The sequence below is a fragment of the Lactuca saligna genome, chromosome 4 (genome assembly GCF_052625555.1).
Source record: "Lactuca saligna cultivar CGN05327 chromosome 4, ASM5262555v1, whole genome shotgun sequence".
NCBI classification, from domain to species: Eukaryota; Viridiplantae; Streptophyta; class Magnoliopsida; order Asterales; family Asteraceae; genus Lactuca; species Lactuca saligna.
Window position 1 is genome coordinate 261,520,981 of NC_136420.1, and position 72,089 is coordinate 261,593,069.

The 72,089-nt window shown below is 39.5% G+C and overlaps 3 long non-coding RNA genes across 3 annotated transcripts; all 3 read left to right on the forward strand.

The window, feature by feature from the left end:
- The first annotated feature begins 38,925 nt into the window (after positions 1 to 38,925).
- Positions 38,926 to 39,555, forward strand: LOC145039105 (uncharacterized). The gene is made up of 3 exons (XR_013679731.1): positions 38,926 to 39,007; positions 39,124 to 39,185; positions 39,443 to 39,555. It is a non-coding gene; the product is annotated as an uncharacterized LOC145039105 (long non-coding RNA).
- Positions 39,556 to 40,707: 1,152 nt separating this feature from the next.
- On the forward strand, positions 40,708 to 41,058 carry LOC145039106 (uncharacterized). The gene is made up of 3 exons (XR_013679732.1): positions 40,708 to 40,773; positions 40,933 to 40,979; positions 41,022 to 41,058. It is a non-coding gene; the product is annotated as an uncharacterized LOC145039106 (long non-coding RNA).
- Positions 41,059 to 41,897: 839 nt separating this feature from the next.
- LOC145039108 (uncharacterized) lies at positions 41,898 to 42,459 on the forward strand. Its single transcript, XR_013679733.1, has 3 exons — positions 41,898 to 41,927; positions 42,020 to 42,062; positions 42,345 to 42,459. It is a non-coding gene; the product is annotated as an uncharacterized LOC145039108 (long non-coding RNA).
- Positions 42,460 to 72,089: the final 29,630 nt, after the last annotated feature.

The window sequence follows — 72,089 nt, forward strand, 5'->3', positions numbered from 1 at the left end:
CATAGTGAATCAGAGTGTATCAATAAATATCCAAGTACATCAGAGTAGTATAAATGTGCACTAATGTGGTGTGTGCACTGCAATCATCCCGAGCTCTTCCCCTTATAACTAGAAGTACCTGAAACGTAAACTAAAAACTATAAGCACAAAGTAGAGCGAGTTCCCCGATATACAACATACCACACATCTCAAACATATAATGGGTCTGTCCCGTTATGGGGCCTCGCCCGACATCAAGCCTTGCTAGGAACATACATGTCAATCGTCAGACCCCGCCTGGCATCAGGCCCTTCCCAGTATACATACAAACATATAAACACATGCAAAAATCAAAAAGATAAATAGCATAAAAATGATCATCAGGCCGCGTCCAACATCGGGCCTCGCCTAGTATATATATATATATATATATATATATATATATATATATATATATATATATATATATATATATATATATATAACACATAGCACATGCAGGTGTCATGCAGACAACTAGCATCCTAAACGTCATAAACCATGGGACAGCATTGGTTCCTTCGACCAGCTAAACATTGTGAGGAATCTCACCTAAAGTTGTTGAATCTCTCAGATAAAATCTGAGTCTGCTGATTTAGAAAATCCCCGCACTAACCTCATCAAACAATAACCAATTAATAATTGGATCTCGACCCATAATCAAGAATAAAATTTACTTGTCCAGCATCCAGGGTAAAGGACCATTTTACCTTTTTCTTACTTGGGCCAAAACTAAGGCCCAACCCATTTTATCAAAAGGCCCAAATTCCTAAATGGCATTGCAAGGCCCAATACGGCCCAACTTCCAAATTGGGCCCAAAAACCATCATGGACCCAATTCCAAGAAAATCCATAGTCTACACATGGCCCAAAGTCAGAAGTTCAATGGCCCAACAAGGACTAAACCCTAAAAGCCCAAGATATGGCCCAAACTCGTGTAGGTCAACCCAAAAGTCAAACAACTGAGTATGTTGGGCGTACTTAGACTTATGCTTCGTGTACTCTTTTTGGGGCCAATACATGCAGTGTACAAGCTGGGTACGCCCTGCGTACTCTGCAGGCAACCAAACAAACTTGTTAAGTACTTAATTAGATAAGCCAACATACCAAACTCTCAGATCTGATTCAAGAAGGTGACTTAACATGTAAAGTTTGCAACTTTACACACATGCATGACTTAATAAGACCCAAAACTTAAAAGTATCCATAACAAAGAACATAACTCATGCATGGACCAATATAACTCTTCAAGGTTGCATTTTTAAGGACAACATACGTCATATGTGATAATATCTAACCTTCATGGCTTCTGTAGTAGACCATAATCTAATACATAGCTTAAAAGACCAAAAAATGCATAAATACCACCCTAAGTTAGATATATCATAAAGAACCATCACAATGAGATCTTTTTACCTCAAATTACTTGCTAAGTTGAAGATGACTCTAGGTTTACAAGCTCAAGCCACTCCTAATCAACCTCAAAGTGTTCTCCTTCGTCTACTTCACCAAAAACACCAACAACACTCACTTTCAAGCAAAAATCTCACAAATGGCACTTAGGGTTTTGAGAGTAGGGTATATAGTGATGGAGGCTGATCAATAGAAGGTCCGTAGATGTTATAAGTTGCTTAAATATGGAACAAACCCTAAAAATCAAGGTTTGCCCCTTCATCACGTACAACATGTGTATGCCCACATACGCCCCGCGTACGTGGGTGAACTCATGATCTTTAAGTTAGCTAGTACGCTAAGCGTACTAGCTAGGGACTAAATTGATAGAAATTTTCCATTAAGTATTGAAGTGGAAATATACCAAATCTTGAATGTTACAATTCTCACCCACTTGAATCACAATTCATCCTCGAAGTCTGTTGCTACAAATAATTTTGGGTAATGCTCCCACTTATCAACATTCGGCTCCCACGTCCATTCTAACCCCTTGCAGTGCTGCCACTGGACTTTCACCAAGTCAACAACCTTTTTCCTCAAGGTTTTAGTCTTTCTATCAAGAATCACCAGTGGTCTCTTAATATAACTCAAGTGATCATCCACCTGAATATCCTTCAATGGAACCAACACAAAATTATCCACTAAAATTTTTCGCAACTGAGAGATATGGAACAAGCTATGGATATGACTAAGCTCCTTAGGAATATCCAAGTGAGAAGCAACCCAGTCCACCCAGGCCAAAGCCTTGAAAGGACCGATGTACTTGGGGCCCAACTTGCCCTTCTTCTTGAATCATATGACACTTTTCCTAGGTGATACCTTCAAGAGAACCATATCCCCAACCTAGAACTCTAGATCTGATAAACGCTTGTTAGCATAGCTCTTCTGCCGACTTTGTGCTATCTGGAGTTTACATCGAACCTGTTGAATCAACTTGGTAGTGTCGAGTACTACTTCGGTACTCTCGATAACTCGTTGGCCGACCTTACCCCGACATCTCGAGGTCCTGCATTTCCTCTCATAGGGCATCTCAAAAGGAGGTCGATCAATGTTGGTGTGATAAATGTTCTTATATGAAAATTACTCTAACGAAAGATACGTATCCCAACTCCCACGAGAATCCAATACACACGCCCGAAGCATACCTTACAAGGTCTCGATAGTCCGCTCGCTCAGTCCATCGTTCTGCGGGTTGAAAGTCATCCTGAAATGCAGACAAGTACCCAACTCCTCTTGGAACTTCTTCCAAAATCTGGAAGTATACAAAACATCCCTATCTTAAACCACAGAAACTAGCACCACATGCCATGGCATAACCTCCTTGATTTATATTTTGGCCAACTTCTCCACTGAGATACTCTCTTAAATTGGAATAAAATGCATGCTCTTCGTTAATCGATTCATGATGACCAAAATCGAATCCAATCCATGCGTTTTCCAAGGCAACTTCGTAATGAATCCGTCGTGATATCCTCCTATTTCCAAACATGGATGTCTAATAGATGCATCTTTTCATGAGGCCACTGATGTTTGGCCTTGACTTTCTTTAATGTCAAGCACCTCTATACATACCAAGCTACATCCCGCTTCATACAGGGCTACTAATAATCAGGATGGAGGTCTCTATACATCATTTCCACCCCGAGATGAATGGAGAATCTCAATTTTTCTGCCACCTCCATCGAAACCTGATGTGCACCACCCAAATTAGGAGCCCACATATTCTGATGGAGTGTCAATAATCCCTGGCTATCATAATCGAAGGAAGCCACCTGACCCACTATATGCTCACACTTTCGGTGCTATTCCTTCATAGTCTCAACATAAGCCTCTCGAATCTGTTCAAAAAGTGGATTAATGTTTTCATACTTACACAAATATCCCTGATCGGAGCCACGATTGCCTTGCGACTGAGAGCATCGGCCACCAGAATTACCTTCCCTGGATGGTAAAGGATCTCACAATCATAATCAATCACCACATCCAACCCCCGGTGTTGCCTCATGTTCAGATTCGGCTGATCCATCTAATATATCAGGCTCTTGTGATCCATGTAAATAGTACAGTGGGCCTCACATAGGTAATATCACAAATCTTGCGGGAAAAAACCACTCCCCCGATCTCTAATTGATGTGTTGGATAATTCACCTCATGAGGCTTCAAAAGCCTCAAAGCATAAGCAATTATGTGACCCCTCTAAATAAGAATTGCAGCCAACCCTGTGATCGATGCATCACAATAAACCACAAAACCCTTAATATCCTTCAGCAGGGTCAAAATCGAAACCTCACACAATCTTTGTCTCAGTGTCTCAAAAGTTACCTATTACTTAGGCCCCAAACTATCTTGGAGAACTCCTGATTAAACCTCCAATAGTAACATGCCAATCCAAGGAAACTCTAAATCTTAGATGGAGACTTCGGAACTTCCCATCCCATCATGGCCTTCACCTTGGTCGAGTCGACCAGAATACCGTTCTATTTGAGATGGTGTCCCAGAAACTGCACCTCGCGCAACCAAAACGCACACTTAGAGAACTTCGCATAAAGTATCTCACTCCTCAAGGTCTCCTACACTTACCGTTAAGGCTCCTCATGAAATTCTTGGGTCTTAGAGTAGACCAGGATGTCATCAATAAACAGAATCACAGACCGATCCAATATTAGCCTGCATACACAGTTCATGAGGTCCATGAACGCGACTAGAGCATTGATGAGCCCGAAGATCATCACCACAAACTCGTAATGACCATAGCGAGTCTGAAAGCCTAGCTTTTGCACATCCCCCTCTCTAACCCTTATTGGATGATAACCCGAACGAAGATCAATCTTAGAAAACTAGGAGGCTCCCTGAAGTTGGTCGAACAAATCATCAATCATCGGGAGTGGATAACATTTAGCTTATTTAGCTACTGGTAGTCAATACACATCCGATGAGATCCATTCTTTTTCATCGAAGTTCTCGGTTGAACGAACCCCTTGTCTAACAGCTCATGTAGCTGTGTAGACAGCCTATGGCTATGTAGACAACTCATGCATCTCTAGAGGAGCTAACCAATACAGTGCTTTGGCTATCGGAGCCGCACCCATAACCAAGTGGATCCTAGACTCCACCTGCCTCTCTGGAGGCACCCCAGGCAAGTCCTCCGGGAATACATCCGAGTACTCTAGTATAACCGGCACATGATCCACAATCTCCCTACCCTTATCCCGAGAATCCATAACATAGGCGTTATATCCAGAATAACCCTGATGAAGATAGCATTTCACCTTAGTTTCTAAACATAAAATCGGCCCACGTTGAGCTCTCTCTCCGTGAACCTCCGACTCTCCCTCACTTGGGGTCTGAATACGTACCAACTGATGCTCGTAATCAATCACAGCCCCGTTGGGGTTCAATAAGTCCATCCCTATAGTAACATTGTTCTCGCGCAAAGGAATGGGGACCAAATAGATCGTGTACTGCTCGCTGAACATCTCAAGAATATAACCCTGATGAACCCTAAATACCCGGACATATCGATCATCCGCAATCTCAACCTCTAAGGGACAATCCAGCTCCCCCAGAGCTCTAACAAACCTCTAGCTAAGCACAAGCGATACAAAAGATTAGGTAGCCCGTGAATCAAATAATACTTACACATAGATACTATTCACAAAGAACGATCCTAAAATAAAACACACAAATATAAGCAGAGAAATCAACATAAATAAAAAGATAAGGAGAAGTACATACTCGTCATAACATCAGGTGCTCCACGAGCCTCCTTGGACATCAGTTGAAAAGCACTGCTCCAGACCACATGTGCATCCGCCTTGCCCTGGTGACCATCAGTAATCTGTAGAGTTGTTGGAGGTACTGCCACCACTTGTGCTGCTACTGCCAAACTCGAATAACTGGCCTTGTTGTGATCCTTGTGATTGCAATCGAAGCAAATCAGATCAGATACCGGGCCGGTGGTGGTAGTAGTGCAATCCCTGATACTATTATGTTGTATCTCTTTCATAGTAGGTGTATTTTATCAGGTACTAATGTTGTATCTCTTTCACAATAAGGTGTCCATATTTTTTGTATCTGTGGAGTACATTTTTCTTTCTTTCAAATGTATTTGCACCATCTCCAAATAATATGAGTTGAAATCAGATTATATTTTCATCTTTATGTTCATATTAACTTTGATTACACATTCGATTGATTTCTTAACGCTCAAAAAGCCACTATGATTGATTTCATAATGTCGTATATTATTAGTGTTTAATAAAAGTAATACATTAAATCTTAATTGAGTTAAAGTTATTTTTGATTGCTTAATAGATGTAGTATATTAAATCTTAATTTACTTAATGTTATAAACTCAATGTAATCGTTTGTCTTGTTTAGAATCTGGTAGGCGTTTTTTTGTTAGTTTAAAATTCTCTGTTGTTACAAAAAAAAAAAAAAAAAAAAAAAAAAAAAAAAAAAAAAAAAAAAACTAGTCAAAAGAAAGTCAACTGTAAAATGAATCAAATGATCAAGTTACGTTTACGTTTGATGGCTTTGTTCAACTTATTGTCCATGTTACGTACCGATGTGAGACTAAGAATTTGCTTAAAATTTGAGGTTAACCGAATAAAAAAATCATATATCCTTGATAAACTCTGGAAGAATATAAAATTATTTATACTTAATTATAGAGGATTCCAATATACAAGATGGTGATAGCAAAAAAGAGGAAGAAACTTGTGTGGAATCCTAGTGGATTGTGTGCGTTGGATTGCATTCCATAATTCCAAATGACTTTTTCACTTTCATCCAAAAAGTGAATCAATTCTAGTTTAAAATGTGTACTTCAACTCAGATTTATTTTTAGAGTATTCACTTTATGTTTGGCACGTCCTTTTACCATTACATAATATTGTAATATTGTTACTTATATTGTACTAATCGAGAATAATGTGAAATTTGTGAACAGAGTCTCATATTTTAGTATGGATAATATTTTATTTTCTTATTAAACCATTAAACCATTGTAATTTATCTTTTTTTAGTTAATCATGATATTGGTTAATAAAGATAAATTCATATTTTTCTACTAATTAAGTCTTAAAGTTTTAAAGAGATGAGAAGAGATATCGGAGGATTGGTGTTGTTATGGGTGATTCTTTGAAGGAATGACTTAAAGATTATTATTAAAGATATGTGAGGACGTAGTGTTAATATCTCCAGAGAGAGAGAAAGAGTGACTGAATTTTGTTATCAAAAAGTTGTAAGAAGTTGAATGTTAATTTTTAGAGAGAGAAAGAGTGATTGAATTTTGTTTTCAAAAAGTTGTAAGAAGCTCAATTGATTATATATATATATATATATATATATATATATATATATATATATATATATATATATATATATATATATATATAGGAATGAGTTCTATGGAAAACAAATAACTAGAGCAACATCTACCAGAACCAATAATCAAATGATACGTGTCCATTTCTTTCTTCACAAGTAATGTATTGTGGAAGTTATTGTGGAAGTGATGTGTTGTCATGTTTAATTGGTTCAAATGTTTCTAGTAATTATTGTATTCCTAATGCGCCAATCAAAATTTAGCAAATAATTAAATAATTAATTAAATCAAAAGGGTAGTATAATAATCTTTGTATAATTAATGATGGTAGATAACTAATATTCCTGATATCACGCACGGGACGATGATAAATTTAGAACATTAGCCCTAAATTTGATCCATTGCTTCTGCTTCTTTTTCTACTCTCGTCTCGTAGTCGATGATAGACGTTGTAATTCGATGAGGCTAAAGAAGGGGATGCGGAGGAGTAGTGGCGCTGCTGTGGTGTCCGTGAACGCGAATGAGAAGCGAAGAGCGAACGGGGAGGGAATCAGGTGGTGTTTGTCATGGTCGGTGTTTGGCGATGTCTTTTGATGGGGAAGAGGCAGAGGAGGTCATCACTCCCGGCGATTACAGGTATGTGGACGGAGGTAAGCTTCGGCAACATCATGTTCTTCTTCCTCTGGTCCTATAATCCAACAACTAGGGGAGAGAATGGCAACAAAATACTAAAATTGGGAAGTGTTTGTTTTTCTGTGTTTGTCGGGATAGGAAAAACACGAAAATGGGGTTGTTGGCCATTGACACAGAAGGGGGAAAGGAAGCAGCAAAGCAACAAGTTTAATGGGGACAAGGGTCTCGATTCTTGACTAATTGAAGGAAGAGGACGTTAACGAAAGCATCCATGGCCAACATGTGATCTTCTTCTTCATCTTATTTTGATTTGAATACATGGACATTTGGATGTTTAGGTTTTCCTGAAAATTTTATGATAATGGATTGCATATAACTCATGGTTGTTTGGGTTTCGTTATTTGACAGGGGAATCCATGTGTGTTTTTTTCTTGAATTCATGACTGGGAATGAATGCAGATATGTGTTGATGATTCAATCCCAGGTCTTGAATTCTATAATGTATTTTGTTAGAATTTAGTTATATAAATGTATTATGTTAGAATGTTTGAGAATAATTGTTAATAATAAGTATATTTTTTTAACGGGTAATGAATTTGTGATACTTTCTATTATATTCTGTCAAAATTATAGTCTTAAATACATCCTGTCAGGATTTATAGTTTTTATTCTCTTAGAATACATTGAATTTTGGAATTTTAGAAACTTGATTATGTTTTCTTTGTGGATTTAAGTTTTGAAGAGTCTAACATTGATGTGGAGAAGGAAGAAAACATAGAGAAAGAGTGTGTATTATACCAGAATGTGTTATGGTACAATGTATAAAGTGTTGCTTAAAAATAATATTCTTTAATAATAGATTAGTGTTTTTGTTAGATTTTGATGTTTTTTTTTTCTTTTTTCTTTCAAAATTTTATTATTCAATGAATCAAAATCATAAAATGTAATTATTTGGTATATTATTAGTTCATGAATTGATTTTGTGTATTATTTTAGAATGTATTTACTAGTTTATGGTTGGCATTCTATCATTCTGGCAGAATAAAATCGAAAAAATTATTTACTAATTTATGATTAGCATTCTATCATTCTGACAGAATAAAATCGGATCTTTATATTTGAATTAATTTAAAATATTCAAATTTTTAAAAATAAAGCAATTAATTATCCCTAAAAATCCGAATATTCCCTTTTTTAATATGGGTTAATTGACTAAAATGCCCTTATGCTGAAATTTATATGATTATATGGTACATGCTATCTTATTCTAATATCATAGACCCTCAGATCATGACCTTTGATTATATTTCATCCGATGGTCCAGATCCGTGCATTCTGGCACACAATAGTTACTAGAAACAAAATAACCTAACTATATATATATATATATATGTATGTATGTATGTATATATATACATATATATATATATATATATATATATATATATATATATATATATATATATATAGACACATACACACACAAATGGATTAAGAAAAAAAACATATCTAACTACCAACTGCTTGTAATTAACTCGAGTGAAACTGATAATAACGTCCTTTAGTGTTAAATTACAAGAATGGCTTTCAGCTTAGCTGACCCCCCCCCCCCCCCCCCCCCCCCCCTCAAGCTAGAGGATACAGAAGTAAACTAGGTTTGAAAATGGCATTGCGATTTTGAGACCCATTCACCGCGTTGGTAAATACATCGTCAACCTAATCATGAGTGGCTACATGAGATAATGAAATGATTCCAAACTATAGTTTTTTCTCGAACAAAAGGCCAGTTCAACTCAATGTTTTTAGTTCTCTCATGAAAAAAGGATCGGTGGCAATGTAAATGACAACTTGATTGTCACATTTTATAGGTATATGAAAAATGTTGGAGACATCAAACTCTATAAATAAACAACTTGTCCATGAAAATTCAGTACATATTCATCTTATGGCTCTATTTGTTAATGATATTTTATTCAAAAATTGTTTAATTATAATGAAAAATTCTTCATAATTAGCAACGGAAGCATTTTTATATTTGAATAAACTAAAACAATTTTACCCACCAATGATAATTTTGCAAGACTTAGAAAGATTAAAATATAACCAAAGCAAAGAAGAATTTTACAATCTCGGTAAGACTTTCGTTCCTTTTGGCAATTAGGAAATTGAGGAAGATGACATTATAACTCCTAGAAGAAACTCTTTATAATATATCCACTAAAGAAAGAATAAACTATCATAGATGCTTGTTTTCACTTGTAAATAAGTTACTTTTAAGCTATTAAGACATATCTCAATAAGTCTTAATAGAGAGCAACTTATAAACCTTTAATTCTAACACTTTTTGAAAGAACAAAGGAGAGGGAGAAAGAGGAAGAAATGCTCGGATTTGGCAGCCCCAAATAAGAGCAAGAGAGTGAGTAAAAAGCGAGTTACTTCTTGTCTCTTACCTTTATTTTATTCCTTCTCTTAGTACAAAAGCAAGACATAAAATAATGAGAGCGTAGGGATTTCTTACAAGCATGGTTTAAACATTAACGACAAAGTGGTTCGTAATGAATTGACCGTCGACAGTTTTAGACCTAATTTTGGGATGTCACATTACCTCCCCATTAAAGAAATTTCGTCTCGAAATTATTAAATTTTAGACTTTAACATCCATAAAATCACAAGAAATTTAAACATTTAAAATTAACCCAATTTCATAAATTGTTTACAAATGATAGTTTTCAAAATATTTCAAACATCAGAGTCAACAAAAATCATAAGTCATAAACAAGAGGATGTGTACAATCACACCTTTGCCTTCCCATGGTCATCCGAAGTACCTGAAAAATAACCCAAAACTGTAAGCCAACGCTTAGTGAGCTTCCCCCAAAGTACCACCAAATAACTATAATAGAAAATAACATGAATACAGAGCCTTTAACTTGAATGGAATGTCGCACCAGCCTACAGACTACCTAGAACACTCAAAGAACCTTCAACATGACTAGAACGCCTCACCAGGTCTACAACCTATCTCGACAATTCTATGGGCCTTCGGCCTGACTTGTATGTATCTAAGGCATGCAATCTATTCGAGACGCCCTAGGTCCATTGGCCTTCAGTTTACTGGTTCGCTTCAACCCAACCACACATAACATTTCGATATATACATAAAAAGATAAACATACATATAACCAGTCAATAGACAATCAGGGAGATCTTACAAATCACTAAGCATAGCATCATCCTATATACCCGGATGTCGAGTATCCGATCACTAAAACACGTTAGCATACTATCACAAAATAGGATACTTAATCCAATGGGTTGGCCTTGGTGCCTTTGACCTGCAAGTACAGTGAGGAAGATTCACCCCGCAAACTGGACAAAAGCTGATGAGCTCTCGACTTCGAATCTCAACTTTAACCGACACCTATTCAAACCAAATGACCAATGTCGATCAAAATCCCAAAATACCCTCCTTGGGCCAAACTAGGTCAAATAGTCAAAAAAATCATGAAGTTAACTCAGCTGACCACCATGTCGTGGTTGCCCTTTACCACGTCGTCGTTGCAAGAACGAAAAAGTAGCCGCGATCTACCCCACCACCACGTCGTGGTGGCCTTGTTATGCCGTGGTAAAAGGGTATTCAGCATCTTAACTCATTAAACCATTTTCTTCGATTCTAAATGGTCTCCAACTCAGATCTGGTCCATAATAGAGTCTAGATGGATAAATTTCCAACTTTACCCAATAGAACCCTCCAAAGTGTATAGCTCTCAACTTTAAGGTCCAAAACACTACATGGCTTAAGAAATAATCACTCAATCCATAAAGTTACTTGTCCAAAAGCTCCAAAAGAGTCTCCAACACTAATCACATCATAAAAATCGGTGCTTTTCATACATGCATGTCCAATGCGCGTCTTGAATTCTTATTAGGGTAAAATAGGTAAAACTGGCCAAGATTCCATGCATGGCCTCAAAACTTAATTCTAATTAAGATCCAAAGAGTTAAATGCTCTAAATGGTATGGAGATGCAAAAAGTTATAAAACTTTAAGAAGTTCAACCTTCAAAATCAACAAGGCATAGAGAAACATGCACAAAATCCAAAGATCTATTTACTAAATCATCAAAATGAAGACTTTATACATACTTAAGAAGCTTGATAAAGATAAAGTCTTGGATCTACATTACTTTGGTCTCCCAATATGATCTTCCACCACCTTCTTCCTTCATAAGAACCATACACACACATAGAGAGACACTTTAAGGCTAAAAAATCACACAAGGGATCTAGGTTTGTAAAGGATGATTTGGAGAAATGGAGGTTGATAGGAGTGAAGCTATGAGAGCTTAAAGAGTTCAAATAGGGACTCAACCCCTACATTTTAGTGTTTTCTCCAACAACTGCTACCATGTTAACGTATCCCTTTACCATGCCATGGTGGTTCATTAACTCCTACGACCCAACATCTTATCGCCACGTTGTGGTGAGCCTTCATTACACCGTGGACAAAAACAAATCAAACAAAAATCGAAAATAATTTGAAACCTGGATTCAGGTGTTATAAATCTCCCCCATTTGAATCAGACTTTATCCTCGAAGACGGCTACAGTGAATAACTCAGGATAATGCTCCCACATCTCAGCCTCCGACTCCCAGGTCCATTCGGAGCCTCTCCGATGCAACCATTGTGTAACGATCAAAAATTTCAACACAATTTAAACTTTTAAAAAACAATCCATTTTAATAATGTTATTTCAAAAAGGTTTTCAACACATTTATTATCAGAGTATTCCCAGAGTCATGCCATAAACATAAAAACGAGGAGCGGTATGATCACGCCTTCGCCTTGCAACGGTCTCCTGAAGAACCTGAAAAACATTTAAACCACAACTGTAAGCCCGAAAGCTTAGTGAGATACCCCCAAAATACCAACCACATATACACCCTTCCAGGCTACGACCTTCTGGTCCAAAACATATTGCCTTCCGACCCATAACATATTGCCTTCCGGCCCATAACATAAATAGCATACATAACATAACAAAACATAGAACAACCATGCATATCGGTCTACTGTGTGACTGGTCCGCTGTATCGGCCTTCAGTCCACCCTCTGTGTCTAGTCATGTCCTTCGAGTCTGCAGTATGGTTGGTCCGCCCACACTGGGCCTTCAACCTACCTGGTCCACTCTCCGAGTCTACAATATGACTGGTCCGCCCGCATCAGGCCTTCAGTCGCCCTGGTCCACTCTCAGAGCCTCGGCACATCTGGTTCACCCTCGTGGGGCCTACAGCCTATCCGGACCGCTTACTGGGCCTTCGGAACAACTGGTCCTCCCTGGGTATCTTGGCCTACAGCACAAAGTAGAACCCGCCTCAACCCAACTCCAGTCCAAACAACCATGTGCACGTAACATACAATCATATAATAGTCATAGTCCACAAACCGATCAAGCAGATCACATAACATATCATTACCCTAACCAGGATACCGACCTAATCGGTCACTAGCATAGCATCACTCTACATATCGAGAAATCGACCTTAACCAGGTCCTTAGCATATACCATCCTAGCTATCAGGATGCAGACATATCAAGCAATAACATAACAACCATATCCGAATCTCAATCCAATAAAGGGCCGACCTTGGTGCCTTAGACCCTGTCGATATGGTGAGGATAACTCACCTCGCGAATGCCGATACTCTGAACTGAAGAAGCAGACTCTCGAACCACCAACTCACCGCAAATCCCGAACTAACCAACATAACAAGCATAAGCATTAGGTCAAACATACTTCCACTTATCGAGCCAAGACCAAAGTCCAAATCTCACACAAAGTCCAACATTGGCCCAATTTACCAAATTGGGCCCACCTTACCAAATGGGCCTAGATCCAATGTCCATTACATTAATTGGCCCCAAAATACTCTATTCATAATTTCCAGACTTGGCCCAAACACCAACAACCCACAAATGGCCCAAACTCAAAAGGCCCAAAATTAAAGTCCACAGGAGGAGTATGCTGGGTGTACCCTCCTTGGTACGATGGGCGTACTGCAATGATCACCAAAAAAAACGGGGCACTGGCCCGCTACGCGGGGCGTACTCGAAGGTTACGCGGGGCGTAACTGCGAGATTCCTTAAGTCTTTCTAACCTCTTAATGGCTTAAGCTCTTAAGCCCAAACTTCAGATCCATAGGTCAAATATGATTAGAATTCATAAAGTCTCACACTTTATCACTTGGGAAGTCCTTAAGCTCTTAATCCAAGGTCTTAGCCCATTAAGACCTATATATCTCATACATGGAACAACTACAGCCCTTGGGACTTCATTTTTATCACTCAAGACCTCTCCAAAGGTCTAAAAGGACAGATAATCTTGACCAAAACGAAATATCCAACAAGGTGAGGACTTTTGGGACAAGAATGGTGACAAAGCTTCAAAATACATAAATCTATGCAATATGAAGGTCAAGCAAGAAGCTTTATACCTCAAACAAGCTCCAAAGGGTGGTATCTCTTCAGATCTACAAGCCCCACACGTTCTTCTTCTTCTTTGACAGCTTCTCTTTTCTCCTTCAAGCCTTTCTTTTGCCAAAAAGAGTTTTCCAAGGTCAAACACACCCAACAATGGAGGAATATGGGTCTTCTAGGGTTTTCTGAGGTTAAGGATGAGTATAAGGAGGCTAAGGGGTGAACCAACATGTTCCTTATATAGTGGCTGACCAAAAATTAGGGTTTGGAGTTTCTGAGAGTATGCTGGGCGTACTCACCCGGCCAACCCGCATCATTCACCCAATTACACTGGGCGTACCCAGCCAGACTTCAAGATTAAAAACATGCATGGATGCCATGCATGCATGGGACCATTTCCCTCTTATTCCACAAAGAACTATAAACAATAATCATCTTCAGAACACCGCAACTCCTCTAATCTAAACCCGTTCCCAAATAACTTTACATTCATACGGGGGTGACGGAAGCCCGAATGATTCTAACACATACACCAGCCCGAAACCTTCTTGGATGAACTCATTTCTCGCAAAAGGACCAGAATTACCCTTCCTCTTAAATCTCAGGGACTTATAATTAAACACTTAAAGAACGGGGTGTTACACATTGTACCTTTACCAAAGGTATTTCTATGCTGCGCGGGATCTTTATCTTCCATTCTAGGATAGCCATTGGTATTTCAACATAGTTTATGCGCTCATCGACCGAAATATCATCCAACAAAACTACTACCTCGCTATCCAACACACACTTCCGCAACAGAGAGACATGGAAAGTGTTGTGGATCTGACTAAGCTCGCTAATAAATCCAACTTGTAAGCTACCTTGCCAACCCTGGCAATCACCGAAAAATGTCTACTAAACTAGGGGCCCAATTTCCCCCTCTTCGTGAAGCGTATCACACCTTTCAAGGGTGATACCTTTAGGAGCACCATATCGCTGACCTGAAACTCCAACTCTGATCGGCGTCGGTCAGCATAATGCTTCTGCCGACTCTGAGTTGTTTGTAGTCTCTACCTGATCTACTGAATAAGCTCTGTGGTCTAAAGGACTACTTCAGTCTTTCCCATAACCCTATTACCAACCTCTCCCCAACAAACCAGGGTACGACACCTACGACCATACAAAAGCTCAAATGGCGAAGCACCAATTTTGGAGTGATAATGTTGTTGTAGGAGAACTCCACAATAGGCAGGTAGGAATCTCAAATCCCACTAAAATCAATGACACCTGTCTGTAACATATCCTCGAGGGTCTATATAGTTCGCTCACTCTGGCCGTCAGTCTTCGGATGAATTGTAGTGCTGAAACGTAACCCCGTGCTTAGCTCCTCTTGCAAATTCTGCCAGAAGAGGGAGGTGAACTGAACATCTCAGTTAGAAACAATAGACACTAGAGCCCTGTGACGTGCAACAATCACCCGGACATACACATCGGCCAATTTTTCAGCGGAAGAGCCCTCCCGGATAGCCAAAAGGTGGGCACTCTTTGTCAATTGATCCACGATGACCCATATAGCATCAAAACCATTTGCCTTCCTTGGCACCTTGGTGATAAAATCCATGGTGATCTATTCCTATATCTACATGGGAACCTACAAAGGTTGCAGCTTGCCATGCGGTCTCTAATGTTCGGCCTTGACCATCTTGCAGGTCAAGCACCTCTTGACATACTAGGCTATCTCCATCTTCATACACATCCACCATTAGCTAAATCTTAAATACCAATATTGTTGGATTAGTGTCTAAGTCCGTAACCATATTTAGTAAGTACTTGACCCGGTTGTGCATGGTCCTTTTGGGTTGCCTTCACGAACGCAACTTGAGTGGAGAAATAATAGAGAATGAGGTTATTATGATTTATTAATATGTTATAAGAATAATATATTAAAGGAGAAATCATATTTTTTTAATTAATATTGGTCAATAATTAAGTAAGAACTAATTATGTGATCAAATGTAATTAATTAAACTAGAGGGACTGAATTGTAATTATGTGATAGTTGCAAATTAGGGCATTGGATACCCCAAGGATGGGGTGGAAGAATGCAAGGTGATAAGGCCTTAGAATTCGTCCATGATAAGGATTCAAGGTTTATCTTATGGGCTGCTTGGTGGGCAAGTAACCAGATAAGGATAATGACTGAAACCCTAATCTCTACCCTATACAAAGGCCCCTTAGGCCTTAGAAAATCGACCACTTGATCCCAAGAAGACCTAAAGCCGATTTTTTCCTCTCCCACTCTCTCTCTTTCCTCTCCATTTGCTTGTGGTGTTTGTGAGCCATTAGAGGTGCTACACTTGTGGTACTTGCTTTCCAAGACATGGAGATTAAAGACTAGTGTTGTTATTACAATATAACAACAAGAGGCATGTAATTCCTTCTACTATATAGATTTCGAAATACCTAGGTGCATGCTAGGCTTCTTCTTGTGTTCATAAAGTTGTGTATCTAATAGTGAAAACATAGATCCAAATCTAGGGTTGCATGCACACATAGGATTGTTTGTATAAAACCCATCAGTGGTATCAGAGCATATGGTTAATTGTTTTCAATTAGAATTATACAACTGTATGAATTTGACACTTTACGGTTTATGGCCAATAAACCCTAGGAGGAAAGATTTCGAAATTAGGGTTCTTGAAACCCTGATTTCGAAAATTTGATAGGGTTTTTGAAACCCTTTCCTTTGTAACCAAGATTTCGAAATCTATGGTTTCCAAACCCTAGGATTTTTGAAATATGCCACCTCCCCAAGATTAGATCCTAAATTTTAGGGATTTGTATAATTCCATATCTTGTAATTATTCTTTAATGGTTAAATATGGTAATTAAAGATTTTGAATTATCGCATCCCTTGATTTTCGAAATCTAGAGGGATTTAAGGGATTATGATAAATTAATTGTTTAATTTAAGATAATCCTTTATGATTTAGTAATTCAAATTAATTGTTTGATTTAGATAATTATTAAATCTAGAATTTTAATATTTAAAATTTAAATTTAAAAGTTCTAAATTTCAAAAAATTTAAATTTAAATTGAAACCCTAGTATTTTAAAATGTTTAAAATATACCCTATACTATTATATTATTACAAGATTAATATATATATATATATATATATATATATATATATATATATATGTATGTATGTATGTATGTATGTATGTATGTATGTATGTATGTATGTATAACTAAAACGCTAGTCTTACCGTTAGTAGGCCTCATTCACGAAGCCGATCTATAAGGGAGTATAAGGTTATGGCCTATAAAATGGCCGTTTAATGGGTATCCACTCTTACCCACCGTTTCCTTGATTAGTGGAGGGTTGTTAGGTGAACGGGTAGGATAGGGCAATCCTCTCTTCATTAATAAGTATAATAAATCTATATAAAGTAACTAAACGTTTTTTTTCAAAATTCCCAATCCTAGTTACTTTAGACAAAAGTGAATTGATGTAATCCCATGAAATTACACTGTGCACCCTTGCTGTGAAGTTAATGGAGTGTGTGTGACAACCCGAAATTTCCATTTGGTCAAACCCTAAAAGTAAACCACTTCGTATCATAAGTTAATGTAATTATTTCTTATATTTAAGAAATATAAAGTTTGTTTGATTATTTTAATATTATTTTTAAACGAACGGGTGAAAGAAAGTGTCGTCTCAGGTTTTGATTTTTGAAAACCGCAAACACTTCGTGTATTAGAAACACCCGACCAAACTTTTATGTTTTGGGTTTAGAAATCACCCAAAACTGTGAACTCATGCCTATGTATGAGTTTACTCCCCAAAAGCTAGTCATTTGTGTTTACTCCCGAAAAGTCAAAAGAGTAAACTCCAAAAACTCTCTCAAGTATCATCCAAGATTTAATTCCAAATCTTCAATCTTGTAAGTTTTATAACCATTTCAAGTTAGTAAAACACTTAATCTAGTCTTTGTGCATCTATTCAACCATTCATTTATGTATTTTGTTTAGATTTTCCAAAACACCAAGAACACACACTAAGTGTTCTTGGCCTTTTAGCTCAAATCAAGCCTTCTAATAGTAAGTGCTTCCATCCTTGAGTGATTGTAAACTAGTATTACATTTAAACACCAAGAAAATATGTCAAGAACACAAGAAAAGAGGTGTTCATGGTCCAAGGAGATGCTTGGGCCGTAAATACCATAAAGTGCACCAAAGTGTGCCTAAGTCCTTATCTAAGCCCTAGTTTGAAGTATAAACCATCCTAGACATGTTTAAACCTTCCTTTATTGTGTTTAAGCCTTGAAAAACATCAAATACCCACAATTATAGGTGTTTACAGTTTAGGGATCTCCCAAAACCGTGAACACACTAAAGTATGTTTAAATGGGTCATTTTCCTTTCTAAGGCTTAGAAACTAGCTTGTACACTTACCTAATTATGTTAAGGACTTGAAACCATGGCTATATACTCCTCCATATGGGTTTACGGTTTTAAACCCAAAGGAAAATGCCATGAGGCCGTAAACTCCTCCAAAGAGGTGTTTTGTTTCCCTAGTCCCTTCCAAAAGCCAAACCACTTAGTAGAAATGCTTCAATAGGCTTGCTAAACCACAAAACAACACTTGGACATTAAGACTAGAGCTTACGACCGTAAACTCTAGAGTTTACTGTTGTAAACTCTCTATGTCTTGACCATCAAAACCTTAAACTCCAAGGGAGTTTACCCTTGAACCCCAAACACCCTAGCCTTGCCCTACCAACACTTGGATGTAATCCTTGTGATCTCTAACACTTGAAACAAAGTGTTTTCATGTTCTAGGGTGTCCTAACTTAATTTATTAGTTATAAATTGGCTAATTATATACATATATTTATATATATATATTCATTATATTATAACTAGGCTCGTGCGTGTGTACAAGTCTTCATTTGTCACCTAGCACCGTACCCGATACTTCAATCCAATCCACTCACCACAAGTGAGTTCATACCCCTTTAATTAACCTTTGAAATACTTTTAAATGTTTTAAATGCTTTTAAGGGGGGGGGGGGGAATACAAGTTGAATACTTATAGTTATTTCATTAATCACATGTGATTAATAACTACAAAACCAATGATTTTACTGCTATTCAAACTGTTTATCAAAGCTGTTTTACTTCAAACTATTTATCAAAGTTGTTTACTTCAAACTGTTTTACAAACTATTTTACTTATCCAATACTTTTACTTAAACTTTGTTATACTTATTATAAGTTGCATGCCCGTATATGTATAGTTATATAAGCAATGTTTAAAAGGCTTAGGAAGGCCGCACGCCCTATTCGAGTAGCCGTCCGAAGGTCATCTCAATATTAATTATATATCATGTGTACATATATAGTCATAAAAGTTCTTCCATGTTCATACGTACTAGTTATATCATTTGTAAGTTACCATCGAGGTAACACAGGATCATACTTATACTATTGTTAGATCAATGAGTAAGTTCATTCATGAGTCAATAATTATTATTATGAGAACATATACAGCATACTAGAAAGAGAACATATACAACTATACTAGAAAGAGAACATATACAACTATACTAGAAGGAGAAAATATACAACTATACTAGAAAGAGAACATATACAACTATTCTAGAAGGAGAACATATACAATTATACTAGAAGGAGAACATATACAACTATACTAGAAAGAGAACATATACAACGATACTAGTACGAGTAACATTACATTACATATACATGAATACATTAAACATTGTGATCCGTATCGGAGCATGACTTCAATGTCATGGCCCGTGTTGTAGCCAGGGTCTCTTGAAGGGAGAGCGTGAGTTTGCCTATAGATCTCTACTGGATTGCTTATCCTACACTTTGCTGCTAGCTACAGTCGGACCTGCAGGTCTGCGGGTGCCAAAAGTCATTTCATTTTACGACCTACATTTGTCGTTGTTTATCCAGTCGATAGTATGGTACAATTAATCACATGATACCTTAATATAAATCCGGTTTAAGGTAGTTCGTACAGCACTAGTTCCTATAATACAACACTACAGTACTACATTAATTTACCCTTTACGTATTTAGTGATGTTTTCACTTAAACATTAATGTACAAACTATATTTTGAGAATGATAGTTACACTTGGAAAAATTACACACTTTTACAGTAAACGAACATACAAAACAATTACGCCTTGGTAGAAGGCTACTTTTAATATAAAATATAGGTTTTTCTAAGAGATTCAAACTTTTACAAACACTTACAAACATTCAAGTACTTATATTACCAAGGTTTACAAACTCGTGTTTATAACTACGCTCAAACATTTTTGATACAACCACCGACACTAAAATACTTATGAACTCACCAGCTTTAATGCTGATAAACTCTTTCAAAATAACTTGTATGCTCAGGTCATCAGTAGACAGGTTCCGAGACCAGCTTTTGAGAAGATGGAGCACATTGAAGACTCATCTTATTATTTTGATTTACATTTTTGGTGTCTATAACTGTACGGAACATGCTTTTATTAAAATTATATATATTTAATGCAATGGATGATGTTGTTGCTTGTTTACTGTTATACTGTGTTGTGATACTATACATGACGTCCTCCGCCCCAGAACGTATCCACCGTTCTTGGTTTTGGGGTGTGACAGATTGGTATCAGAGCATTGTTTATAGTGAATTGAGTATATCAACCCATAAAAGATATACTAACTATAAATACATTGGGATTAAAATGCTCTGACCAAGAGTTTATACTTATAAATAATAAAATATTTAATTAAGTATACAAGTCTGCATTCATACTAAAATCAGTGTCAATAGGACAGTACAAAAGAATTACGATTGTTGAACAACACAGGTGGACTTAGAGATATATAGTCAAAACTGGGAAGATATAGCCTGATCAACTATATTATCCGAGGGTTGACTAGCATGTGCCTAAGTGTAGTTGTGTGGTTGCAACAAGTCTAAAATCTTACCTACAATACCACAATGAGAACACTAGAACATAACATTAAACTAAAAATACTATAGGAGTATTTTGTGCTACTACAAGCTAATTATACACTAGATTCTTATACCTCTCTTCTCGCGTAGATCTAAATGGCTGGATTCCATCATGGCGACCCATACTTTTCACCCAATGAAAATGATGGATGGCTTGAGGCAGAGTACGACGATGAACATCAAATCCCTTTGGATGATCATCAAGCAGAAGGATTTTCTGATGGATCTGACTCTGAGCCTGAATTCAACAACCTACCACTAGTAGGTCAAGCCCCAAACAACAACCCCCGACCAGTTTTCCCAGGTCCTACACCCTTGTGGGCAACCAACTTGAATCGCTGGAGCGATGAACAAGGTCAACCCTTAGCTTACTTTGGGGACCGAAGCTTTTATAACCTCAGTAAAGGTGGCTCTGCAGATCGAGCTCTGCCCGTCATCATCCACAGAATAGCCCGTAATGATGAACAAGGTCGAGCAGCCATCGACCGAGTCATGGAGATTGATGCCAATTCTGGTGTCAACACAGTCTGCATCCGCCGTCTTGAGGAAGAAATGGAACGGACCAGGAGAACCAATGAAACCCTGCAGCAACAGCTGGCTGCCTCTCAAGCCGAAGTCATGGAACTTCGAGCCCATCAGAGGGCTCATGAACGACACCTTCAAGAGGCGATCCGTCAAATGGGAGACCTCAGGGTTTGCCAGAGGAATTCCCATCACCGTTAGAAGATGTCTAGTACATCTTTATCTTTTGGGTTAAGGATTAGCCTTTAGTATATGTGCTCTAAGTAGCACTTGTCTGTAAAATATTCCTAACTTTCAGTACTCTAACTAGGAACCTAGGAACTGTCAAACTTTCCGTATGGTATGATGTAAGACCTACTGTTAGGTCGATTTTCCTTGAACTTATTACGTCAATAATACCAGTGTTATTGACAACTACCTAATCTGTGGGAAAAATCTGTACACTTGTGTTTTCCTACTAATCTTCCTGGTTGTGATCTCAAACACTCATTCAACAGTTGGGTTATGGTTAGTTAGTCCATGTGTCACTCTCACCCCACTTACAATTGATTCTTACCATTTTGTTATCTTTATAAACTTATAGCTGAAAGATGCCTCCTTGCAAATCTCTCAGGAATAATCCTGCACCTCCACCACCTCCTCCTCCGGTCATCGATACTGCAGCCCTGAATGCTGTCGTAGCTACAGCAGTGGCAACTGCCATGGCTCAGTATCACTCTATTGATGCCAGCAGAGGTGGAACCCCTGTTGACTCTATTCCTATTGAAATCCCTGTGCGCTTGAGAGAGTGCTCGTACAAGGATTTCACCAACTGCAAGCCGAAGTCCTTCCAGGGCACCGACGGAGTCATTGCCCTCTCGCAATGGTTCGAGAAGACTGAATCAGTCTTCTACATTTGTTCATGCCTTGCTGTGAGCAAAGTCAAATATGCCGCATGCACCTTTGAAGGAAAAGACCTGACGTGGTAGAATGACCATGTTAAGGCACTAAATTTCGTGGTGGCGAATGACATGGGATGGGAAACCATGAAAGACCTCATGATTGAGGAATACTGCCCGATGGGCGAAATCCAGAAATTGGAGCAGGAGCTTTGGAGCCTAACCATGAAGGGCTCCAACATAGTCGCATATACCGTCAGATTCAGCAAACTGGTGGCCCTCTGCCCCAATATGGTTCCCACTGAAGGGAAAAAGATCGAAAGGTACATATAGGGGCTAGTGCCTCCGTATCAGGGGACTAGCTTATTGGTCTTGTGCTTCCGGGTGCTTGCCAGTTCTAAATGAATGAACTTAGCTTGCCATGTTCTTACAAGAAAGAATCTCTTCTCCGAATCGAATCCACGCATATCGAATTCAGTAAAGACATGTCCTATCATTAAACCCTACTACCTTCGACAGTGCCAAGCGACTGGCACAACGACTCATTGACCATGGAGTCAAAACCACTGCAACAACAAAAACCCTAGCCATCCCGGAACCCTCCAAACCCGCTGACACTAAGCGGAAGTTCTGGGAGGAGAAGAAGAAACAGCGAGCTGCCAAAAAGTAGCAAATTGTGGCAGTGCATACTGCAACAACCCCTGCTGCTGCTACTGCTTCGGTGGGGCAGTTTGCTGGAAATTTTCCTAAATGCGGCAAATGCAATTACCACCACAACGACCCCTGCCTTGAAATGCAGTGCACTAACTGCAACATGAAAGGACACACAATCTGTTTCTGTAAATCTCCGGCGAGGCCGATTACCCAAGTCCCCGGCTCTGGCGTGAGCCAGACCTGTTATGGATATGGCAAGCCTGGCCACTATAAGAGGGACTGCCCCAAAGCAAATCATGCTGGTGGAGCAGGGAGGTTACTAGCAATATGCCATGGGAAGCAGTTGCTGACCCGACGGTGGTAACTGGTACATTCATCCTCGATAACTCCTATGCATGCATTCTGTTCGATAGTGGAGCGGAGCGAAGCTTCGTGAACTATAAATTTGCTCGCATGCTTAAACAACAACCACACGCACTTAAGGAACTATTCACAGTAGAAATGGCTAATGGAAAAACAAAAAGTGCAAATAGCATATACTTAGGATGTACCCTAACTCTAGATAACCATTCATTTCCAATCGACCTTATGCTGGTCTCGATTAAAAGCTTTGACGTTATCATCAGCATGGATTAGTTGAGTCTTCATCGCGCCGACATCATGTGCTACGAGAAAGCAGTACGTCTAAACCTCCCGTCTAACGAAACTCTTATCATCTACGGTGACAAACCCGGTGCGAGTCTTCGTATTATATCAAGTATTCAAGCACAGAAGTATCTACGTAAAGATTACCATGCATTCCTTGCTCACGTTGTCGATACGATACTCGTAACAAAAGAACTAAAGAACATTCCAGTAGTGAGCGACTTTCCCAACATATTCTCAGAAGAGCTACCAGTATTACCTCCGCAACGACAAGTCGAGTTCAGAATTGACTTAGTCCCAGGAGCTACCCCAGTAGCCAAGTCGCCCTACCGATTAGCACCAGCTGAGATGCAGGAACTATCTGGCCAACTTAACGAACTGCTCAGCAAGGGCTTTATAAGACCAAGTTTCTCGCCTTGAGGAGCACCGATCTTGTTTGTTAAGAAGAAATACAGATCATTCCGTATGTGTATCGACTACAGAGAACTCAAAAAACTGACGGTCAAGAATCGTTACCCTCTGACTCGCATAGACGATCTATTTAACCAATTGCAAGGGGAGAACTACTTTTCCAAAATTGATCTAAGATCCGGATATCACTAGTTACGAGTGCTAGAGGAGGATGTCGCAAAGATAGCTTTCCGAACTCGTTATGGACACTACGATTTCGTGGTGATGCCGTTCGGATTGACCAATGCACCAACAGTTTTCATGGATCTGATGAATAGAGTATGCCGACCTTACTTGGATCAGTTCGTCATTGTCTTCATAGATGACATCCTGATCTACTCCCGAAGTAAGGAAGAGCATGGCGATCACCTGCGACAGGTTCTAGGAACTTTACGAATAGAGAAGCTCTATGCGAAGTTCTCTAAATGCGAATTTTGGATCCGAAGAGTCGAATTCTTAGGACACGTGGTAAGCGAAGAAGGAATCCACGTGTACATGTGGTAAGCGAAGAAGGAATCCACGTCGACCCATCCAAAATTAAAGCCATTGAGAACTGGTCTGCACCGAATTCGCCTACAGAAATTCGTCAATTTCTAGGCCTCGCTGGCTACTATCGCAGGTTCATACAGAGATTCTCCCAAATTGCAAAACCTCTTACAACACTGACCTAGAAAAGCATGGCCCTGACTGGGAAGAGAAATAGGAGAGAGCGTTCCAAACGCTCATACGAGCCTTGTGCACCGCACCAGTACTTTCCCTCCCCGAAGGGATAGAAGACTTTATAGTCTATTGCGATGCATCGAATCAAGGGCTCGGGTGTGTTCTGATGCAGCAAGGTAAAGTCATCGCCTATGCCTCGAGACAGCTGAAGACACATTAGGTCAACTACACGACCCATGATCTTGAACTAGGAGCAGTTGTGTTTGCTCTGAAGATATGGAGACATTACCTCTACGGTACGAAGAGCACTATCTTTACAGACCACAAAAGTCTGCAACATATTTTCGACTAGAAGGAGCTCAACATGAGACAACGATGGTGGGTCGAGCTACTCAGTGACTACGAATGCGAAATTCGTTATCATCTGGGTAAAACCAATGTAGTAGCTGACGCCCTAAGTCGGAAGGAATATTCTGGTCGTAGAGTCAAATCTTTGACTATAACTATCCATTCACACTTGTCCACACAAATTAAGGCTGCACAACTCGACGCTTTGAAACCTGAAAACGTGGCAGGTGAATCCCTGAGAGGAATGGATAAGAACTTGGAAGTTAAGGGTGGCGGAGCTTATTATCTCATGGACCGGATCTGGACACCGAAACATGGTGGTTTCCAAGACTTGGTCATGACCGAGGCACACAATACTCGGTATTTCGTCCACCCAGGTTCAGATAAGATGTATCTGGATCTCAAAAAGCTATACTGGTGGCCTAAAATGAAAGCACAGATTGCTACCTTCGTAAGAACATGCCTTACTTGAGCAAAGGTTAAGGTCGAGTACCAGATGCCCTCCGGTTTACTACAACAACCAGATATTCCAGAATGGAAGTGGGAGCGGATCACTATGGATTTCATAACCAAGTTTCCCAAGACAACGGGTGGACTTGATACCATATGGGTCATCGTCGATAGATTGACCAAGTATGCACACTTCCTGCCTATCAAAGAAACTGGCAAGATGAAGAAACTTACAAGAACTTACATTGGGGAGATTGTAAGACTGCACGGTGTTCCCTTATGTATTATCTCAGACAGAGATAGCAGATTCACTTGAAGGTTTTGGCAGTCATTACAAAGTTCCCTAGGAACTAGGCTGGACATGAGTACGGCCTACCACCCACAGACCGACGGGCAAAGTGATAGGACCATCCAAACATTGGAAGATATGTTGAGAGCCTGTGTGATTGACTTTGGAAAGGCATGGGATACTTATTTACCCCTCGTCGAGTTTTCCTACAATAACAGTTATCACACGAGCATCAAGGTTGCTCCATACGAAGCCCTCTATGGTCGAAAGTGCAGATCCCCTCTGTGCTGGGCTAAAGTGGAGGATACCCAATTAGCTAAGGGGAAAGCTTTTGATAGTACTCTCACCGGCCCGTAAATCATTCAGGAAACGACAGAGAAGATCGTTCAGATCCGTGAATGATTGAAAGCCTCTAGAGACCGACAGAAGAGCTATGCTGATAAGCGAAGGAAACCTTTGGAATTCCAAGTGGGAGACCGAGTCCTTCTCAAAGTCTCACCTTGGAAGGGCTTGATATGCTTTGGTAAGCGTGGAAAGCTTAATCCCAAATACATAGGGCCCTTCGAGATTCTCGCAAGAATCGGCCCTGTAGCATACAAACTCAATCTACCCGACGAACTTCGTAATGTACATTCTACATTCCACGTCTCTAGATCAACGACAACCTCAATTTCATGGAAGAACCGGTAGAAGTCATGGACCGAGAAGTCAAGTAAACAAAGCAAAGCCGTATCCCAATTGTGAAGGTGCGCTGGAACGCCAAGCGAGGACTAGAATTCACTTGGGAGCGTGAGGATCAGATGAAACTAAAATACCCTCATCTCTTTGCTTAGTTATTTGTAACTACTTATATTGTTTAGACTTTAATTTCGGGACGAAATTCCGTTAACAGGGGGATGATGTGACAACCCGAAATTTCCATTTGGTCAAACCCTAAAAGTAAACCACTTCGTATCATAAGTTAATGGAATTATTTCTTATTTTTAAGAAATATATAGTTCGTTTGATTATTTTAATATTATTTTTAAATGAACGGGTGAAAGAAAGTGTCGTCTCGGGTTTTGATTTTTGAAAACCGCAAACACTTCGCGTATTAGAAACACCCGACCAAACTTTTATGTTTTGGGTTTAGAAATCAATCAAAACTGTGAACTCATGCTTATGTATGAGTTTACTCCCCAAAAACTAGTCATTTGTGTTTACTCCCCAAAAGTCAAAAGAGTAAACTCCAAAAACTCTCTCAAGTATCATCCAAGATTTAATTCCAAATCTTCAATCTTGTAAGTGTTCCAACCATTTCAAGTTATTAAAACACTTAATCTAGTGTTTGTGCATCTATCCATCCATTCATTTATGTATTTTGTTTAGATTTTCCAAAACACCAAGAACACACACTAAGTGTTCTTGGCCTTTTAGCTCAAATCAAGCCTTCTAATAGTAAGTGCTTCCATCCTTGAGTGATTGTAAACTAGTATTACATTTAAACACCAGCAAAATATGTCAAGAACACAAGAAAAGAGGTGTTCACGGTCCAAGGAGATGCTTGGGCCGTAAACACCATAAAGTGCACCAAAGTGTGCCTAAGTCCTTATCTAAGCGTTAGTTTGAGGTATAAACCATCATTAACATGTTTAAACCTTCCTTTATTGTGTTTAAGCCTTGAAAAACATCAAATACCCACAATTATAGGTGTTTACAGTTTGGGGATCTCCCAAAACCGTGAACACACTAAAGTATGTTTAAATGGGTCATTTTCCTTTCTTAGGCTTAGAAACTAGCTTGTACACTTACCTAATTATGTTAAGGACTTGAAACCATGGCTATTCACTCCTCCATATGGGTTTACGGTTTTAAACCCAAAGGAAAACGCCATGAGGCTATAAACTCCTCCAAAGAGGTGTTTTGTTTCCCTAGTCCCTTCCAAAGGCCAAAGCACTTAGTAGAAATGCTTCAATAGGCTTGCTAAACCACAAAACAACACTTGGACATTAAAACTAGAGCTTTCGACCGTAAACTCTAGAGTTTACTGCCGTAAACTCCCTAAGTCTTGACCATCAAAATCGTAAACTCCAAGGGAGTTTACCCTTGAACTCCAAACACCCTAGCCTTGACCTACCAACACTTGGATACAATCCTTGTGATCTTTAACACTTGAAACAAAGTGTTTTCATGTTCTAGGGTGTCCTAACTTAATTTATTAGTTATAAATTGGCTAATTATATATATATATATATATATATATATATATATATATATATATATATATATATATATATATATATATATATATATATATATATATTCATTATATGATAACTAGGCTCGTGCGTGTGTACAAGTCTTTATTTGTCACCTAGCACCGTACGCGACACTTCAATCCAATCCACTCACCATAAGTGAGTTCATACCCCTTTAATTAACCTTTGAAATACTTTTAAATGTTTTAAATTCTTTTAAGGGGGGGGGGGGAATACAAGTTGAATACTTATAGTTATTTCATCAATCACATGTGATTAATAACTACAAAACCAATGATTTTACTGCTATTCAAACTGTTTATCAAAGCTGTTTTACTTCAAACTATTTATCAAAGCTGTTTACTTCAAACCGTTTTACAAACTATTTTACTTATCCAATACTTTTACTTAAACTTTGTTATACTTATTATAAGTTGCATGCCCGTATATGTATAGTTATATATGCAATGTTTAAAAGGCTTAGGAAGGCCGCACACCCTATTTCCTTTTCCTCTATTTGGATGTGGTCTGGTGGGATATCGGGTAGCCTTCCGAAGGTCGTCTCAATATTAATTACATATCATGTGTACATATATAGTCATAAAAGTTCTTCCATGTTCATACGTACTAGTTACATCATTTGTAAGTTACCATCGGGGTAACGCAGGATCATACTTATACTATTGTTAGATCAATGAGTAAGTTCATTCATGAGTCAATACTTATTATTATGAGAACATATACAACTATACTAGAAAGAGAACATATACAACTATACTAGAAAGAGAACATATACAACTATACTAGAAGGAGAACATATACAACTATACTAGAAAGAGAACATATACAACTATTCTAGAAGGAGAACATATACAACTATACTAGAAGGAGAACATATACAACTATACTAGAAAGAGAACATATACAACAATACTAGTACGAGTAACATTACATAACATATACATGAATACATTAAACATTGTGATCCGTATCGGAGCATGACTTCAATGTCATGGAATGTGTAGTAGCCAGAGTCTCTTGAAGGGAGAGCGTGAGTTTGCGTATAGATCTATACTAGATTGACTATCCTACACCTTGTTGCTAGCTACAGCTGGACATGCAGGTCTGCGGGTGGCAAACGTCATTTCATTTTACGAGCTACATTTGTCGTTGTTTATCCAGTCGACAGTATGGTACAATTAATCACATGATACCTTAATATAAATCATGTTTAAGGTAGTTAGTATAGCAGTAGTTCCTATAATACAATACTACTGTACTACATTAATTTACCCTTTACATATTTAGTGATCTTTTCACTTAAATATTAATGTGCAAACTATATTTTGAGAATGATAGTTACACTTGGGAAAATTACACACTTTTACAGTAAACGAACATACAAAACAGTTACGCCTTGGTAGAAGGCTACTTTTAATAGAAAATATAGGTTTTTCTAAGAGATTCAAACTTTTACAAAGACTTACAAACATTGACGTACTTATATTACCAATGTTTACAAACTCATGTTTATAACTACGTTCAAACATTTTTGATACAACCACCGACACTAAAATACTTATGAACTCACCAGCTTTAACGCTGATAAACTCTTTCAAAATAACTTGTATTCTCAGGTCATCAGTAGACAGGTACTGAGACCAGCTTTTGAGAAGATGGAGCGCATTCAAGACTCATCTTATTATTTGATTTACATTTTTGGTGTCTATAACTGTACGGAACACGCTTGTATTAAAATTATATATATTTAATGCAATGGATGTTGTTGTTGCTTGTTTACTATTATACTGTGTTTTGATACTATACATGACGTCCTCCGCCTCAGAATGTTTCCGCCGTTCTTGGTTTTGAGGTGTGACAGTGCGTGTGGTTAACCGACACACTGATTGGTTCTAAGCAAAGGTGGCGAAGGGTGACTCATTATTTGGCATAGTTCGATGGATTGTGTGTGATTAACCGGCACATCGAATAGGTGACTGTAACAATGAGGGCACCATGTACATTTGCATGGTTATTCACACCCGCTTTCTGATCCTCGACATCCCAGTCAAAAACAAGAGAGGCATATCGAGATTTAAACATGCCATTGAAAAGTTCAATGAATCTCAAAAGAATCTAGGAATTATTAATACATTTAAAACCTAAACCTTTTATGTTTTTCATGGTGAAGATTTAGTGAATCGTAATTCACTTACCTCCAAATTATTTGCATGTTGGATTACGGCATCCCTTTTCTAATGTGTAAATAATGTTGTTGGATCCTAGCCCTAATTTTTCATTTTGGGTGTTTAATTAGGGATTCAATTCTAATCAAACTTTGTTCCGTTCTATTTAGAGATGTCTAACGCAAACACCAACAACGCTGCTGCTGGTTCATTCTAGCTAATGAGCCTATGTCAAAAAGTGACATTTGACGGATCGAATTTCAATGAATGGATAAGATACATTCGCATGATTGATCGTTATGAGGACAAATAATATGTTCTCGACAAGAAGCTTGAAAAGATCAATCTGGAAATCGCTACTCCTGAGGAAATGGTCGTCTTTGAGGCCCATGAGCGTGATGCAACGAAAGTTCATTGCATTATGCTGGCCACTATGAATCTTGTACTCCAAAAGTCCTATGAGGACATGTATCCCTACGAAATGCACCAAGATTTGCTAGAGAGGTACCACCAAAGCGCAAGGCAAGAGTGCTATGAGATCATCGCCAACATGATCCCCGCTAAGATAGGGAGTGGAGAGTCCCTAACCTCGCATTTGCAAAAGATGCAGAGGTACGTTGATCGTCTTCGCAAGTTAAATGTTAACTTTGGGGAATATTTGGCAATCGACATCATTCTCCACTCCTTGCCCTTGTGCTACAACCAATTTAGGAAAACCTACCATATGAACAAAGAAGAGGTCACCTTAAGAAAACTCCAAGGGCTCCTAAGGACTGCTGAAAGCAACCTCAAGGACAAGTTTGTTGCATCAACTCCCACTCCACCCATTGCTCCTAATTTAGCCATTGGGAAGGGAAAAAGAGTAAGGATCCTTCAAAGATCCACCACAAGGGAAAGCCCCAAGATGGTACCTCTTCTAGTGGAACCAAAATTGGTTCTGCTAAACCCAACTCAAACCCAAAGGAAGCAGAGTGCCACCACTGCCACAAAATAGGGCACTAGAAGAGAAGCTGCTCGGAATATCTGCAAGCCATCAAAGATGGGAAGATCAAGCCGTCTTTCGCAGGTATTTACAAAATTAAATCTAATGATTCATCACATGCTATTTCTTGAGTTCTTGATACAGGATATGTTTTTCATAAATGTTCTGATTTGCCGGGACTAAGAAGAGATAGGGACGTGGAGCGTGGGAGAATAAATCTGGTCATGGGGAACAGAAGATCGTCGCCTGTCACCAAGATTGGAGAGTACTCTTTAGCACTTAGTAATGGATTACGTTTAGATTTAAATACGTGTTGCTATTCGCCAGATATGGCAAGAAACATCATTTCATTTCATGGTTTGTTTAGACAAGGATTTGGATATACGTTTGATAATGAGAAAGGTTCGATTTATGCTTATCTAAATGGTGTTTTATATTTTGAAATGTTGCCTTGTAATGGAATTTATGAAACTGTTATGGTTATAGATAACCTAGGAAATGATGTATTGTGTGGATTCTTTCAATAGTACGGATAAAGCATGCTTGGGGCATTTTCATCTTGGACATGTGAACAAGAAACGCATAGCCCAACTCCAAAAGGATGGAGTATTGGAGTCATTCGACCTTAGAGTCAATGACGTGTGCGAGTCTTGTTTACTTGGAAAGATGACCTAGTCACCCTTCACTCGCACTTGTGAAAGGGGTGAGGGTTTATTGGATCTCATACACACCGATGTGTGTGGGCCCCTTAGATCCACCACAAGGCACGCGAACTGCTTCTATGTGATTTTCACCGATGATTATAGTAGATGTGGGTATATTTACTTAATTAAGCACAAGTCAGAAACCTTTGACAAGTTCAAAGAGTTTAAACAAGAAGTGGAGAATCAATTGGGCAGGAAAATCAAGATGCTTCAATCCGATCGAGGAGGAGAGTGCCTAATTCTTGAATTCCATGACTATCTCAAGGAATGCAGAATAGTTTCTCAATTGATGCCACCTAGGACACCGTAGTTGAATGGTGTGGCTGAGAGGCGTAATTGAACCCTGTTGTACATGGTTCATTCCATGATGAGTCGTGCTTCACTACCTATCTCATTCTGGGGGTATGCCTTAGAGATTGCCACCCATATCCTGAACTTAGTCCCTATAAAGAAGGTTGCCAAAACACGTCACGAGATATGGACAGGGAAAGCTCCCTTGTTGGCACACATCAAGGAAAACATCCCAATAGAGTGTGTAAGCTTGAGAAGTCCATTTATGGACTTAAGCAAGCATCTCGCAGATGGAATCCTTGCTTCGATGAGAAACTCAAAGAGTTTAGATTTGTACGAAGCGAAGATGAATCATGTGTGTATGTCAAAGCCAGTGGGAGTACAATTAGCTTCCTCGTATTGTATGTCGATGACATACTACTCATAGGAAATGACATCCCGAATCTGCAGGAAGTTAAGTGCTGGCTTGGTAAGTGCTTCGCTATGAAGGACCTAGGATAGTGAGAGACTGAAGTAAGAAACTAATAGGACTTAGTCAGTATACTTACTTGGACAAGGTGCTAAAATGTTTTAGTATGGAAACTCGAAGAAGGGAGAATTACCGATCCAAAGTAATGTCAAGATGAGTAAGACTCAAAGTTCGAGTACCGAAGCTGAGATAGCAGAGATGAGCTGAGTACCTTATGCTTCCACAGTTGGCTCAATAATGTATGCTATGACTTACTCGCCCTGATGTGGCCTTCGCTTTGAGCATGGTCATTAGATATCAAGGGAACCCTAGCAGAGCACATTGGACCGCAGTTAAGAATATCCTTAAGTACTTCGGAGGACCAAGGAATGGTTTCTAGTACTCAGATGGAGTGATGACTTAAAGGTGTGAGGGTATATTAACTCCAGTTTCCAGACCGACAGGGACAACTATCGTTCACAGTTGGGCTGGGTCTTTACCCTTAATGGAGAAGCAGTTACTTGGAAAAGTTCCAAGCAAGAAACCGTAGCTGATTCAACGTGCGAATCAGAGTACATTGTAGCGAGTGAAGCGTCAAAGGAGGCGATATGGTTGAAGAACTTCATTGGAGACCTTGGAGTTGTACCTTCCATAAAGGATCCTATGGAAATTTTTTGTGATAATCAAGGAGCGGTTACCTTGACCAAGGAATCGAGGGATCATGATGGATCTCGACATATCGATAGAAAATATCACTTTATTAGACATCGGGTAAAAGAAGGACTTCTCATAGTTAAGAGGATATCGTCAGAGATAACCCAGCAGATCTGCTTAAGAAGGGACTTAGTAGGGTTAAGAAATTGCAGCATGCTAGGAGACTTGGGCTGGAGGATGATATTAGTTTGGATTAGATAGTTTAGAAATGTGTAATAGATAAATGTAATTGACATTTGATGATTAAATAAAGGAGTATTATATATAAGTACAGTTAGTGTCTTATTTTGATTGTTTAACTATTATTTTGCTTTGCATGTTTTGACTTCTTGAATAATTCAGTTAATTAAGAATAATCTAATTATTCAAACGGTCCACAGTCGTTCATATGTTGGAAGTAGGTATGAATGAAGACTGTCATGAATTGATGTGTAGATTGTCTGAAAGGTATTAGACATAACAAAGGTTTGTTACAATGTTCATGAGTACTTATGAATAAGTTTTGAGCATTGGAATAAACCCGCGCTTGCTGGAATCACTTCATGGAATTTATCACGAGTGATCGCAAGACGATAATATCATATGGTCTTAAAACCAAGATATATGGTTTATTGGTTTCTAATTGATTGTGCATTGATAATGCAAATCTGCATCAGTAACTTGATGTCATAAATCACATTGTTGTGTATAATTTGATTAGTGGGTAGTAAATGCATATAAGTCGAAGTTTATCTATTTCTTTTATCCTAAGAGGGTAAAAGCGATATCAGGGCCCGTTGATGATTTTATTTGACTTATGTGTCGGGCCCAGTCAGGAATGAATTGATGTGTTCAATTAAGTTCTAAGTAAAATGAATCTGATATTGTGAAACAAGTTGTTGGAAAATAAGTATGACTATGTTCCATGAGATTATCCGCAGAATATCTTGAACAGAGGACTGTATGATCCCTTATCTAAAGGATAGGTTGCTGATAAGATTAGAGTTTGATAGCATCTTTGAGAGATATGATTGCTAATCGAGTTATACTTGCATTTGTGGTTACTAGAGTTATCCAAGTAGGAGACTGTTTGATTAGTGTGTAAGTCTCTAACCATATTTAGTAAGTACTTGACCCGGTTGTGCATGGCCTTTTGGGTTGCATTCACTAAAGCAACTTGACTGGAGAAATAATAGAGAAACAGGTTATTATGATTTATTAATATATTATAAGAATAATATATTAACGGAGAGATCATATTTGTTTAATTAATATTGGTCAATAACTAATTAAGAATTAATTCTATGATCAAATGTAATTAATTGAACTAGAGGGGCTGAATTGTAATTATGTGATAGTTGCAAATTAGGGCATTGGATGCCCCAAGGATGGGGTGGACGAATTCAAGGTGATAAGGCCTTAGAATTCGTCCATGATAAGGATTCAAGGCTTATCTTATGGGCTGCTTGGTGGGCAAGTAACCAGATAAGGATAAGGACTGAAACCCTAATCTCTACCCTATATAAAGACCTGTTAGGCCTTAGAAAATCGGCCACTTGATCCCAAGAAGACTTAGAGCCGATTTTTGCCTCTCCCCCTACCTCTCTCTCTCTCTTGCCTCTCCATTTGCTTGTGTTGTTTGTGAGCCATTAGAGGTACTACACTTGTGGTACTTGCTTCCCAAGACAAGGAGATTGAAGACTAGTGTTGTTATTATCAATATAACAACAAGAGGTATGTAATTCCTTCTACTATATAGATTTCAAAATACCTAGGTGCGTGCTAAGGTTCTTCTTGTGTTCATAATGTTGTGTATCTAATAGTGAAAACATAGATCCAAATCTAGGGTTGTATGCACACATAGGATTGTTTGTATAAAACCCATTAGATACATCTGGGTGGCTCTTGGCGCATAAAAAAGCGAGACTTATGAGCATCCTCCAGCACTATCTGTCTGATCCCTGTGGAAACAGGTACCGAAACCAGAACACACCGGGTCAATAAACCTCGACTATCCATGAAAACCATATTGATCTCCGCCCTAATCCTTTCTTGTTTGTAGTTCTGTTTACAAACTCCCTCTGTCTGTTCCTCTCTAATCAATCCCAAAAGCGAAGATGTAACAACCTGATTTTCAATACCAAAAATTTTATTTTTATATAACGATTTATAAAAAAAAATTATATTGAAAAGTCATCAAGTCACTTCATTTCATAAAACCATAGCCTTATGTCTCAAAACCATATCATGAAATAGTAACAATGTCCGAGTACAATCCCAAGAATTTCATAATGTAGAAATCATGTGTGTGTGAGGAATTGCTACCATGCCAGGCCCTTCCCCTTCACTGAAAAGGTACCTGAAAAACAAAACCAAAAACTCTAAGTACATAGTTTATAGAGTTCCTCCATAATACCACATACCACATAATCAATGTACGATCAGGCAATTCTAGGGTGTCAACCTACCCTGTCTGGCAATTTTTGGGTGTCAACCTACCATGTCTCGCAATTCTATGGTGCCTACCTACCCTTTCTAGAAATTCTAGGGTGCCAACCTACCTTGTTTGGCAATTTTGCGGTGCCCGACCTACACTCCGGTTTATCTCAACCAGCTACGGGGACTATTTCACCCCTACTATTATCATATAATAACATAGCATAAACATACTGCCAGGAATATCTTGGATTCCCAACCTACCCTGGCGGTCCTCACAACCGATAATGGGGTCTATCCACCCCTCCAACCACTATCACATAATATCATAGCATAACATACTATCAGACATATCTGGGTGCCCGACCTACCCTGTCGGTCCTTATAGCCGATATTGGGGTCTATCAACCCCTCATACTAATATCACATAATTTCATAGCATACTAACACATAAATCATAACAAATAGTGGCATACAAGACAATTATCACACAGACAATTATCTTAACTATAATCAACTACTAGTGGGTTGGCATTGGTGCCTTCGACCCACGTCTACTTGAAGGTAACTCACCTCAATATTGTGTAGTGTCTGAACTGTCCTCGGTGTTGGGCTCAATTCCTCTCAAGCTCCTACACATAACAATCTTCCTTAATTACTTTTTCATACTCCTAACCCTTTCAAGGGTCAACTCGGTAAAAGTCAAGGTCAACACCCTGATCAAAGTCAACTTTTGGTCAAAGTCAACATTTGGTTGACTCAGCTCACTGAGTTGGTCCACCACCTCGTCGAGTTCCATAATCCTCACAATACTAGAACTCCAATCCTACCCATCGAGTCTTTCGAGAAGTCATCAAGTTCTCCTTCATACAAAATCAGGAGCTTTTGTTCATGACTTGTCGAGTTCATCCTTGAACTCATAGAGTCCTACTTCATAATTGAGATGTTTAGCCCTTGACTCACCAAGTTCTTCCTTGAACTCATCGAGTTCTTTGACCTTCGATTCCATAATCACATCCCTCTTGCTAACTCCTCTTCTAGACTCAACCAGATTGCTCAGAAACAGAAAAGGTTGGGGAACCATGACCCGACTCGCTGAGTCCTATAAACGACTCGTCGAGTCCCCCAAAGTCCAAGTCCATCCATTCGATTTCAGTCTATTACAGCCAAAGCATAGATATGACCTCCTAGGGTCGATATAACGCGTAAAGTTACAAACTTTACGTGCATGCATGGGTGTTATGAAGCTAGAACACCAAAACCAAGCTACAAAGGAATTCTAATGCATGGGATAGGGCCATAGCTCAATAAATGTGGCAATTTTAAGCTTTCTGAGCTCAAATGATTCCATATCTGAAGCCATTACACTAATATGAACTCAAATCCCGAAATTGAATTAGAAATGGCCCAAAAATAACAATATGCAAGCTCTAAAGAAGATCTAAGTGATGGGAAGCCAAGTTATAAGCTTTATACCTCAAAGAATCTGGAAAATACAACCCAAGCTCAGGATCTACTTCCTTCCTCTTGACACTACTAGAAAATAGCCCTTTAATGACGCGCAAACAATGACACTCGCTGATAAAGGACGCGCATTTGTATGTGCCCTAAAAAATAATGTCAATTTTGTAAAATTTGAAGGATAGTAGACACGCATTTATGCGTGCCCTAAAATTAGTGTTAGAAAAGAAAAAAAAAAGAAATGCGGAGGGTGCCTTTCATAAAATGTGCGTCCTCTAAATGTGTTGCTTTATAATTTTAATGAAACACGCGTTTTTAAGGCGGGATTTCACCCACCTATTGAATCCCAAAAATTAAACCCCCCGCCTCTTCCAACTAGCAAGAAAAAGCCCTAGGGCCTTCGTCTTCATGGCCGCCGCTTCAGAGAACGATACTGTTGATATCTCTACCGTAACAACAACCACCATCAATATATCTAGAAGCACCAGATCGTGCCATTACACCTCAAACCATCTTCCCTGCAAACCATCGACTGCTATCTCACTTCACCTTTCTTCATCTAACAGAGCAGAAGGAAGAGGGAGATGGCGAACATAAAAGGGTCGAATAACAAAATCACATGAACCGATATTGATATTAATTCTAGGGCTTTTTTTAAGACTCAAAACACTCGCTCACTCAGTGCTCTATAGCATCGATCCGACGACCTGGCCTCACCTTCCGGCAATCCCTTGCTCACTTCTGCTCATTGACGATCTCATGCTCACCTAACCTCAAATTCCTTTGTTTCAATCTTTTGCAGAAAGCCCAAATACATGCTCGCCCCGTTTTTGACGCTCAGAAACGATCAAGGGAAAGCGCCTTGGTATGTGAGAAGATGTATTTTGGGAAATAGGGGATTTTGGTTCTACGAGTTCTTATAACCCTAGGAATCAAGAACCCTGTATTCTCACACCGGATTCATAGTTGAAGTCTACCGGAGACTCGGAGAGGAAAGTGTACGGATGAGCCCAATGGGTCGGGGAATAGCTGAGGAAGCGCTAGTCCTTCTTCGTAAAAGACTAAGTGATCTCAATTTCACCTTCTCCCTCTTCTCCTATTGTCCCGACAGCAACTACAGGTTCGATTGATGCTTATTCGAATTTTCTATATATCTTCTAATTATATATACGTGAATATTATAATCCATTTTTTTTTCTTGTCCTCCATTGTGAAGTATTTAAGCTCTGAACAAATTTCAGCAAGTTGAAATTTATCTATCAAGTTTGATAACTGAGGCTGTAACATATTAGCCTCTTTTATTAGGGTTTCAATGAAAGATGAATAAGATTCAGAAGTATCACAAAGCTGAAATGCAGCACGAGCTCCTTCAATATCTCCTGTTTTCTATTTCTATACACATTATTTTTTAAAATTGGTAAGCAATGTGGTTTTTGTTGTTTTTGGGCAATCTGTTACACTGTTTCTTTTGCATTGACTTGGGTATCTCCTCTTCAATTGCTATCTATATAAGTGTGTGTTTGTTTATTTACTTAATTTTGTTATTAGGTAAGAGCAAGGGAAGCAAAGCTTAATCTGGGTTGTGGAGAAGGAGAAGGGAATATGCTTGAAGGGCGGGACATCCATATACATTTCCCAGCAGGAGCAGCTCCAAAAGATGCTTCATCTGTATCCCACTTTGAAATAATAGCAAATTAGCAAACATATATGCAGAAACAACGAAGTGTTTTTGTAAGTATAATGTATTGACTACATTTTGTTGATTTTAGACTCTTTGTATTTGCAACATCCATAAATTTGTACTTAAATCCAAAGGTTCAATCAATGAAGTTAATCAAATTGCACAGGTTGATGATCCACGTGTGGTGCTAATCAAGCTTGCAGACCGTCTACACAACATGAGAACCATGTATGACTTGTTTCCATATCTACCATGAATCTTTGCATTGCATGATCCCGACAAGAAAAATATTTCTGATAATTCCATTTCAAACTCGAGTGATTTTAATTTCACTGTTACTTCTCTTGTTCATTGGTTGGTAAAGGTCTTGGAAAGTAGAGAAAATTCATTCTTTCTTTTTGTCAAGGGAGGTTTAACACTCTATTCAATAAGTTATTCACTCACTGCAATGCTTTAACTTACAGTTTACACTCTCTTGCTTTCAGTTATGCTCTACCTTCGGGCAAGGCTAAAGCTGTAGCACAGGATACTTTGGTCATTTGGTGCTCTCTTGCTTCCAGATTGGGCCATTGGGCTTTAAAAGCTGAACTTGAAGACCTTTGTTTTGCTGTTCTTCAGGTCAGTGGTTTCTACACTATAAAGCTAATATAGTGATGAATCATGAATGTGTTCTAATGCATGATATTTATCTCAATTGTTCATTCTACGCAACTAATGATCGAATCATATGTTGCATGTGCTAAAATAAGATTCCAACTAATACTTGTAGTGTGTGCAGCCTCAGATCTTCCAGCAAATGCGATCTGACCTGGCCTCCTTGTGGACACCCAGCAACAGCAGTAGCAGGGTAGGCAACCTGAGAAGACTATCAGCCAAAAGTAGCTCAAATCCTGAGTATGAAGCATCAACAGAAGATGTCGTAGTCAGCATGAAGGTAATTCCCCCCTCATTTCTTCCCCTTATATATATATACACTACTAGGTGTTTGACTTTCCATTAGATATATTTAATTAGGATATGAATTGGTGACTCCTTTTTTCAACCCACAGGATCTTTTGCAGGCTGTTATTCCATTTGATCTCCTGCTTGATCGAAGAAAACGTATTAAATATATTCAAGATCCAGGGTCATGCTCAGAGGTCCAAACAAAACCAAAGGTCGTGAGGGATGTTGGGATTGCCCTAGCATCTCTGGTCGTTTGTGAGGAAGAACTAGAACGCGAGTTGTTTATATCAACCTCGTAAGATCATGTGAGATAGATCTTCAGCCTTCAGTCTTGTTTACCCTGCCTTGACTCTGGTGTGCTTGTCATTCTTACCTGTGCAGCTATGTTCCTGGAATGGAGGTAACCTTATCTAGCCGCCTTAAAAGTTTTTACAGCATCTATAGTAAGGTAGGTATAAGTGATCTCCATAAATAATCTTAGAAAGAATACATGATTCAGTTATGTAGATGATTATGCTAATATTTCTCTCAGATGAATCGTAAAGATGTGAGCATTGATAAAGTATATGATGCACGTGCACTGAGAGTAATTGTTGGAGATAAAAGTGGAACTTTAAATGGACAAACTGTCGAGTGTTGCTACAGTCTTCTAAATATCATACACAAGTTTATACTTTATATAAGTAGCATAAAATGGATAACTACATGCTAAAACTTATTATGCCCAGACAAGAAGAAAAAAAAATTCTTAATAAGTGACAGATGTGTAATATAAATAAAAGTTGTTTGGTTCATCTTCTGCAGGCTTTGGACACCAATTGATGGCGAGTTTGACGATTACATTGTCAATCCAAAGTCAGGCGGATATCAGGTAAATATCTATCTCACTATACTTTTTTGTATGCTGCTGATATTAGGTATACCTTTTCATATTTGTGTGAGTAATGCATTCTGTTTCCTTCTTATCTCTTATTTTTGTCAATGCCCACAAATTCTGACTCTCTTTTTATACGGTCTCTGCATACTGCAGTGCATGGTCCAGAAAACTCACCCTTGGAAGTCTAAATAAGAACGCAGGTATACAATATATATATATATATAACAATTTTTTTTTAATAGAGCATGCATGAATATGTTGAGCATGGAGTTGCTGCCCATTAGCTTTACAAAGAAGCTGGTAATAAGTTGTCTGCGAAGAGCAATGTAATTGGTTCGGAGATTACATCATCCTCATATCTCTCGAATGACATGGAAGATAAAAGTCCAGTTGAAGATGATGTGTTTCACAAATAGAGGTCTCAAAAACCAGGAGATCTGGTCCTTAGAGTTGAAGGAAGCCATTTGTTTGCTGCAGTAATTGTCAGGTATTTAAAATCATGTTTCTTTTTTTAATTAATGCTTGACATGGTTTGATGACACCTGCTGCAATTCATAGTGGATGATGATGGAAGGGATCTGCTTGTGGCTGCGAGCTTCGTACTCGCTGCTTCTGAAGCAGTTGCGGACATAAGATCTTCTTCTCAAAGAAAGTGGTGGGAAGCTTATGCAAGATTGTACAAGAAGGTTGATATAAACGTCTCCCCAGATGTGGTGGTGAGGGTGTTACAGAGAGGGGGGGGGGGAGAATGAATTCAGATGTAAACGTCTCCCCAGGTGTGGTGGCTGTATCTGTTCTTGTCATCCTTCTCATAAGGTAATTAATTCAAATTTGCATGGGTATAATTGTCATTTCACCTCTCATTCTTGCTTTTAAAATGGTAAATTTTGTTTGTTAGGTTTTTTACCGGACACAAAAAGGACGATAAGGATCAAGTGGTATTTATTGCTGGGAAAACTAGTCTTGGGGATGCTGTTGATGGAGCAATCAAAATTTTCACTATTGAAGAATGTATTTAGCAACTAGTATTTACTTCATGTATTTTTATTAAGTTTCCTTTTTTACCATTCTTCTAATTTGATGAATCTTTAGGTCATGATTGTTGTTGTTGCGGTTCTAGAAGGACTTCCATTAGTTGTCACATTAACGTAAGTTGAACATTTTCTTATAATTATTAATCTAGTTCTTTTAAATGAGTTTCTGATTAGTAAAATATAAATCATGTTGCTCATAATTACAGGCTGGCATACTCGATGCGAAAAATGATGTCGGATAAAGCGTTGGTAAGTTTTATAATTTTGTTTACTATAAATCTCTCAGGGGCATTTTGGTAATTTTTCACGTGCAGGTTCGGAGGCTATCTGCTTGTGAAACAATGGGTTGTTATATATTTGTTGATTAATTAGAGTTGATTAATGAAGTTATATACGTTGCATGTGAATCGATACCAATCAGGTTGTTTTTGAGCCCATATGAACTAACACCAACGCATAAGAATATTAAGATGAAATTTTGTTGATTATAAGAAGATGAAATTTTTGTGCATTAACATTTGGTTTATGCAGGCATCAACAAAGATTTTGGCACGCCAATTGGTGAGGCTTAGACAACAAATAGCCAACCTACAAAGTAGTCGGGCTCAAATGAGGGGCATAACAACACATACACAGGTAAATTTTCAAATGGCAACTTGTATCTTTTTTGTCATAAATAAATTATACCACATGATTGACTTTCTATGGTTTTAACTTCTCCCAGGCATTAGTTGCACACTCTTCTGTGGCTGTTGGGATGAAAGATGCTACCAAGGCAATGGCAGCAATGAATAAGGTTGGTTATACAGCAACATATATATATATATATATATATATATATATATATATATATATATATATATATATATATATATATATAATGTCCTGGTTAGTAAAAATTTGTAAGTATAATGCTATACATTGTCATGAGATTATCAATGTAGCCCTACACTACACTTTTCTGAGGAAGGTAATCCTCAACTACTTTTTTTACCACTGACATATTCTCAAGTCACTAGAAAACGACCTATTTATTCTCAACTGCATGTAAACCACATTTTACATGTCATATTTTAATTAACAGGAGACACTGTTAAGTGTTATGTGTTAATCTCCTATATAATGTTTTCATGCAGTTTTGAAACTTAATGGAACTTGGATCTGTTATATGGTATCATTAAAGAAGTGGTCAAAGGTCTGACTTCTATTATCTAGTTGATGATCTTTATGTTTTCATGTTTCTTTTTATTCCTTCTTTCCTCCATAGTCCTCCTTGCAGATTTCTGTAAACCCTAGAGGAATTCTGTCACCACTTCCTTCACAATCCTTCTACAATTTCCAAAATCGTTATCCTTCTGATTCAAAAGACACTGACATGGATCTTCCAAGTCTAGCTGTAGGTATATGTTTTTCTTAATGAATAATGTAATCATATGTATGAATATGAAATAAAGTTTGTTATTTAGTATGTAATAATCATGTATAGGGAGAAAACAACTTCTATTGATTTGTTTTATCTTTCTAAGGATCGATTATTTGTATGATATTAAATTTTATGCAATGGATTGTATTTTTTGTATATAGTATTTTATTTTTTGTTATGAGACATTAAATGAAAATTTAATTTGAAAATTAGTAAATCTATAAATAATATTTTTTTTTAACATTTAAAATTACGATACGCAAAAATGTGTGTCATCTTCATTTATGAAATAGCCGTTCTTGACAGGGGCTTCCTTGATACGCATTGCGTGTCATTAACACACACGTCGTAAGGTTACGACGCGCGAATGCGTGTCGTCTTTCTTTATGACAGGGCCTTCCTTGATACACATTGCATGTCGTAAACGCGCGTCGTAATTGCGCGTCGTAAATGAGCGTCGTAAATGCGCGCCGTCTATAGAGGACGCGCAAAAGCGCGTCGTCTCTCTTTATGACAGGGCCTTCCTTGACGCGCATTTGCGCGTCGTCGGAGCCTTTTATGACGCGCAATGAGCGTTGTAAAAGGCTGTTTTTCTAGTAGTGTGAATCTCCAAGTCTTTCCTTCCTTCTCCAAGCTTTAAGTCACCAAAATGGCATAAAATAACTTACGAACACTCACAAGCCGATTAGGGTGTCGTGAATAGGGTTTGAAGGTGATGGAGGCTGGAGTGGAGGCCATATAAGGTGTTTAAATAGGGTGAAAACCCTAAAAATTAGGGTATGATTCCGATAGCTCTATTCGTCTAGTCGGAGCTTCCGACTCATCGAGTAGACTCTTCCTCCCGCGTCCAAGATTCACTCCTACTCGACGAGTTTGGGGCCTCCAACTCGACGAGTCCTAGTATAAAAATGAAAAAATTCATATTAAAAATATGTATCGGGAACCGAGCATTACAATTCTCCCCCATTTATTTTAGACTTCATCCTCGAAGTCGGCTGCTACATCCGAAAAAAGCTCGGGGTAGTTCTCCCTCATATCGTCCTCTAGCTGCCAAGTCCATTCTGAGCCCTTGCGTTGCTGCCATTGTACATTCACCGGCTCGACCCTCTTGTTCCTCAGATCCTTCGACTTCCTTTTGAGGATAGCTACTGGTCGCTCTCTGTAGTTTAGGATGTCATCAAATTGAATATCCTCTAGAGGCACCACTGCAGAGTCATCTACTAAGCTCTTCCACAGCTAGGAGACGTGAAAGGTACTGTGAATCTAGCTAGGCTTGGATGGCAGTCCAACCTATACCCCTCCTTGCCCACCCAGGCTGCAACACTGAAAGGTCCAATGTACCTGGGGTGCAACATGCCCTACTTTCTGAATCAGATGACACCTTTCCAAGGTAACACCTTCAGGAGGACCACATCCCCGACCTGGAAATCCAGGTCCGAGTGACTCTTGTCGGCATAACTTTTTTGCTGAATCTAAGTAATCTGAAGCTTGCTTCAGACCTTTTGGATCCTCTTCATCGTCTTAAGTACCACTTCGGTACTCCCCACAACCCTCTATCCAACCTCACCCCAACATATAGGGGTCTGCACATCCTCCTGTATAGCATCTCGTGGTAGCTATTATTGTAGTAAAACTCTGCCAATGGAATGTATGTATCCCAATTTCCACCAAACTCTAAAACACATGCCCACAGCATATCCTCCAAAGTCTGGATGGTCCGCTCGCTCAAACCATCCATCTGCGGGTGAAAAGTGGTGCTAAAGTGTAGACGAGTACCCAACTCGTCGTGACACTTCTACCAGAATCTAGAAGTGACGAGATACTACCTCCCTGATGTAGATGTCCGCCATCTTCTTGGCCAAAATACTCTCCTGGATCAGGATGAAATGGGCACTCTTGGTCAACCGATCACGATGACCCAAATCGAATCTACTCCCTGTGCGGTCCTGGGAAGCTGTGTGATGAAATCCATAGTAATATCTTCCAATTTCCACATAAGGATGTCCAATGGTTGTGTCTTGCCATGAGGCCTCTGGTGCTCGGCCTTGACCTTCCTGCAGGTCAGGCATCTTGCAACGTACTAGCCTACATCCCGCTTCATGTAGGGCCACCAATAACCAAGACAGAGATCTTTGTACATCTTCGTCGCCCCAGGATGAATAGAAAACCTGGGTTTGTGTTCCTCATCCAAAAAAATCTATCGTACTCCTCAGCAGTATAGAACCTAGACCCTCCCATGCAGGGTCATCAGCCCCTGACTATCATAGTCAAACGAGGCCACCCAGCCTACGATTCGCTTACAGTTCCGGCGGTCCTCTTTCATGCCCTCAACTTGCTCCTCTCGGATCCACTCCAACAGTGGAGTCACTACCGTCATCCTTAAGAAAATGTCTCTAATTAGGGCCACCTTGTGGCTAAGCACATCAGTCACAATGTTGGCTTTCCCTAGGTGGTAGAGGATCTCACAATCATAATCCTTCACCACATCTAGTGACCTATGTTGCCTCATGTTCAGATTTGGTTGATCCATGAGGTACCTCAAACTCTTGTGGTCCGTGTAAATGGTACATCGGTCTTCATAGAGGTCATGTCAGCAAATCATGAGGGCGAAAACTGTTGGGTTATGAGCATTCTAACACTCCTAAGTGTACATGCAACCCTAAATACCTTGGATCTATGTTTTCTCTATTATACATGCAAATATGAACATCCAAGGTATTATCCTAATCTAGCATACAAAACTATCAATATAACAAGATAGAATACATACCTCTTTGATGGTGCTTGTCTTCATGAAGCTTGAGTGCCTAGTGCCCCAAGTGTGACACCTCAAATGGTTCACAATCATCAAAACACTTAGAATAACTTGAGAGAGTTCTACACTTCATGAAAATCGGCTAGCCCTTTCTTACTCTCACTAGTGGCCGATTTTGGTCAAGAATAATATCTATATATAGTGTTACAATTAGGGTAAACTCTAATTGTCATGACTTTCCATTTCCTTGGATCCATGGGTTCAAATACACCATGGAGCATCCATGGAGTATCATATGGGTTTTGGCCCAACTAGATAATCCATGGAGCATTAGCCCACTATACAAGTATGGATGATTTACACAATCAACCCATATATTTAATTAGTCTTCTTTTGATCACTTAATTAATCCTAGATTAATTCTTGATCAATACTAATTAAATAATCTTATTATTCTTATTATTAATATATTAGAACTTATAATATATTAATAACCGTAAGTGTCTTATTTCTCTCATTTAGTCTATCCAAGTGCATGATGGTATGCAACCCAAATGGACCATGCCGGGTCGGGTCAAGTCTTACCAATTATAGTTATGGACTTAGACATTAATCCAATAGTCTCCCACTTGGATAAGTCTAAAACTATTATTGCGTATGACTTCAAGAACCAACTGGCAATCGTAGCTCTCAAAAGCTTCTGTCGAACTCTGACCTTGTAGATGAACTCTGATCTTGTCAATGACTTGTCCATTAGATAAGGGATCATATATTCCTCCATTCTAGATATCATATGGACTGAGACATGGATTATAATCATTCTCTCTGCCCATTTGTTGTTTCCCGATTTCCGATTTATGACCACTGACTAATTGAACAAATCAAATCAGTTTTGGCCCGGCCGAGCACTTCCATTTGTCATCATCAAATCATCGAGGGGCCCACAGATATCGCTTTTATCCCGAAGGTAAAAGGAATGGATAAACTTTGACTCATATGGCTTATTCTACTACTTGTTGAATCATACACAAAGACACGTTTTATAGCACCAAGTTACCAAATGCAGTTTCGTGCAATCAATGTACAACCAACTCATAGTAACAACTCATATCTCTAGGTTTGAAGAATATAAGATATTATCGTCTCATGATCACTCGTGATAAAATCCATGAAGTGATTCCAATGAGCGCGGGTTGAATCCAATACTCAGAACTTATGAGCACTCATGAGTGTTGTAGCCCTTTGTCCAACATCTTAGACCTCTACAAGCCAACCCATGACAGTCTTAATTCATATCTACTTCCAACATCTGACCGACTGTGGATGGTTTGAATAACTTAGTCATTCCGGAAGAATAACCTAGTTTATTCGGGAAGTCAAAACATGCAAAATGAAACACAAGAATAATTGAATCCAATATGGTCTCAGAACTTATGAATATAAATAAAACACCTTTTATTTATCACCATATGATTACACATTATTCATTGTATACTGTTTCAGCTATCAACTTTATTCTTGAATTTAAAACAATAGTTGTCCCATGCTCCAAGCATGTACACTATGTTTTTCTAAACACTAGTCAAGCCATACACCAAGTATGCATACTATGTTTGTCTATGATCTTTACTTTGTGAACTAGATCAATTGAACATAACTTCAATGATTCTGCTTTCACACTCCCAAATCCTTACTGCAAATGCAAGAATTCCAAATTCATGCCATTTACTGAAATCTGTAAGATTCTAAACTTATATGCATTGATCCTCTTGTAATGATTATGCACAAAGTCAGAAAGACTTGGCAACAATCATTGCAGAGCATTCCAAAGGAGATCAACCCCTTGGAAACATCCTTCTTGCATTAAGTTTCCTAATCTTAAACATATTGAAAATTCTAACTCTGAAACATTTCCAGATTCCATTTTGACTATCACTTTGAACAAGAGTTGCCTCCTTACAGATTATGTCAATATGGTCCTTCCAGAATTATCACTATACTTCCAACTGTCCTTGAGCAACCAATCTTTGGTAAACCTTAGATTGTCCTCGACAATTGTTTAATCCTTTTAGTCATATCCAGTTCTAAACCTTTTCCCTTCTTAATGCCACAGACATTTGGAAACTTTTAGAACGGATAACTATAGCACATGTAATCGATCCTATATCCGAAGCATATGGGACACGATTCATGATGTCTCACATAAAGACTAAACCAGTCTTTTGCTATAACATTTCCATTTCTATTTGCCAAGTTCTCATAATTCAGATAATAAAAAAGGGATGCCGTAATCATAATCGAATTTTAGAACGCAAATAATGGAACCATATACAGAATTTCCTTATGTTGAGCCATTCTAACATGAAACTCATATATATCCTTGACTAAATGATTAAAACCTCACGATCTAAGCTTATAGATTTGAGATGAAGTATAAGTTCCTCTCCCTTAATTATAGCAAAACAACTTTTTCCCAATTGAAACCTTTTGTTTTCTATAATTAACATTGCTAACTTGCAATCTTTATCATAATTATCATGCTCCCACTAACATGATGATTATTAGCATAACACTTATGCTCCCACTAGCTTTGACATGTACTCAGAAATCAGCTGACTTTCTTACCAACGTTTAGATTTCTAATACTAGATTGTTTTGATAAAACTTTATCAAAAAAACATACACCTTCCCTTAGAGATCACACTTGTATGTCTAAACAATTATGAAGAGGGATGCCATAATCATAATGGCTAGACCTTTTTTGCCACTTCTCACAAGTCCAGGTTAGTGTGCCGGTAAACCACAGACGCTCCACTAACGACTTTGAGAATGCAAATATCACAATTGCTATCTAACTAAAATCTACTTAGTGAAAGTGTTTCCTCACCATCATTTTCATGAATCGGAGAGAAACCTTATGACACTTAGATTTATATGGTATATGTGTTCTTATCCATGTGAATTTGTCAAAACCATAATAACAAGACAAAGATAATGACAAATCCAAAACCATATGGATTGAACTCAATCTTAATTTCTTGCCACCTGGCAGCTCAAGGGCCTACCATTGCTTCCAAGTTGTTGTGCAACACATTGAGAACTCTAAGAACTCATATGCAAAGCCAACTTTAACTAGAATGGGCACAGAATATGTCAACATGATAGGTTATAAACCTCAAGTCGTGTGCTAGTGAAGAACTTCAGGTTTTATTCTTGATTAGTTCTTGAGACTTTCAAGACCTTTAAGACTCCCACTGTCCTCTTGACATATAACACTCTCTTGTTAAATATTCAAGGGATAGTGTGGATTCTTTATCAAGACAAACGCTTCACACAATTGGCCTGAGTTGGTCTTTGTTTTATCCAAAACATCACAACTTACCAATTTCAAATGTACAAGAGTAGAAAACTTTTACTCTTACATTTGACAAGTGTTTTAAACCTTTCTTTAAAATATGTCACTCAAATTATAGTCTTGGAGTATGACTCTAAGACTTGTATTGGAACGAAGTATGACTCATCTTCTTGACTTAACCATTTCAACAATTCAAGATCCCTTCTTCTTAGTCATAAGAATGCACTAAGACTTCCTTAGAGAACTAATTTTGATATGGTTTCATAATCATTAAGATGATCACAAAGCTGATACTAAAGTACTCTCCCATCTTTTCAGATTTGAGGAACTTTTATCCTTCTGCCTAATTTGATTCTTCTTATCCGCTCTGCCATGCATTGAAACCTTTTCCAATGTCTTAGAGTTACACTTAAGCTTATAAGTATAATCATATTTACTGAGCTTTAGTAAACTATGACGAATAGTATTATCAATCTTTTGTGATGGACTTGACCAGTGCACAAGAATGTGTACTAGATCCCTTAGTCCATTACTTTACTCACACATCCATGTGAATAAGTAATTAGTCTTAATTTTTCCAATACTTGAATGTTCTCATTCATCATGCTATACAACTTGCATGATTCCAAGTTTCGGTCCAATTGAGACTTGGTGATGAGAATCTTTCCTTATTTGGTAAATTTAGACATTACCACAAATGAAGGAATCAATTTCATATTTCCACTCTTGCTATTAATGGAATCATATAAGCAAAAATTTTTTTCCTCAAATGCCATTCTAAGGATATTTTAAAATAAATAAAATCAAAATTTTCTTTTATTTTAAAACTATGCGGAAAAACTTATCCTTACAATCCATATGAAAAACTTGTTGTTATCTATTCCTTAGCAATATCTCATAACTCCTAAGAATTAGCTCAAGAATCAAATCTTCAAACTATGCGATAGAAATCCATCTACGCGATCTGATTCAACATATTCTTTCTTTAAGTTTCTTCACTTTTCTTTGATTCTTAAAACATCACCATGTGACCCAGTCACATCATGTATCAGGAATCTCAGAATAGAAACTTAACAGAGATAGAGTAGTGGACTTTACCTGAAGTAGAGTCAACCTTATTGACTTTAACATCCTTAGGTAAATTTGGCAGCTTCGCAAATAATAACCCTTTCTTTTGGCAATATAAACATATGGACCCTTTGATAATGGTACACGGGACTATCACAGACTTAGCTTTTCTCTTTACCATTTGTTCAACCGAGTTGACTATGGCTGATCCCTTTCCATTGGGAACAGAATGCTTTTTCTGTATTTCCAGTGTCACCATTGTCAATGTCCATAAAGTTTCAGGAAGTTGATCTTAGCAAATAGATAAGATCATTAAGGGTCTTGTCATAGTCTGTTTCATAGGTGTTCCAAAAGAACTCACTATGTGACTTAGAAAGTAGTTGAGCCATTAACTTTCTCAAGACTTTGACACCCAACTCTCCCGGCTTGTCAATATGTGACTACATATCCAAGATGTGATCACACCTAGACCTTGCCTTGCCAATAGGGCTTGAGTGACCTTAAACTTTTCAAGAACTTGTGGGGTAGGGAGAATAATTGGAGGAGGTGAAAGAAGTATGATTTCCATTGGAACATCATCTTCATTTAGGAAGGCTTGTTTCAAGAGATTTGGGAAGATCATAAATGTCTAAACCAGACATGTTTTGGGAGATATTCAAGATAGTTGATTTTAAAGTCCTTAATATGACACCCAATATGAAATATTAAGGCTAGGACCCAACAGACTATTTTATAACTTAGAAGAGGTATGCCGTAATCCAAGCTATAAAACAATTCGAAGGTAGGTGAATGACGATTCACCAATTTCCACCAAGATAAACGAAATGTATTATTAGGTTTTAATTGGATTTGAAACTCCTAGATCTTTTGAGATTCATTGAACTGTTCAATGGCATGTTTCAATCTCGAGTGTGCCCTTCAGGTTTTGTGACTGGGATGCCGAGGATCACAAAACAAGGTGTGAAGTAACCATGCAAATTACTTGGTACCCTTAAGTGTTTACCCCTCAATCGATGTGCCGATTAACCATACACGCTCCATCGATACTATGATAAACATTAAGTTACCCTTTGCCTACCTTGTTAAATACGAGTTAGTGTGCTGATTAACCACACACGCTCCACTAACCGACTTAAACAAAGTGCAAAGTGTAATTTCATGGATTAGCACCTTATTCACAATTTCCTAAGTAACTAAGATTGGGTATTATTTAGAGTTTAGTTACTTAGTATTTATCATTAATACTTTTAATGAAGGGAGAATTATAGTCATGTCAAACCCGTTCGGCTAACGACCCTCCACCAGTCAAGCAAGCGGTGGGTGAGAGTGGACACCCATTAAGTTGCCATTTTATAGGCAACAACCTTATACCCACCTTATAGACCGGCTTCGTGAATGAGGCGTACTAGCGGTAAGACCGACTTTACTCTTATACATATATATATTATTAACTTATAATATTACAAAGTATAAGGGTTGAATTTTAACTTTTAAAATTCTAAGGGATAACTTGGAATTAAAGTATTCATAAGAGAAAACTTTACAAATTCCAAAACTTGAGGGCGAGTTTTGAAACTATTCAAAACTAATTAATTCCATAACTTATGTGTTTAAAGTAGTTTTAATCCAAAAAACTCTTCAAGTTCCATAACTTATGGAAGACTTTAAACTAATAAAAGAATTAACTTTTCTTTATTTTTATAACTTATGGAATTAATTAAGGTTACATTATTTTATATATATATATATATATATATATATATATATATTATTTAATGAAGAGACTCTTGGTCCTCCATAACTTGAGGACAAATTATGGAGTCATAACTCCAAATAATTCGAACTAGACTCTTCATTTTTGTAACCTTTGCCAATTTTATGAGTTTTATGAGACTTAAATGTGACTTTTCATATAACTTTAGGACAAGTTACAAAAACACATTTTAGAATCAACTCTTAGATTAATTTGGATTGAAAACAACTTTTTCACTCAACTTTTCTATTAATCTAAGCAACTCATAAGAACAAGATAATTCAAATCAAACTTTTTCATGTAATTAGTCTTTAAACTAATACAAAACATGAATCTATTGATAATTATCTTTGAAAATGGATTAGCCTGAACATTACCACATTAAAAAAACAAGTTTATAAGTTCAAAAAACAACTTAGGGTAATGTTCCTAGTCCATTTCTAGCCAAAAACCTCGAAGATATGCTGTCTAGGGTCCAACTCGTCGAGTGCATGAACAAAACTCGGCGAGTTGGATGCATTTTGCCTTGGACTCGTCGAGTCCCTTCATGGACTCGTCGAGTCCCTTTATGGACTCGGCGAGTCTGCTGGGTAGACAGCAACAAAACTCGATTTTTCATCTTCTATTGCAAGTATAACAAGAAAACAAGCCTAGGCTCTGATACCACTGTTGGGTTATGAGCATTCTAACACTCCTAAGTGTACATGCAACCCTAAATACCTTGGATCTATGTTTTCTCTATTATACATGCAAATATGAACATCCAAGGTATTATCTTAATCTAGCATACAAAACTATCAATATAACAAGATAGAATACATACCTCTTTGATGGTGCTTATCTTCATGAAGCTTGAGTGCCTAATGCCCCAAGTGTGACACCTCAAATGTTTCACAAACATCAAAACACTTAGAATAACTTGAGAGATTTCTACACTTCATGAAAATCGGCTAGCCCTTTCTTACTCTCACTAGTGGCCGATTTTGGTCAAGAATAATATCTATATATAGTGTTACAATTAGGGTAAACTCTAATTGTCATGACTTTCCATTTCCTTGGATCCATGGGTTCAAATACACCATGGAGCATCCATGGAGTATCATATGGGTTTTGGCCCAACTAGATAATCCATGGAGCATTAGCCCACTATACAAGTATGGATGATTTACACAATCAACCCATATATTTAATTAGTCTTCTTTTGATCACTTAATTAATCCTAGATTAATTCTTGATCAATACTAATTAAATAATCTTATTATTCTTATTATTAATATATTAGAACTTATAATATATTAATAACCGTAAGTGTCTTATTTCTCTCATTTAGTCTATCCAAGTGCATGATGGTATGCAACCCAAATGGACCATGTCGGGTCGGGTCAAGTCTTACCAATTATAGTTATGGACTTAGACATTAATCCAACAAAAACAACCACCCCGAACTCTAGATCGTGTGTCGAGTAGTTCACCTCATGAGGCTTCAGTTGCCTCGAAGCGTAGGCGATAACATGCCCTCTCTGCATCAATATCACACCCCAATCAGAAATGGATGCATCGTAGTACACTACAAAATACTCCATGCCCTTTGGTAGGGCTAGGATCGGCACCTCACACAATCGTTGCCTCAGTGTCTCAAACATTGGCTGCTGTTCAGGCCCCCAACGAAAGACCAAGGCTTTCTTCGTCAACCGGGTCAAGGGTACATCTATGTTGGAGAAGTCCTGAATGAATATATTGTAATAGCCTGCCAATCTAAGGAAACTCTGAATCACAGATACCGTTCTGGTTGACAAGGTGCCCAAGAAACTCCACCCTGTGCAAGTAGAACACACACTTGGAGAACATAGCATACGAGCTCTCTCTCCTTAAGGTATCCAGCACCTCTCACAAGTGCTCCTCGTGCTGCTCCTGTGTCATGGAATAAACCAAGATGTCTTCAATGAAAACCATCACAGACTGATCCAACATCGGTCTACATACACGGTTCATGAGATCCATGAACGTGGCAGGAGCATTGTTAGCTCAAAGGGCAACACCACGACCTCGTAGTTGCCATAGCGAGTCTGAAAAGTATTCTTTTGTACATTTCGTGTCTAACACTCATCTGATGGTAGCCTGAACGCAAATCTATCTTGCAAAACCAAGATACCTCTTGTAGTTGGTCGAAGAGATCATCAATCCCTGGGAGGGGGTAATGGTTCATCAGCGTTACCTTGTTCAGCTCCCGATAATCTATACACATTCGATGCGAACCAGGGTGAACTGCTCGGCCTAATGAATCCCTTGTCTAAAAACTCTTGCAGCTATGTAGACCACTCTTGCATCTCAGGACAAGCCAACCAATATGGTGCCTTGGCTATCGGTGCCGCACTAGGGACCAGGTCGATCCTAAACTCTACCTTTCTCTCCAGGGGTATTCTTGGCAACTCCTCTAGAAATACGTCTGGTACTCTCGTATAACTGGCATATCACTCATGGTCGTGTTGCCCGCCTCTTGGGTATCCAAAACGTAGGCGACATACACTGTGCAACCGTGTTGTAGATAGAGCCTAGTCGTCACTGCTGAATACATAGTTGGTTCACATTTCAGTCTCTCACCCTAAATTACCAGCTCTTCCCCATTTGGGGTCCTGACCCCTACCAACTATTGCGCACAGTCGATCACCGCCCCATTAGGGCTCAATTAGTCCATGCCTATGATAATCTTGTTCCCACGCAACATAATGGGAACCAAGTCTACTAGGTAGCGCTCCTCATACAGCCTCAAAAAACAAACTCTAAAAACGCCTGATGCTCGTATTGATTGGTCATCAGCAATCTCAACCTCTAGAAGGCAATCCAACATGCCCGAACACTCAAGGAACCTCTTACTAAGTACAAGAGAGACAAACAATCAGGTATCCCCCGAATAAAATAACACCTGAACTGGGATACCATTCACAAGGAACGATCCCATCACCACATCCAGTGTTGCACGTACCTCCTTAGTGGTCAGATGCAAATTATGGCTCCTCACTAGTGGAGCATCTGACTTGCCTTGTTGGCCATCTATGATCCACAAGGTCGAGGGAGTTGGCGCCGCCACTGTCGTTGCTGGTATTATTCTTGGGAAATCGGCCTTTTTATGTCCCTTCTAATTGTAGTGAAAGAAAATTAGGTCTACTATATGCATTGTGGGGGTAGGGGCAGTAGAATCCTTGCTAAAATGCTTAGTCTTGTCGCACTTGTAACAGCCCGATGATCCTAATCTACAAACTCCCTCATATGGCCTGCCACATTTCTTGCATCGGCGCTGGCCGAGCTGGCCCTTCAACCTGGTGTCAGTTCCATTAGGTTCCTGCCCCGGAACCCCTGTAACATATCCATCCCAAGCCTTCTTCTTCCTGAGGTGCTCTATATCAATCTCCATTTCCCTCTCCCTCGCGATCATGTCATCAAATGCCGGCCATGCTGAGTAGCTGACATGTTTCCGAATGTTAGCCCTCAACAGGTCGTGGTACCGAGTCTTCCTCATCTCCTCATCCACTACATATTGCGGCACCAGTAAGGCCTTCTACCTGAACTTGGTGGTAATCTCCACCACCGACTCAGTAGTCTGTCTCATGTCAAGAAACTCCCTGGCCAGCTATTGAAGCTCCACCGCCGGTGCAAACTCAGCCCTAAACCTGGCCACAAAATTTGACCAACTCATAGCCTTAATGGTTGGGCTCCTAGTGAATCACCAACTGACTCCCACTAATCTCTAGCTCAATCTCTTAAACAACCTGCAGCATACCAGACCTTCAACCCCTCTGGGAAGAAGCTCGTCAACTGTGCAGACTCGATGTTTGCAATCCATATACTGGAAACAATGGGGTCCTTCACCCTATGGAAGTCTGGCACACCACATCCCCTGAATTCCTTGAAGGAGAGTGTACGTGTCCCTACCTGGCCAAATTCCGTGTAACTCCTGAACGCCTTAAGGTGATCATCCATCAGCTTGATAATCCCTTCCTTGATCAACCTGAAAATCATCGGGGTCACCTCAAGGATGCCTCTTGTGATCTCAGACGCGATGAACTTGCGTTGTCCATCATCAAATAGCTCGGAAGCTGCCCTAAACCTCCTTCTCCATGTCGTGTCACCACCATTATGAAACAAAACATATAATTGACAAGGTCATACATACCTCGAGAGGTGTCACACACTCTACAGGTTCCCAGGTTCTATCTCGACCCTCCTTGACTCGAGTACGGATCCTCTGCTTTAAGTAGTACGGACCCATACTACCATCCACATCTATCCGTACTTTCCTCAAGGATTGCTTTGACTTCATCCAGTCCCTTCTACTACTACTGCAACCTGTGCTAATCTTATCCTAGGATTACCTTAAGGTAACTCTCCAACCCACTCTCCGCCATCAGCTGCATAAGAAGTCCCTGTCATCTCTATCTAACTAGCTCCCTAATTGTAATGCCCCGATTCTCAGGTATTTATTTAAATAAGAATTCGTTTGTTTCCAAGCTCTACTCAATGAGTTATTTACTCGACGAGTTGGTTGCACTACTCGTCGAGTAGTAGCGGGTTGGTTCGCGGATTTAGTGGCCTACTCAGTGAGTCCAAGAAGGGACTCGACGAGTAGGAGCTGGCAGATGAAACCCTAAATCCCAGGGTTTTGCATAATATTTAAAGAAGCACAAGCCTCCTTTGGCCTCTCTACAGTCCATTGAGAGTCCAGAAAGCCCCTAACTTGATTGTGTGTGTATTCTTTGGAGGTTTAAGCTTGGAGGGGAGTTTTGGTGAAGGAATCACTTGGGAAGCAAGCTAGTTCAAGCAAGAATTTGTGGGTTTCAAGTTTTGCATCAGAAAGGGCTCTCTTGAAGGTATTAGATCGTTTTTCCCTTTACTCATTTCTCGTAAACCTTTTTGTGCATGAGTTTAGGAAAGGGTTCTTGTGTTTTAGCCAAGATCTGAAGTTGTAACTTCAAATCTGGACTCACCTTGGCTTCCAGATTCATAAAGTCATCAGCTTTGCCTAGTATGAGTTTTCTCTCAAGGATGTGACTTCATTGAAAGCTTACTTGTGCCATTTTAGGGTCTTAAAGCCTTGCATGCACGTAAAGTTTGCAACTTTACGTGATAAGCATGCCCAAGGAAGTTGGATCTGCAATTTGGGGCCTTGGTATAGCTTAAAATGTGTCTGCATGGTTAAAGGGCTGAAGGGACTCGGCAAGTCGCATAGGCGACTTGGCGAGTCATATGAAGATAGGCATTGAACTCGACGAGTTGTATGAACAACTCGGCGAGTCCGATGAAGATTATCGTAAACTCGAAGAGTTGGATGAACATCTCGTCGAGGCGGTTAAGGTTTCCCCCAAATTGATGAATGCGTGTGAACTTGTCGAGTTGCAAGAAGAAAAACTCGATGAGTGGCCTTAGGGCTTTGATCGTCAACCCTAGGAATTCGATGAGTCACTCCGGGGACTCGGCGAGTGGACGAGTATCTCGAGGAACTCGAAGAGTACCAGACGGTACACGGAGAGCAAGGGTCAACATGGAATGTTGACCTTGACTGTTGACTTTGACTTTAACTAGGGGGTTGACGAGTTGACTTATGGGGTACCTTGGAAGATTGAGAACTTACGAGTATGGTTCTATTATTATAATAGGTGGTGGAGTTTATGGTCGTGATCTGAGAGTTGGAGTTTAGTTACCGAGCCGACATTTTCAAGATGAGTTATCCTCGCTATACTAAGGGGTCTAAGGCACCAAGGCTGGTCCCTTGAATATGTTATCCTAGCAGTGTTAGTATGTTGAGTATGAAGTTAATTTTGCATGTTAAGTGGTTATGCCAGATAGGTAGTATGTTGTGTTATATTATTATCTGCATGCTGAGTGGTTATGTTATATGTTGATATGTGATGTGGGATGGGTTGAGGTGGGACTACTTCGTGCGGTAACCAACAAACCCGGGAGGATTCCAGTTACGTGCTAAGGGAGACTCGTAATGTGGGCTCGATGGAAAGCCAAATGTGAGTTGTGGGCCCGCAAGGCAATCCAGACTCACACTGTTGGCCTAGGGGGTAATCCAGTTTGTAAAGCTGTGGACTCGTTGTATTTTGTTTTGTTTTTTTTTTTGTTATGATGTTGCTGACATGATTATGTGGACTGTATGTGTAGCGGTATTTTAGGGGAACTCACTAAGCTTTCGGGCTTACGGTTTCAGTTTATTGTTTTAGGTACTTCAGGGGATCTGGGCAAGGTAAAGGCGTGATCGTACAGCTCCTCACTTTTTATGAAATTGTTTCTGGGACACTCTGATATGATACTTTTTGAAAACAAGTTTGTAATGTTTAATGGATTTGAAATGTTTTAATAGTTTAAATTGGCTTTAATTTTTATGGGTGTTACAAGTTTGTATCAGAGCCTTGGTTTAAGTAAATTGGAGGAACATTCGTGTGAATCCAGTCTCAAATCAAGGAAAGGGTTTCAAATGATTTCTAAAATGGTTTTCAAACTAAGTGAAGGAGGATGCAAGGTGTACGATCAGTTGGAGCCAGTAAGTAGATCCCAAAATACCATACAGCTATTTGATTATGTGATATGTAAGAACAGTATGCTAGTACTAGGCTAGGGATCTTTAGGAGTTGCATGATAGAATTTCCTTATTACATGATGCCTTCTAGCCTAGGGTTTTCCTTATATGAGATTGACATCATTACTATAGTTACATGTGTATACCTCACCACTATATGTAATCAAAGTCTTATAGCCTGCGAATCTTTAATTCGACCTTAGGGTAGGATCGGATATTCGAAAGTCTGTAGGGTCCATCGTTATGTATAGCTAGCCTACGCTAGTACTGCAGAGTTGATGGAAGTTTCATGGATGGGTGGGTCGTGAGAAGCCGTAAGGACAGTCGTGAGATGGTTTAGCATTCCTCTAAGAATGAGGGTTAGGCACTAGCTATGTTATGTATATTGTTAGGGTGTTATGGTGATACTTGAGACAAATATAGGTAGGTGTGGAAGGTAGTATGGGCCCGTACTTTTGAAAGCACAGAACCCATACACGTAGCAAGGAAGTCACAACCCATATGGCTTAGTCAGGAGTAGTTCCCCTATTGATATGTGATTATCTGATATCTGTTGTTGTGTTTTCAATATGGTGATGACGAGATGTTTTGTGACTGCATCCGGGTCGGGATCTGGATCGGGGGATGGAGGCCAGGAGGTGCCGATAGCACTTAAGCCTGTGGTACAGATGGGGACAGATGAGCTAGATGCCAGGATTCGAGAGGTCCTGCATGATGAGGTTGCCACTTTGTTCTGGGTGCAGCTACCAGAGATGTTTGGGTCTATTAAGACCGTTATGATTGAGTACTTTCGCGAGCGTTACGCAGGCCTTGCAGAGATGGCTGTCGCCGCAGCTGCATCAACTATAACAGCGGCAGGAGGAGGTGGAGCTCGACGGGGTTTCTACTACTGGGAATTCGATAACATGAAGCCTCCAACATTTAATGGTACACATGATGCGATTAGAGCTATAAGGTAGTTGTCTGACGTGGAGGGTTGTTTCTTCACGTGTTCATGCCCTACTGACCAGAAGGTCCGATGTGCCCTGAACCTGCTGAGGCTAGGGGCCAAGGATTGGTGGAGACTGACGACCAGATTGTACACTAGTGATCAGAGAGCTGCTGTTTCTTGGGAGCAGTTTAGGGAGATGTTCCGCACCCGCTATGTTTCACGGGTGGATCAGGAGTGGTTGGCTGAGGAGTTTTTGAGTTTCAGACAGGATGGAGAGTCGGTGATGGATAACACCTGTATGTTCACAGAGAGGGCGATGTTCTGCCCAGAGTTTGGATCTGAGCATGCTCAGATGACTCGTTATCTGAGCATGCTCAAAACTGACATCCGTCAATTTGTGTCCACCCAACGATGTGATACTCTGTTGGAGTTGCAGGAGGCCGCTAGGCGGTGTGAGTTGGAGTTTGAGCTGTAGTTGAAGGAGCAGCGTTCGGCCCCGACACAGTCTCAGCTGGCGCCGAAGCGGTCTAAGACCGCTGATTCTAGGGTTGGAGGTCAGTAGAGCCGCACATATGGGAAGTGCAGTAGGAGTCATTTTGGAGTGTGTCGAGCGGGTAAGGGGTGCCACGGGTGCGACAAGGAGGGGAATTATGTGAAGGATTATTGCCAAGGCGCCCGTGTTTCGGGTATGAGGTTATGCTACCACTGTCATCAGGTTGGCCATGTGAAGGCCAACTGCCCATTGCTAGCCGCCAAGCAGTGCAAGTTCCAGTGCCAGCTACTTTGAGGATCACTGATGGAAGGCCTGTTAAGGCCGAGTCACCAAGGGCTTAGGGGCGTGCTTTCCAGCTTACGGTAAAGCAGGCTAGAGCAGCACGAGATGTGGTTTTTGGTATGTCTCTCTCCTTTACCTCGTTTATTGTATATGTGTTATGAATATATGTGGTACTATGCTTAGGTACATTTTTAGTAAACTCCTTGCCTGTTTTGGTTTTATTTGACTTAGGGGTGAGTCGGTCTTTCGTTTCTCAAACGTTTAGTAGGGGGTTCGGTGTACCAGTTGACGAGCTAGAGAGTCTATTGCGAGTTTCCATCGCCAACGAACGTGGAGTTTCTGCTTCTTCGGACTACTGAGGATGTTAGTTGTAGATCTTCGGAGTGGTCTTTCCAATAGATTCGATTCCGAATCCCATGGGGGAAGTATGCGTGATTGTGGGTATGGATTGCCTTAGTCGTTTCGGTGCCATGATAGATTGTGAGGTCTAGAGAGTGGTAGTTCAAACCCCAAGTAGGGGAGAACTGATTGTATATGGCGAGGGCACCAGAGTAGGGTCAGGGTTTTGTTTAGCCGCCAGTGCTCGGTAGTATATTCAACACAGATGTGCGGGTTACTTAGTGTACGTGGTGGATACATGAGTTGGAGACTAGACTTCAGTTTTAGAGGTTCCAGTGGTCAGGGTTTGCATATGTGTTTCCGAAGGAGTTTCCAGGGATACCTCCAGAGAGGCAGTTCGAGTTTTGGATCGACCTGGTACCAGGTGCGGCACCTATTGTCAAGGCACCATACCGTTTGGCGGCACCCGAGATGCAGGAGTTGTCTTCACAGCTGCAAGAAGTATTGCGTAAGCAGTTCATTCGACCTAGAAATTCTCTAAGAGGAGCACTGATTCTCTTCGTTAGGAAGAAGGATGGATCGCATCGGATGTGCATTGACTATAGGGAGTTGAACCAGTTGACGGTGAAGAACCATTATCCACTCCCGAGGAAAGACGATCTATTTGACTAGTTACAGGGTTCATCTTGGTTCTGTAAGATTGAATTCAGATCAGGCTATCATTAGGTCCGGGTTAGAGAGGAGGAAGTGGAGAAGACCACGTTTCGGACACGTTATGGGCACTATGAGTTCGTGGTGATACCGTTTGGGCTCACCAACGCGCTAGAAGTATTCATGGACCTGATGAATGGGGTCTTCAGACCGATGCTTAATCGCTCGGTCATCGTGTTCATAGATAATATCTTGGTGTATTCCATGACCCGAGAGCAGAACGAGGAGTACCTAAGGGTGCCATTGGAGGTTCTGCTACGGGAACAACTGTATACGAAGCTCTCGAAGTGCGAGTTTTGGTTACTAGAGGTCTAGTTCCTTGGTCACCTCATTAACCAGGATATGATTTTGGTCGATCCAGCCAAGATCGAGGCAGTTATGCAGTGGGAGGTGCCAAGGTCTCCTTCAGACATCAGGAGTTTTCTGGGACTAGCGGGGTATTACCAGAGATTTATTCGAGACTTCTTCAAGAGTGCAGTACCCCTCACTCGTCTAACGAGGAAGGGGGTGGATTTCTGGTAGGGCCCCGAGAAGCAGAGGGCGTTTGAGACCCTCTGTCAGCGGTTGTTTGAGGCTCCATTTTTGACACTCCTGGTGGGTGTTGAGGATTTCATGGTGTTTTGTGATACCTCCATCATAGGTTTAGGGGCAGTCCTCATGCAGAGCGGACGGATGATAGCTTACGTAGAGTTGAAGCTGCATGAGACGAGATATCCTACACATGATCTGGAGCTGGGAGCGGTGGTTTTTGCTCTCAAGATTTGGAAACATTACCTATATGGGGTTTGTTGTACCATATACACGGATCGCAAGAGTTTGAGACACATCATGGATCAGTCGAACCTGAATATGAGACAACGCAAGTGGTTAGATGTAGTCAAGGACTACGATTGTGAGATCCTTTACCACCCTAGTAAAGAGAATGTGGTTGTGAATGCGTTGAGCCGCAAGTCAGCTGGGTCTTCCACCCCGACAAAGTGTATGAGGATAGCAGTAGATTCCTTGTTGATGAGTTTGATCAGAGATGCCCAGGACGAGGGCATACGACAAAAGAACTGGAAAGTAGAAAGGATCAAGGGCAAAAGCGCTCGGTTTGTTTAGGATATCTGGAGGTTATTGACCCGATGTGGTTGAGTTTGGGTTCTGACGACTGATGGGTTCAGACAGAGAGTGATGGAGGAGGCTCATAAGTCTCATTTTTTCATACACCGGGGGGCCACCAAGATTTACCGAGATCTGAGTTTGAGTTACTGGTGGCCATGTATGAAGTGAGAAATCGTTGGTATGTCGAAAGGTGCTTGACCTGTAGGAAGGTCAAGGCCGAGCATCAGAGGCTGCATGGTAAGTTGCAGCCTCTTGGGATCCCCATGTGGAAGTGGGAACATATCATGATGGATTTCATCACGAAGCTGCAAAGGATGGTGAAAGGGTTCGATGTTATATGGGTCATCGTGGATCTATTACCCAATAGTGCTCATTTATTGGCAATACGGGAGAGTTCTTCGGCTGAGAGATTGACGGGCATATATGTGCACGAGATCGTTGCTTGCCACGGGATTTCGGTCTCCATTGTCTCAGACCGAGATGTCAGATTTACCTCCCATTTCTGACAGAAGTTCCACGAGGAATTAGGCACACGCTTGCACTTTAGAACAACGTTGCATCCGCAGACAGACGGTCAGAGTGTGCAGACTATTCAGAACCTCGAGTATATGTTAAGGGCATGTGTCATTGATTTGGTGGGACTTGGGATTCCGACCTAACTCTTGCAGAGTTTACGTAGAACAATAGCTACCATTCCAGTATTGGCACTCCGCCGTTTGAGTTACTATATGGGCGTAGATGTCGCACCCCGGTTTTTGGGGTGAGGACGAACACCGAGTAATGGAGTGGACGGAGGAAGTCCTGCAAACTATTGAGAAGATTCAACAGATTAGGCAGCGACTGCAGACCGCTCAGACTCGGCAGAAGAGTTACGCCGATAGGTGTCGATCCGAGTTAGAGTTTCAGGTGGATGATATGGTGCTCCTGAAGGTCTCACACTAGAAGGGTGTGATTCGCTTCAGGAAGCGTGGGAAATTGGGTCCCCGATACATTGGGTCGTTCAGGGTCATTGTTAGGGTTGGCATGGTGGCATACATGTTAAAGCTTCTGGAGGAGCTTAGTTGGATCCATAACACTTTCCATGTTTCGCAGTTGCGTAAGTGCATTGTGGATCAGGAGGTAGTGGTGTCATTGGATGATATTCAGGTTGATGAGCACCTGAATTACGTGGGAGGCCTGTAGCCATACTTGAAAGGAAGATGAAAGTTTTGCAGAATAAGGAGATACCTTTGGTAAATGTATAGTGGGAGCATCGGAAGGGATCTGAGTAGAAGTAGGAGCCGGAGGCAGAAATGCGGGAGCATTACCCGACATTGTTCATCGTACTGGACTTCGAGGGTGAAGTCTAATTCATGTGGGGGATATTTGTAACGCCGTCATTCTCAGGTATTGATTTAAATAAGAATTCTTTTTTTTCCAAGGTGTACTCGATGAGTTGGTTGCCCTACTCGTCGAGTAGCAGTGAGTTGGTTCGCGGATTTAGTGGCATACTCACCGAGTCCAAGAAGGGACTCGACGAGTAGGAGCTGGCAGATGAAACCCTAAATCCCGGGGCTTTGCACCATATTTAAAGAAGCACAAGCTTCCTTTGGCCTCTCTACAGTCCATTGAGAGTCTAGAAAGACCCTCACTCGAGTGTGTGTGTGTATTCTTTGGAGGTTTAAGCTTGGAGGGTAGTTTTGGTGAAGGAATCACTTAGGAAGCAAGCTAGTTGAAGCAAGAATTTGTGGGTTTCAAGTTCTGCATTAGAAAGGGCTCTCTTGAAGGTATTAGATCGTTTTTCCCTTGGCTCATTTCTCCTAAACCCTTTTGTGCAACATTTTAGGAAAGGGTTCTTGTGTTTAAGCCAAGATCTGAAGTTGTAACTTCAGATCTGGACTCCCCTTGGCTTTTAGATTCACAAATTCATCAGCTTTGCCTAGTGTGAGTTTTCTCTCAAGGATGTGACTTCATTGCAAGATTAGTTGTGCCATTTTAGGGTCTTAAAGCCTTGCATGCATGTAAAGTTTGAAACTTTACGTGATAAGCATACCCAAGGAAGTTGGATATGCAATTTGGGGCCTTGGCATGGCTTAAAAAGTGTGTGTAGTTAAAGGGATGAAGGGACTCGGCGAGTCATATGAAGATAGACATTGAACTCGACGAGTCTGATGAAGATTGTCATAAACTCGACCAAGTGGATGTACAACTCGGTGAGTCGATTAAGGTTTCCCCCTAATTTATGAATGTGTGTGAACATGTCGAGTTGCAAGAAAGAAAACTTGACGAGTGGCCTTAGGGCTTTGATCGCGAACCATAGGAACTTGACGAGTCACTCTGGGGACTCGGTTAGTGGACAAGTATCTCGAGGAATTCGGCGAGTAGCCGAGGGTACTCAACGAGTAAGGGTTAACATGGAATGTTGACCTTGACTGTTGACTTTGACTTTGACCAGGGGTTGACTAGTTGACTTATGGGGTACCTTGGAAGATTGAGAATTTACAAGTATGGCTCTATTATGATAATAGGTGGAGGAGTTTGTGGTCGTGATCTGAGAGTTGGAGTTTAGTTACCTAGCTGACATTTGCAAGGTGAGTTATCCTCACTATACTAAGGTGTCTAAGGAAGCAAGGCCGGCCCATTCAATATGTTATCCTAGTAGTGTTAGTATGTTGAGTATGAAGTTAATGTTGCATGCGTAGTGGTTATGCCAGTTATTAGATCTATAGGACTACCTTTGTCATATGATTATCTGCATGCTCAATGGTTATGTTGTATGTTGATATGGATGTGGGATGGGTTGAGGTGGGACTGCTTCGTGCGGTAACCAACAAACGCGGGAGCATTCTAGTTACGGGATAAGGGAGACCCGCACTGTGGGCACGATGGCAAGCCAGATGTGAGTTGTGCGCCCGCAATGCAATCCAGACTCACACTGTGGGCCCAGGGGTAATCCAGTTTGTAAAGTTGTGGATCCGTTGCATTCTTTTGAGTTTGTTATGTTATTATGTTGCTGACATGGTTATGTGGATTGTATGTGTATTGGTATTTTGGGGGAACTCACTAAGCTTTCGGGCTTACAGTTTCAGTTCATTATTTTAGGTACTTCAGGGGATCAGGGCAAGGCAAAGGCGTGATCGTACAGCTCCTCACTTTTATGAAATTGTTTCTGGGATACTCTGATATGATACTTTTTGAAAACAAGTTTGTAATTTTTAATGGATTTGAAATGTTTTAAAAGTTTAAATTGGTTGGAATTTTTATGGGTGGTACACGAATACGATTACATATTACTAAGACCATATAATTCTTCGAATAAGAGGTCTCTCCTTACAAAGGTTAGACTCAAATGTGTGCTACGAAATAGGGCTAAGCCTAACCCTATGAAATTATTTGGTCCTCGTAATATGTAACTTAGTGTATTCGTTTACTAGTTAATTAAAGATAACTAGAAATCATAATAGCACAAAGTAACCAGCATTTAGGCATTGAGTATCCCAAACCAAGCATATCCTATCCAGGCTATCATATTACTAACTACTCAGTAATATTATGCAGCTCAATAAGCACATATAACAGGCATATCAGGCATCTTCCTAGATCCTTAGCCCTATTCTAGCATGCAGTTCTCATACACATACAGTAGGCATAAAAGGCATCCTTCCTAGATCCTTAGCCCTAATCTAGCATGCAATCCTCATAATCATATTAAATCATAAGATAAAATGTATGGGCATCTTGGGGAAAACCTAACTGAACTCAGCCGGTTGCACACATCACCCACATTGTTCTTTCTCAAAACTCTTCACTTTAATTTTGGAAAAACTATTTTCGTGTGAAAAACTTTCAAACCCTCAATTTGAGTCCAAACACTCTCGAAAGGGTTTTTGAATGCCTCAAACCAAGGCTCTGATACCAACTTGTAACAACCTAACTTTCAAGACCAAAAATTTCATTTTTATATAACGATTTATACAAACAATTATATGGAAAACTCATCAAATCACTTCATTTCATAAAACACTCGCCACATGTCTCAAAACCATATCATGAAATAGTAACAATGTCAGAGTGCAATCTCAAGAATCTCATAATGCGGAAATCATATGTGTGTGATGCGATGCTACCATGCTAGCTCCTTCCCCTTCGCTGAAGAGGTACCTGAAAACAAAACTGAAAACTGTAAGCACAAAGCTTACTGAGTTCCCCTAGCATAACACATACCTCATAACCAACATACTATCGGGCAATTATGGGGTGTCAACCTACCCTATTTGGCAATTATATTGTGCTGACCTACCCTATCTGTCAATTCTGGGGTGCCTGACATACCCTCTGGTTTATCTCAACCGTTTACGGGGATTATTTCACCCCCTACTACTACCATATAATAACATTGCATAAACATACAACCAGTCACATCTATGGTCCCAACCTATCCTGGCATTCCTTACAACCAATATTGGGGTCTATCCACCCTTCCTACCACTATAACATAATATCATAGCATAACATATTGTCAGGCATATCTAGGTGCCCGACCTACCCTGTCAATCCTTACAACCGATATTGGGGTCCATCCACCCCTCCTACAACTATCACATAATATCATATCATACTAACACATAACACATAACAGATAGTGGTGTTCCAGACAATTATCACACAAACAATTATCTTAACTATAATCAACTACTAGTGGGTCGGCATTGTTGCCTTCGACCCACGTCTACTGGAAGGTAACTTACCTCAATGTCATGTAGTGTCTGAATTATCCTCATTGTTAGGTTCAAGTCCTCTCAAACTCCTACACATAACAATCTTCCTTAATTACTTTTTCATACTCCTAACCCTTTCAAGGGTCAACTCGGTCAAACTCAAAGTTAAGGTCAACACCCTGGTCAAACTCAACATCTAGTTGACTAAACTCGCTAAGTTGGTCCACCAACTTGTCGAGTTCCATAATCCTCAAAATATTGGAACTTCGATCCTACTCGTCGAGTCTTTCAAGAACTCGTCGAGTTCTTTTTCATACAAAATCGAGACCTTTTGCTCATGACTCACCAAGTTCATCCTTGAACTCGTAGAGTCCTACTTCATATCAGTCGGGACATTTAGCCCTTGATTCGCCTAGTTTTTCCTTGAACTCATCGAGTTCTTTGATCTTTGAGTCCATAATCGTATCCATCTTGTTGAGTCCTCTTCTTTACTCAACAAGATTTCTTAGAAACAGAAATGGTTGGGGAACCATGACCGGGCTCACCGACTCCAACAAACGACTCGTCGAGACCCCCAAATTCCAAGTCCATTCAGTCGATTTCAGTCGGGATTATTGAATATGAAGCATAGATCAGACCTCCTAGGGTCAATATAACATGTAAACTTACAAACTTTACATGCATGCATGGGTGTTATAAAGCTAGAACACTAAAACTATTCTATAAAGGAATTCTAATGCATGGGATAGGGCCATAGCTCAATAAAGGGTGCAAATTTAAGCTTCCTAAGCTCAAATGATTCCAGATCTGAATTCATTAGTCCAATATGCACTCAAATCTCGAATATGACTTAAAAATGGCCTAAAATGACAATATACAAGCCCTAAAGAAGATTTAAGTGATAGGAAGCCAATTTATAAGCTTTATACCTCAAACAAGCTGGAAATGCAACCTAAGCTCTGGATCTACTGCTTTCGTCTTGAATCTCCAAGTCTTTCCTTCCTTCTCCAAGTTGTAAATCCCTAAAATGACACAAAATAACTCAAGAATACTCACACGCTGATTAGGGTTTCGTTATAGGGTCTGAAGGTGATGGAGGTTGGAGTGGAGGCCATATAAGGTGTTTAAATAGGGTGAAAACGCTAAAATCTAGTGTTTCATTCAGATAGCTATACTTGTAAATTTGGGGATTCCGACTTGTCGAGTAGACTGTTCCTCCCACATCCAAGATTCGCCCCTACTTGACGAGTTTGGGGCCTCCAACTCGTCGAGTCCCAGTATAAAAATGCAAAAATTCATATTTAAAATTCGTACCGGGAACCGGGCGTTACAAAAGAATCCATGGATATCTTCATACAGGCCTCTCTAACCGAAGAACCAGCCGACTTGCGGCTCAAAGCATCATTTACTACATTCTCTTTACCCAGATGGTAAGGATCTCGCAGTCATAATCCTTGACTACGTCCAGCCACCTGCACTGCCTCATGTTTAGGTTCGGTTGATCCATAAGATATCTCAAACTCTTGTGGTCCGTGTAGACAGTACAATGAACCTCATAAAAACAATGCCTCAAAATCTTGAGGGTGAATACCACTACTCCTAACACCAGGTCATGCGTGGGATATCACGTCTCATCCGGCTTCAACTGTCGTGAAGCATAAGCAATCACCCATCCTCTCTGCATAAGGACTGCCCCCAAACTGGTGATGCATGCATCACAGAACACCACAAAATCTTTAACTCTTTCTAGAAGGGTCAATATTGGGGCCTCACATAATCTATGACAAAGAGTCTCCAGCACTGACTGCTGCTCAAGGCCATATCGGAAAATCCACCCCCTTTCTTGTCAGACGAGTGAGGGTTACCATAATCTTGGAGAATTCATGAATAAATCTGTAATAATACCCTGCTAAAACCAAGAAAGTCTTGATCTCAGAGGTATATTTCTGAACCTCCCACTACACCACCACCTTGATCTTGTCCGAATCAAACAAAATCCCATCCTGGTTAACGAGGTGCCAAAGGAACTGGACTTCTCGTAACCAAAACTCAAACTTTGAGTACTTGGCATAAAGTTGTTCCTGCCTTAAAACCCCTTGAAGCTCTAGAAGGTGCTCCTCCTTCTACTCTCTAGTCTTGGAATACACCAAGATATCATCAATAAACTTAATGATAGATTGGTCGAGCATCAGCCTACATACCTGATTCATCAAATCCATGAAGACAGCAGGCACATTGGTGAGCCCAAATGACATCACAACTAACTCGTAACACCCAAAAGGAGTCCAAAACATGGTCTTCTCCATGTCTCCTCTCTCATCCTTAATTGATGATATATAAACCTCAGATATATCTTGGAGAACCAAGATGTACCCTGAAATTGATCAAAGAGTTTATCAATCCATGGGAGGGGATCACGGTTCTTCACTGTTAAATTTTTCAACTCTCGGTAATCAATGCACACCAAGTGTTAAACATCCTTCTTCTTGAAGAAGCATATCGGTGCTCCCCACAGAGAACTGCTCAGTCTAATGAATGGCTTGCCTAGAAGCTCCTGAAGCTGAGATGACAACTCCTACATCTCAGGCGGTGCCAAGCAATACAACACCTTGGCAATCGGGGCCGCACTTGGCACAAGGTTAATCATGATCTCAACCCGACTCTCAGGAGGTATACCAAGTAACTCTTCCAGGAAAACATTAGCAAACTCCCTGACAACTGGAACCTATGGAACTGAAGTCTGTTCCCCAACCTGATTATCAACCAATATGCCAAATAACCTGCACACCCGTGTTGAATATATTGTCGAGCCCAATCTGCCAAACAAAACCTTGAACCAACCATGGTGCCCCCTCAATAGATAACTAGTTCTCCGCCACTTGGGGTTCGAATTACCACTCGCTAACCCTCATAATCAATCATGGCACTAAACCTACTCATCCTATCCATACCCACTATCATGTTGTTAAGTGCATTTTTTTGCACTATTGAAGCATGTTTAATTCATTCTTTTGCATTTCAATTTAGTGATAATCCATGAAACTTACTTGTTTTGGGGACAAAAACGTGGCACACTTTTATTTCCACAATTTTTATGCCATTTCAGGTGGTTCTGAAGGTTGGAGATGAATCAAGATGGTGAAAGGGGACCAGGAGCAAAGATTCAGATTTTTTGGAGAAGAATTGAAGAAAACTAGAATTTGTCACAGAAGGGTTGACACAGGTCATATCAATTGGTTAGTCAATGTTCAGTAGCTGTGAATCAAGAAGTACCCTAAGTTTTTGGATGACACGAGGCCGTGTCATTCCTTCATAGTTTGACACGGGGTCGTGTCTGTCGTATAACTTCCAGGACAATTTTATTTGATGAATAAATTTTAGGTTTTTAAACTATTAGACAGACTCATACTCATTCCAGGACATCAGGGACGATTCTGAGATGAATATTTTAGTTGGTAGCTTGAAGATATCATTTGGAAACACTTTAATTTGCATTTTGTAAGTCAATTTGAAGATCAAACTTGTGGAATTTGTAGTTTAACTTAGATACGTGTGGCTGATTACTTAATCATTTCTGATTCTGGATTCTTAAGTGTCTGTTGTTAGGTTGTAATTTGAAATTGACTTTATGTTATCATCTAGTAATCTTTGATTTGATCTTAATTATATGTTTTATTGGTTCTCTCTTTCAATTGATCAATGAATTATGGTTCTTATCAATTTTGTAATCAAACTGTAAAATTCGTATATGCTTTATGATTTGATGTTAGTAACATGCACTTGATTGGTTGTAATTAGATCAAAATAAGTGTAATCAAAGATTAAATGTTTATAATCCCAAGCTTATGAGGAATGTTGAACATTGTTGGTAATTGTTGAAAGAACTTAATGTTGTGATGCAAGAGCTTGTTTGAATTGAATCAATTAAATGAAGTTTTATTTGATGGACATGTTTTGAATAAAACACCTTTTTCATTTTGGATATTAGAGTTGATTAATATCTAAATTACCAACCTAGATTGAACATGAGTCATTTTCATACTACATCTATCAACATAATACATGTATAGGAATCAAAATCGAAAATGTATTTCTTTTACTGAATTTTGTTATCAAACTTGTTTATTTATAAAGTTTAATTCAAGTTCAAACATAATCCCCCATTTTAATATTGGTTGTATGATGCATGAGAATATGGCTAAATAAGAAGTCTCGTATTCATGTGGACCGACCCTGTTTACTCTATATTATCTTTAGTGTAAGTAGTAGCAGTGATTTGCATTGACTATTATTATTTTATCCTATTATTTGTTGGTTTGGCAACCAAACAAATTGGTGCTGTTATCGGGGATAAGGTAGTACTAATTGTTTATGCCAAGATCTTTTCACAGAGGTACACCTTTGCGAGTTGATTTAGTGATAGAGAAATCTGCAAAACAAAGAAGGAAGGAAGCCAAACTTTTAAAGAAACAACAACAATCTGGAGCTTCTTCATCAAACCCATCAACGACATCTTCAAGAACATCAAAAAATACCACCCCACCATCTTCACCTTTACCCGTTTTTAAAACCTTTATCCTTACTCCTACCAAGACAGACAACCATGGAGGAAACCAAAATCCCCTAAATCCACCACTTGAACAAACCTTTAGATAGTGGGCCACTCAAGATGTCACCCAACCACCTTTGTGCATTAACTATCCTGCAGCAATAAATTTTGAACTGAAATCCAGACTCATTCACCTGTTACCTTCATTCCATGGTCTTGAAACTGAAGACCCACATAAA